Source organism: Vulpes vulpes, chromosome 12, assembly GCF_048418805.1.
Source record: "Vulpes vulpes isolate BD-2025 chromosome 12, VulVul3, whole genome shotgun sequence".
NCBI classification, from domain to species: Eukaryota; Metazoa; Chordata; class Mammalia; order Carnivora; family Canidae; genus Vulpes; species Vulpes vulpes.
In genome coordinates, this window is record NC_132791.1 from 119,987,356 (window position 1) to 120,059,444 (window position 72,089).

At 36.3% G+C, this 72,089-nt stretch overlaps 1 long non-coding RNA gene and 1 pseudogene across 1 annotated transcript; one reads left to right on the forward strand and one right to left on the reverse strand.

The window, feature by feature from the left end:
- Nucleotides 1-15,921: 15,921 nt before the first annotated feature.
- LOC112920166 (NXPE family member 1-like) lies at nt 15,922-24,457 on the forward strand (annotated as a pseudogene).
- Nucleotides 24,458-32,850: 8,393 nt separating this feature from the next.
- LOC140594919 (uncharacterized) lies at nt 32,851-40,421 on the reverse strand. The gene is made up of 3 exons (XR_011996193.1): nt 36,764-40,421; nt 35,224-35,294; nt 32,851-32,908 (listed from the first exon to the last, which is right to left on the reverse strand). It is a non-coding gene; the product is annotated as an uncharacterized lncRNA (long non-coding RNA).
- Nucleotides 40,422-72,089: the final 31,668 nt, after the last annotated feature.

Genomic DNA, 72,089 nt, shown 5'->3' on the forward strand with positions numbered 1-72,089 from the left:
TGAGCTGAAGGCAGACACCCAACCACTGAACCACCCAGGTGTCCCAACCCTGTGTTTTTTTATTAGAGCATTTACCCCACATGGATTTCATGTAATTATTGATAAGTATGTACTTATTTGCCAATTTGTTTTGTGGCTGCTTTTATAGTTTTTTACTGAATCATTTCTCCTCTTGCTCTCTTCCCTGGTGATTTGATGAATTTCTTTAGTGTTATGCATGGATAACTTTCTCTTTTATAGCTATTATCATTTTTTTGTACCATGAAGTTTATTTATGACTCTTAAGTATATTGTAATCTATGTTAGGTTGTGCTTGCTCAATTTCCAATACATTCTACAATGCCATTTTTATTCCTACCCACATTTTGTGTATAAAACATACTTTACATCTTCTTTATCCTCATTCTATGTTTTTTTAATTGCTAAAATGCAGTTGACATAAAATATTGTATTAATGTCAGACATACCACATAGTGATCAACAATTCTGCATATGATGCAATACTTCCCATCATAAGAATAGTTACCATCTATTACCACGTAATATTACATTACTGACTATATTCCCTATACTATGATTTTCTTTGTGTAACTTATTTTATAACTGGAAGTTCATAAATTTTAATCTGCTTCATCTAATTTTGCATCCACATAGCCCAACCTCTTTGGCAACCATCAGTTTGTTCTCCGTATTTATGAGTCTGTTTCTGGTTTTCTTTGTTTTGTTGCTATTTAATTCATTATATAGTGAAATCATGTAGTGTTTATTTTCCTTTGAGTTATTTTATTCAACATGGGCTGGATCTAGAGTATATTGTACTATCATGAATGGCAAGATTTCATTCTTTTTATGGCTGAGTTATTCTCCATTGTATTTACATGCAACACATCTTCCTAATACATTCACCTATTGATGAACAGTTGGATTGCTTCCATACCTTAGTTTATGTAAATAAGTTTCAGTGAACATAGTAGTGCATATATCTGTACAAATTAGTGTATTTTTTCCTTTGGGTAAATACCCTAAAATGAGTTTACAGGATCATAAGGCATTTTTTTAATTATTTAAGCCACTTCTATATTGTTTTGTATGGTGGTGGCTACAACAATTTACATTTCTACCAACAGTGCACAAGGATTCCTTTTCCACATTCTCACCAACACTTGTTATGTGTCTTTTTCATAATAACCATTCTGATAGAATGATTATTAAACTGATAAACTGTGGTAAACAGTTTACTGTGGTAAACAATCAGGTGTGATATCTGATTGTGGTTTTGTTTGCATTTCTCTGGTGATTAGCAATGTTGAGCACTTTTATATTTGTCTGTTGGCCATCTGTATGTCTTTTTCAGAAAAATGTTTACTCAGGTCCTCTACCCATTAATTAATCTTTTTTTTTTTTGGTGGTTGGAGGGGAGTGAGTTTATGGGTTCTTTATATCCTTTCATACACTCCTTATCAGATCCTTTACAAATAATTTCTCTCAGTAGGTTGCTTTGTCTCGTTTTCATTGATGATTTCCTTCACTGTGAAAAATCTTTCTGCTTGGTGTAATACCAATATTTTGCTTTTGTTCCTTTTGCCTGGGGAAACAAATAGAAAATTGTTGCTAATACTAATAACCAAGAGAATACTGCCTATGTTTTCTTTTAGAAATTTATGGTTCTAGGCCTCCAAAGTAGGTCTTTAATCCACTTTGAGTTTCTTTTTGGTATGATGTAAGAAAGTGATCCAGTTTCATTCTTTTGCATGTAGCTGTCCAGTTTTCCAACACCATTTACTGTGAAGAGACTTTTCTCCACTGCACATCCTTGCCTCCTGTGTTGTAGGCTGACCATATGAGTTTATTTCTATGTTCTCTATCCTGTTGCATTCACATAGGTGACTATTTTTGTGCCAGTGCCATACTGTTTTAAGTACTGTACATTTGCAGTACATCCTGGAATTTAGGATTATGATACCTCCAGCTCTGGTCTTTCTCAATTTTGCTTTGGCAATTTAGAGACTTTTGTGCTTCCATACAGATTTTAGGATTTGTTTCCCTCCTTGAAAAGTACTATTGGTATTTTTATTGGGATGCCATTGAATCTTTACATTGCTTTGGGTAGTATGAATATTCTAATATCAATTCTTCCATCCATGAGCATGGTATGTCTTTCCATTTGTGTTGTCTTCAATTTCTTACATAAATATAGTCAGTTTTCAAACTATGGATCTTTTTGCCTGCTTGATTATATTTATTTGTAGATAGTTTATTCTTTTTGATGCAGTTGTAAATGGGATTGTCTTAATTTTTTTTTCTCCCACTTTATTATTAGTGTATAGAAATGAAACAGATTTCTGTAACTAATTTTCTATCCTGCACCTTTAATGAGTTCATTTATCCTAATCTTGGGGTTCCCCCCTCCAGTGTCTTACTATTTCCTCTATACAGTTATATGTCATCTGGAATTAGTTATGGTTTTGCTTCTTCCTTACCAATTTGGATGCATTTTATTTCTTTTTCTTTTCTGATTGTTGATGAATTTCCAATGTAAGTGGTGAGAGTGGACATTTGTGTCTTCTTCCTGATCTTGAAGGAAAAGCTTCACCTTTGAGTACGTTAGATGTGGGCCTGTCATATATGACCTTTATGATGTTGAGGTATGGTCCCTCTATATCTGCTTTGTTGAGAATTTTTATTGTGAACAAATGTTGAATTTTGACAAATGCTTTTTCTGCATCTATTGAAATGATCATATTTTTCATAGTTTTTGTTGCTAATGTGATATATCACATGGATTAATTGTGGAAATTAACTCATCCTTGCATCCCTGGAATAAATCCAATTTGTTCCTGGTAAATGATGCTCCTAATGTATTATTGAATTCAGCTCATATTTTGTCAAGAATTTTGGCATCTCAGTGAAAAACCGAGACACCTGCACCCCAATGTTTATAGCAGCAATGTCCACAATAGCCAAACTGTGGAAGGAGTCTCGGTGTCCATCGACAGATGAATGGATAAAGAAGCTGTGGTCTATGTATACAATGGAATATTACTTGGCCATTAGAAATGACAAATACCCACCATTTGCTTCGATGTGGATGGAACTGGAGGGTATTATGCTGAGTGAAGTAAGTCAATCAGAGAAGGACAAACATTATATAGTCTCATTCATTCAGGAAATATAAAAAATAGTGAAAGGGATTAAAGGGTAAAGGAGAGAAAATGAGTGGGAAATATCAGTGAGGGAAACAGAACATGAGAGACACCTAACTCTGGTGTCAAACAAGGGGTAGTAGAAAGGGAGGTGGGCAAGGGGTTGGGATGACTGGGTGACGGGCACTGAGGAGGGCTCTTGACGGGATGAGCATGGGTGTTATGCTATATGTTGGCAAATTGAATTCCACTAAAAAAATACACACACGCACACAAAGAATTTTGGCATCTATGTTTATTAGAGGTATTATGGAGTTTTGGGGTTTTGTAATGTCTTTGGTTTTGGTATCAGAGTAATGCTAGCATCATAGAATAAATTTGGAAGCATTCCTTTCTCTTTTATTTTTTTGGAATATTTTGTAAAGGATAAGTATTAATCCTTCTTTAAATATTTAGTAGGCTTAGCCTGTGAAGCCATCTGGTTTTGAACTTCTGTTTTTTGGGAGACTTTTTGATTACCAATTCAATTTTGTACTAATAACCAATCCATTTTGATTGTCTGTTTTTTATTGATTGAGTCTTGGAAGATTGTATTTTTATAGAAAATTTTTCCATTTATTCTAGTTTCTCCAATGTTTGTCATGTAGGTTTTCATAATAGTCCCTTATACTCCTTTATCTTTCTGTGGTGTTTGGTGTTACTTCTCCTCTTTATGATTTCATTTATTAAAGTCCTCCCTCTTTTTTCTTGATGAGTCTGGCCAATGGTTTGTCAATTTTATCTTTTCAAAGAACCAGCCCTTAGTTTCATTTATCTTTTCTATTGTTTTATTTTTCAGTCTCTATTACTTTCTTTCTTCTACTAACTTTTTTTCCTTTTTCTAATTCCTTTAGGTGTAAGGTTAGATTGTTTGAGATTTTTCTTTTTTTTACAGTAGGCCTGTGTAGCTATAAAATTCCCTCTAGGAACTGCTCAATAACTAAAACATTTTGTTTTCATTTTCATTTGTCTCCCAGCATTTTTTAAATTTCCTCTTGGATTTCTTTCTTTACCTATTGATTATTTAGTAACATGTTGTTTAGCCTCCACTTGTTTGAGTTTTTTCCCAGTTTTTTCATTATGATTGATTTCTAGTTTCATCTGTTGTGGTCTAGAAAGATAGTTGAAATGATTTTATTCTTCTTGAATTTATTGAGAATTATTTTGTAACCCAACATGTGCTGTATCTGAAAAGAAAGTGTACTCTGCTGTCTTGGGGTAGAATATTCTATACATAACTCTTAAGTCCATCTGGTCTAATCTGTCATTCAGAGCCACTGTTTTGGGGTTGTTTTTGTTTGTTTGTTTGTGTTTATTGACTTTTCTTGATCTATCCATGATCCTGGGGTGGTTATTTATTGAGGTGACGCTACATTTGGTACATAAATATTTACAACTGTTATATACCCTTGTTGGTTTGATCGCTTTATGTAATTTTCCTACCTTTTGTTACAGTCTTTGTTTTTAAGTCTATTTTGTCTGATATAAATATTGCTGTTTGTTGTTATTGCTTCCATTTGCATGGAATATATTTTTCCATTCCTTTATTTCCAGTCTGTATGTGTCATTAAATCTGAAACAAGTCTCTTGTAGGCAGCATGTATATGGGTCTTCATTTTTTTGTCTTTTGATTGAAGCATTTCGTTCATTTAAAGTAATTGGGTTTTTAAGTTGTTTTTTTTTTATTCATGATAGAGAGAAAGAGGCAGAGACACAGGCAGAGGGAGAAGCAGACTCCATGCCGGGAGCCGGACATGGAACTCAATCCCGGGACTCCAGGATCATGCCCTGGGCCAAAGGCAGGCACTAAACTGCTGAGCCACCTAGGGATCCCCTAAAGTAATTGTTGATAGGTACATATTTATTGCTATTTTGTTATCTTCTGGTTGTTTCTGTAGTTCTTCTCTGTTCCTTTCTTTGTCTCTTGCTTTATTCCCTTGTGATTTGAAGTTTTTTTTTTTTTACTGTTATGTATAGATTCCTTTCTCTTTATTTTTTCTATATCTATTACAGCTTTTTATGTTTAGTTATCATATACTTCATATATAATCCCCAAGTATATAGCAATCCATTTTAAGAGGATGGTCACTTAAGTTTGAACACATTTAAAAGCACTGTATTTTTTCTACTTCTCCAAATTTTATATATATGATACCATATTTTACATCTTATTTTCTTTTTTTCAAGGTTTTACTTACTTATTTGAGAGAGTGAGCAAGAGAACATGAGCAAAGGAAGAGGGAGAAGCAGACTCCCATTACAGGGCTCAATCCCAGGACTCTGGGATCATGACGTGAGCTGAAGACAGAGGCTTTTTTTTTTTTTTTTTTTTCCCCGAAGACAGAGGCTTAACCCACTGAGCCACCTAGGTGCCCTGACATCTTATTTTCTATATCCCTTAACTAGTTATTGTAGATATAATTGATTTTACTATTCTTGCTTCCAACCTTCAACCTTAGCTTCATAAGTTATTGATCTATCTTCACTCTATGTTTCATTTTGCTAGTGAATTTTTTTTTGTGCTATATTCTTACTGTACTTATAGCTCTTTATTTTTTCCCCTTTAAAAAGCCTCTTTAACATTTCTTGTAAGGTCACTTTAATGGTGATAAACTCTAAGACTCCAATTATGAATAATAATTTTGTTGGTTAGAGTATTTTTGTTTGTCTGTGCTTCCCTTTTAGCATATTGAATATACCACACCACTCCATTCTGCTCTGCAACATTTCTGCTGAAAAACCAGCTACCCCAGGAGCTCTTGGTAAGTAACTAACTGCTTTTTGCTTTCTCTTTTTAAGATCTTACCCATCCCCTCTTTTTGAGGTTTTAATTATTACATGTCTTTGTGTGGACATCTTTGTGTTAATCTCGTTGAGTTTCCTGACCCTGTGTATCTGTTTCATTCCCCAGTAGAAGGACATTGTCAACTATCCTTTTTTTTTTTTTTCAAGTAAATTTATGCCCCGTTTGCACTCTCTTCTCCACGGAGCTCTATAATGTGAATGTTACTATGCTTGATATGTTGTCCAAAAGCTCCCTTACCCTAATTCTCACTTCTTAATTTTTGTTATTCAGCTTGAGTGCTTTCCATTACCTGTCTTCAAGATCACTGATTCATTCTTCATCCTCTAGATTCCCTCTACTGTATTTTCCTTTCAGTTATTATATTCTATAGCTGTATCTCTTTAGTAAATTTTTTTAAATAAATTTATTTTTTATTGGTGTTCAATTTACCAACATACAGAATAACACCCAGTGCTCATCCTGTCAAGTGCCCCCCTCAGTGCCCATCACCCATTCACCCTCACCTCCCATCCTCCTCCCCTTCCACCACCCCTAGTTCGTTTCCCAGAGTTAGGAGTCTTTATGTTCTGTCTCCCTTTCTGATATTTCCCACACATTTCTTCTCCCTTCCCTTATATTCCCTTTCACTATTATTTATATTCCTCAAATGAATGAGAACATATAATGTTTGTCCTTCTCCGATTGACTTACTTCACTCAGCATAATACCCTCCAGTTCCATCCATGTTGAAGCAAATGGTGGGTATTTGTCATTTCTAATGGCTGAGTAATATTCCATTGTATACATAAACCACATCTTCTTTATCCATTCATCTTTCGATGGACACCGAGGCTCCTTCCACAGTTGAGCTATTGTGGACATTGCTGCTATAAACATCGGGGTGCAGGTATCCCGGCATTTCATTGCATCTGAATCTTTGGGGTAAATCCCCAACAGTGCAATTGCTGGGTCGTAGGGCAGGTCTATTTTTAACTCTTTGAGGAACCTCCACACGGTTTTCCAGAGTGGCTGCACCAGTTTACATCACCAACAGTGTAAGAGGGTTCCCTTTTCTCCGCATCCTCTCCACCATTTGTGGTTTCCTGCCTTGTAAATTTTCCCCATTCTCACTGGTGTGAGGTGGTATCTCATTGTGGTTTTGATTTGTATTTCCCTGATGGCAAGTGATGCAGAGCATTTTCTCATGTGCATGTTGGCCATGTCTATGTCTTCCTCTGTGAGATTTCTCTTCATGTCTTTTGCCCATTTCATGATTGGATTGTTTGTTTCTTTGGTGTTGAGTTTAATAAGTTGAATCAGAAAAGACCCCAAATAGCCAGGGGAATTTTAAAAAAGAAAAACATAGCTGGGGGCATCACAATGCCAGATTTCAGGTTGTACTACAAAGCTGTGGTCATCAAGACAGTGTGGTACTGGCACAAAAACAGACACATAGATCAATGGAACAGAATAGAGAACCCAGAAGTGAACCCTGAACTTTATGGTCAACTAATATTCGACAAAGCAGGAAAGACTATCCACTGGAAAAAAGACAGTCTCTTCAATAAATGGTGCTGGGAAAATTGGACATCCACATGCAGAAGAATGAAACTAGACCACTCTCTTTCACCATACACAAAGATAAACTCAAAATGGATGAAAGATCTAAATGTGAGACAAGATTCCATCAGAATCCTAGAGGAGAACACAGGCAACACCCTTTTTGAACTCGGCCACAGTAACTTCTTGCAAGATACATCCACGAAGGCAAAAGAAACAAAAGCAAAAATGAACTATTGGGACTTCATCAAGATAAGAAGCTTTTGCACAGCAAAGGATACAGTCAACAAAACTAAAAGACAACCTACAGATTGGGAGAAGATATTTGCAAATGACGTATCAGATAAAGGGCTAGTTTCCAAGATCTTTAGTAAATTTCTGAGTTCATCTGCTCTTTCTCGAGTCCTGTGAGCATCTTTTTGACCATCATTTTGAATTATTTATCTCCTTTTCTGAGGTTTTATTTTGATTATTTGGAATGATTTCCTCTGGCTCTTCCATTTGTTTGACTCTCTGTATTAGGTTAGGTCAGCTACATCTCCTGGTCTTGAAAGCAGCAGCTTTATATAGAAGGTGCCCTGCAGGGTCCAGTAGGGTAATACTTTCTGGTCACCAGAACCAGGCATACTGGGGTGACTCTTGTAAGCTGAACCGGCCCCCAAAAGTTGCTATCAGCTTGCCAGTAGGTGGGGTTATCTCCCAGCACAGTTGGCTGAGAGTCTTGGCTGCAGCTGCAATAGAATCTTGGTGGGAGAGGCCAGCCTATAGTATAGGGGGCTGAGAGGGCTTGCCACTGCTATGGACATGCTGTAGGCAGAGCTGGTTCCCTTCCCCCTTCCCTAAGGCAGGAGTTATTATGAAGGGGCACTTCTGTGGGTGGAGTGGGTAGTGCTAGTCAGGTAGATGGAAGGTGCCTAAACTGACTCCTGCAAGGCTAGGCTGAAAGAGGATTAGAAAAATGGCACCTTCCAGTATTCCCAAAGGGAGCCCCTACAGATTTTGGCCCCTCCAGTTCTTCATGTATAATTCAGACAAACAACTGCTTCTTGGACCACACGATACAGTGTTTGTCCTTTAAGAGAGGAGTTTTTATTTCCTATAGCCCCATCAGGCACTCCCAGTGTTAAGCCCTGATGATTTTCAAGGCCAGACATTATGGGCACTCAGCTTTTTAGTGAAGTTTCCAGGGCTGTGGGCAGCCAGTGTGGGACTTGATCCCCTTGCTCCTCAGGGAGTAACTCCACGCCTGTGATGTGAGTCAATACATTGGAAATTTGGTTTGTAACCATGTCCCTTCCCCTCCTCTTGTCACTGTGACTTTCTCTTGATGTTTTTGGTTGTGGAAATTTATTCTTCAGTTGCAGGTCATTCTCAGAGTGAGTTGGATTATATGCAGTTGTTGCCTCCAGGTATCCATGGGAGGAAATGAGCTCAGGATCCTTTTTATCTACCATCTTCCAGACCCATAACATCTTTTAGAAGGCCTGAACAGTTGTGGGCAAATACACAGAATCCAAAATACATACCTCAGAGAATATTTATGAACAATTAACTGATTTGGGTGCATTTACTCTTCCTTACTACCTCATATTCTGTCATAACTAAGTTCTGTCAGGTAAAAGATATGTTGAAGTAGAACTAACAGTCTTTTACTCTTGAAGAAAAAAAGAGGAAGATGGTGAGTAGGAAGATTCTGAGCTCACTTCCTCATGCAGACACAAGGCTGAACTGCATATAGTATAACTCACTTGAGTAGCAGAACAACTTTTTTTTTAAAGTATTTTATTTATTCGAGAGAGAGAGAGAGAGAGAGCAGAGACACAGGCAGAGGGAGAAGCAGGCTCCACACAGTAAGCCCGACATGGGACTCGATTCCGGGTACCCAGGATCAGGCCCCGGGCCGAAGGTGGCGCTAAACCACTGAGCCACCAGGGCTGCCCAGCAGAACAAGTTTAAAAGCACTGTACAGTTAAAGATATAAAGAAAACGTAACATCTAGGAAGGTAGGATGGACAGAGATGCAGTTGGGAAAGAAAACTGTAATGATCCACAAGCAGGAGGGATTATCATAGGTGTGGAGGTACTCCCCAAGGAATGAGGAGTTTAAGTTCCTCATTGAGCACCCTCAGTCAATGAGCCCCACAACATTTGCTGCTTTGAAAATCAGCAGAGCTTAACTTCAGCAAGAGTGGAGGGCTACAGGAAAGGGGAATATACTCTTAAAGGGCCCATACACAATATTCCTCACTCTAAGACCACAGAGGCAACAGTTTGAAAAGTGCCTCAGCTATACATGTAGAACATTTATAAACTAATTTTAAGACATGTGCTAGAGGGCCAAGGGTCTTTAGGAACTTTCTCCAGGCACAAAAATGCTGGCAGGTACTACTTTTCTTGCACTCCTTCAGCCTGACTGGCCTGACACAGGTGGAGGCCATTGTATAACATTGCATCTACCCTGCTAGCACCACTCACCCAGCTCAAGTCTTCTCTGTGGACTTACCATGGTAGGTTCTCCTACAAAGAGGATTCTCCTACAAAGAGACTACTGCCTTGCCACAGTGAGGGAAGGAGGCAGCCCTCCATACCACTAAACCTGTGGCAAGGTGTAGCCAGAAATTTCACCCAGCTGTACATACAGGTACCACTGGAGTACCTGGTCCTACTGGACAGTAGGGATTGCACTAAAATCTTCTACATAAAGCCATTAACTTTAAGTCAAGGAAAAGCTGACCTACCTAAAACATAGAAACAAGTACAGAGAGACAAAAATATAGTAGAAGGAATCAAAGTAGAGTAGATGATGCAGAACAGATCAGTGATCTGGAAGAAATCTCAAGGAGAACATGAAGGATAACATAATTCACAATAAATGAATTTCAGAAGGATAAGAGAAAGAAAGAAATAGAAACCTTAAAAGTAAAGAAATAATCATTGAAAACTTCCCTAAGTTGAGGAATGAAACATCAAGTTCCAGGATCCACAGAGAGCCCCAATGTCAACCCAAAAATGTCCACACCAGAACACATAACTAAGGAGACTTTTCAAAGGAGCAAGAGAAAAGCAATTACTGACCCACATGAAAATTCATATAAGGCTATAGTCTGACTCTTGAGCAAAAACTTTGGTATACTCAAAGTCTTCCCTAACCAGCAAGGTTATCATTCAGAATTGAAGAGATAATTTATCACCGTTTAAACAGCCATACATGAAACTTCTTTGAAGGGAAAAGAAAAAGCTATAGGAAGGAAAAAAATCACTGCTAAAAGCAGACATATACAAGAAGCAGATCAAAAATTTACAAAGCTAGTAAAATACAAAATTACTGATATCAGTTTTATGTAAAATTAGTTAAGAGATAAAAAGATGTAAAATATGATGTTATATACATGAAACATGGAAAAGGGAGTAAAAATGTAGTTCTTTTAGAACGTGTTCAAACTTAAACAACAGTTCACCTTTCTATGAACTACTATATATGTACCGTGATGTTTATACATAACATCCTAACCACAAATCAAAACCTATAAAAGAAAGGAATCCATGAATGACACTAAATAATCACAAGGGAAGAAAGCAAGAGAAGAAAGGAACAAAAGAAAATGACAAAACAACCAGAAGCAATATAAGCACATACCTATCAATAATTAAATCTAAATGGACTAAATACTCCAATCAGAAGACCTAGGGAGACTGAGTGGAGGGAGGGAGGGAGGGAGGAAGGAAGATAGACTCACCTATATTCTGTGTACAAGAGACCCACTTCAGACCTAAAGACAGATACAAAATGAAAGTAAAGGAGTATATAAAGGTATTCCATGCAAATGGAAGTGGGTGGGGGGAGGAGCCAATATAGCTATACTTACTTCAGATGTAATAGACTTTCAAAGAAAGACCATAGCAACAGACAATGGCATTAAATAAAAGGAGAAGTCAAACAAGAGGATATATTATAACAATTATAAATATCTATGCACTTATCACAGAAGCACCTGAATATATATAAAGCAAATATTAACAGACATAATGGGAGAAATTAACCATAAATACTCTAATAGTAGAAAACTTTAACACTCCACTTACATCAATGGATAGATCATCCACACAGAAAATCATTAAGGAAGCAGTGGCTTTAAATGACACATTAGACCAGATGAACTTAATATATTAGAACACTGCACCAAAAAATAGCAGAATACACATTCAAGTGCACATAAAACATTCTCCATGATAGACCATGTGTAGGAACACAAATTTCAATAAATTCAAAAAAGTTGAAATTATATCAAACATTTTTTCCAAACATAACGATACCAAACTAGAAAAAACACCAATACGTGGGAGCTAAACAAGATGCTACTAAACAACCAATGGGTTAATGGAGAAGGCAAAAAGGAAATAAACACCAGCACATAAATAAAACTGGACTAGAAACATGATGGTCAAAAATCTTTGGGACATAACAAAATGGGATGTTTATGGCAAAAGAGACCTATGTCAAAAACAAGAAATATCTCAATCTAACATAACTCTTTTTTTTTTTAATTTATGATAGTCACACAGAGAGAGAGAGAGAGAGGCAGAGACACAGGCAGAGGGAGAAGTAGGCTCCATGCACCGGGAGCCCGACGTGGGACTCAATCCCGGATCTCCAGGATCGCGCCCTGGGCCAAAGGCAGGTGCTACACTGCAGCACCACCCAGGGATCCCTCTAACATAACTCTTAAAAACAAAACCCAAAATTAATAATGGGAAGGAAATAACAATAAAAAAATAAAACAGTTACTTGAAAAGAGAAAACTGAAACTTTTCATCAGACACATCAAGAAAAAGAGGACTCAAATAGTATAAATGAAAGACAATAAAAACTAACAGCACAAAAATAAGGAACTGCTATGAGCAGTTTTGGGAAACATAGAAGAAAAGGTTAAATTCTGGAAACATACAGCATTCCAAGATAGAATCAGAAAGAAATAGAAAATTGGAACACTGATTACTTGTGATGAAATTGAGCTGGTAATCAAAAATTCTCTCAACAAAATTCTCTCTCCAGAACCAGATGGATTCACGGGAGAATTCTATCAAACATTTAAAGAAGACATAATATCTATACTTTTCAAACTATTTCAAAAAAAATAGAAATGGATGGTAAACTACCAAATTCATTTTATGAGGCCAACATTACCTGATACCAAAATCAAAGACACAACAAAAAAAATATAAGCCAATATTCCTGATGAACATAGCTGCAAAAATCCTCAACAAAATATTCGTAAATCATATTCACAAACATTAAGATTTTCACTCCCTATGTTTAACTGAGATTTATTCCAAGGATGGTTCAATACAGCAAATCATCAATGTGATATACCATATTAACAAAATGGAAGATAAAAACCATATCATCAAGGAGCCTGAGTGGCTCAGTTGGTAAAGAGTCTGACTCTTGATTTCAGCTCATGATCTCAAGGTTGTGAGATGGTGCCCTACACTGGGCTCCATGCTGAGCACAGAGGCTGCTTAAGATTCTGTCTCCCCCTCTTATGATACCCCTCCTCTACCACTTCCACTCTTAAAAAAAAATCCATGTGATTATCTCAAGAGACACAGATAAAGCACCTGACAAAATTCAACATTCATTCATTATAAAAATGCTCAACAAACTGGGTTTAGAGGGAATATACTTCAACATAATAAAGGCAGTACATGACAGATACTCAGCTAATATCACACTCACTGTTGACAAACTATAGACTTTCCTCTAAAATCAGGAACAAGACAAGGATGACCAGTCTCTTTTATTCAACATACTACTGGAAGTACTAGCTGCAGCAACTAGAGAGGAATAAGAATAAAAGTTATCTAAACTGGTAAGGAAGAAGCAAAATTGCCACTATTTCTAGATGACATGATACCATGCATAGAAACCCTAAAGATTTCAACAGACTATTAAAATAAGTGAATTCATCAAAATTGAGGATACAAAATTAATATATAGAAATCTGCATATCTATACACTGATAACAAACTAGCAGAAAATTTAAGAATATAATCCCAGTTATAATTGCATTTAAAAAGAATAAAATACCTAGGAAAAGTGAATATTGTTAAATTGTGCATTCTACCCAAAGCAATCTATAGGTTCCATGCAATCCTGATCAAAATACCCATAGTTTTTTTCACAGAGCTATAACATACAATCCTAAAATTTGCATGGAACCACAAAAGTCCCCAAATTGCAAAGGCAGTTTTGAGAAACAACAAAGTACCAGAATTCCATATTTTAAGATGTACTACAAAGCTAGAGTAGTCAAAATAGTACAGTAGTGGCACAAATATAAACACATATCAAGGGGACAGGATATAAGCCCCCAAAATCTACACTTTTATGGTCAACTAATCTATGAGAAAGGAGGCAAGAATATACAATGGAGGAAGCTTAGTATTTTCAATAAATGGTGTTGGGAAAACTGGACCACCTTCTTACACCATACACAAAAATAAACTCAAAATGGATTAAAGACCTAACTGTAAGATTTGAAACCATAAAACAACTTAAACAAAATAAATAACCTAGACATCAGCCTTAGCAACATTTTATGGATATGTCTCCTCAGGTAAGGGAAACACAGGGAAAATAAACTCCTGGGACTATGCCAAACCAGAAAGATTTTGCCCAGTGATAGAAATTATTGACAAAATGAAAAGGAACGAATTCAATGGGAGAAGATATTTACAAGTGATATATCCTATAAAGTGTTAATATTCAAAATAAAGAACTCACACAATACCAAAAATAATAATCTAATTCAAAAATGAGCAGAGGGGGCACCTGGGTGGCTCAGTTGGTTAAGTGTCTGCCTTCAGCTCAGGTCATGATCCCAAGGTCCTGGGATTGAGCTCCATGTCAGGCTCTCCCTGCTTAGCAGGCAGTCTGTTTCTCCCCCTCTCTCTGCCCCCTCCCTCCACTCGTGAAAGTGCATGTTCACATGCACTCTCTTTATCAAATAAAATGTTTAAAAAAATTAAAAGAATGGGCAGAGAACCTGAATGACACTTTTCAAAGAGGACATATGGATGGCCAATGGACACAGGAAAATATGCTCAAAATCACTAATCATCAGGGAAAGGCATCAAAACCACAAGGAGATTCACCTCACACCTATGGCTAGTATCAAAACGGCTAGTATCAAAAAGACAAGAAATAACAAGTGTTGGCAAAGATGTGAAGAAAAAGGGACTCTTGTGCACTGTTGGTGAGACTGTAAGTTGGGTACATCCACTATGCCAAACAGTAGGGAGACTCCTTGAGAGTTAGAAATAACAGTCAGCAATTCCACTTCTGAGTATTTACCTATAGAAAATGAAAACCCTAATTCCAAAAGATATATGCACTCCTTATGTTTATTGAAGCATTATTTACATGAGCCAAGATATGGAGCAACCTAAATGTCTACTGACTGATGCATGGGTAAAGGACATATGATATACATACATATAAGAATATTACTTAGTCATGAAAAAGAATGAAATCTTGCCATTTGCATCAACATTAATGGAACTAGAGGGTACTATGTTAAATGAATTAAGCCAAACAAAGAAAGATAAATACAATATGATTTCACTTATATGTTGAATCTAAAAAATAAACAAATGAATAAACTATTTTCTGCCAGATATCATGGAGATAGCAGAGTAGGGATAAGTGAAATAGATAAAGGAGATTAAGAAGTACAATCTTCCAGTTATAAGTCATGGGGATGAAAAGTAGAGCATAGGGAATATGGTCAGTAGTATTGTAATAACTTCATATGTTGACACATGATTATACTGATCATGGTGAACATTTCATAACGTATAGAATGGGAAAATCACTATGCCATATTCCTGACAGTAATATAATATTGTATGTCAATTACAATTAAAAATAATTTTTACTTTAAAAATATGTTTACATGTCATTCAAAATTGTCAGAGTATAAATAATATGACAATAGGTAAACATTCAAATTCATAGTAAGTAAAATGATTTGATTCATTTCATTATGTCATATACCTTGTAATTTCAGTTTTGGTCTAGTCTAAACTTACCTATCCTCTTCCATCACTGGAATATCTCCATGAAGTCCTCATACCCTAAAATATCACTGAGTCTCTTAAAGCCACCAATAGAGACTGAGCAAAGAATATAGGGAATCATGGGGAAACTAAACCAGCTAATCCCACCCTGATCTTTCACCTGAACACCACCACCAATGCCACACACAGCACAGCCACCATCCTCCAGCCTCGAGACAACCTACTGCAGGGGGAGATGACCTAGACATCCTACTGGAGGAGAGGGAACACTTGAGACACAGGAAGGCAATGAGGTGGTATTTCCTGAGGGCTGGGATGTCCTCCCCATGTCTAAAAACAGGCACTTCAGGAAAGGTGATAGACTTCAACAATGGCACCCACCTGGTCAGCTTCACTCTGTTCTGGGAGGGCCAGGTCTCTATCCTCCTGATGACTCACCCCAGTGAAGGAGTATCTGCTCTCTGGAGGGCAAGGAATCAAGGCCATGATTGTTATTTCCAAAGGTGAATTTGTTAGTGGCACCACCGATGTTTGCTGAATGTGGCCTGACCCCAAACTCAAGTGCTGAGCTGTGTAAGTCTTCAGCATACACCCTTGAGAGGCCCTGATTCACATGACTACCCAGAATTGATAAATTCTTATCTTATTGTCAAGGAATAAAGCCTTTTTTCACACGTAAATATACTTTTAAACACCCTGAGAAGTCCCCATGGGCAGAGCTACATTACCCATCTCAATTAACATTGAACATGACCCTTTCAGATGCCTCTTCTACTCAAGGTCTGGTCAGACATGTGGTGAGCTCGTGAGATCCCTTTTTTATGACTCCCACTGCCAAGACTGGCATTCTCACCAAAATATTCAATAAAAGAGGGTTGCCTGAGGTAGAACTCTGTATTATATGTACTATACTTTCCCATGATGACCAGTATTCTCAAATTGCATGTCTTTTACTGTAGACCTAGGTTTTACAAAATATATTCAGTGTAAAAGTATTTTGATAGGTGTTGAAAATGTTACACCAAAAAAGGATTCTTTGATAAAATAAAAAATATCTATATGCCTTCATTCCCCATATCCTCTTATGTAGATTCCACCTCTCAAATATCTTTTGCATTCATCCATTTGTCTCCATACCTATGCTGTTGAGTTGAGATCATCATCAGTTCATCTAGATTACTCGTCGCACCTTTCCTTCCACCAATCCTCCCTCTCTAATCCACTGTCCACACTGCATCCTGAGTAATCTTTCCAAAATGCCAACTCCTACTGGTCATGTCCAGTTGATCTCAAGATCAGATACTCCTCAGCATGTGCTGCTCAGGTTGAAGGAGTCCATACTCACCAAGTTGTCATGTAGTGATTCTTAAAAGCCCTTGGCTAATAGGCCTTCACAAACTGGGGTATAAGCATGTTTCTTGTATCAATCATGGCTGCATCAATTCCATATCCTTCTTCTCTTGCTCATAAACAGATGCTCACTCCTTGGTCTATCAGTTCTCCATTAAGCTGGAAAACTTCATTGTTTAGAATGAACTATCAGAGTCTCTTCATGAGCCATTTTGCAAATGGTAACTATGTACCACCACAAATCCAGAACATGTGGGCCAAGCCCCGAGACAATCTATCAGTTCCAAATTCTTTTGCTCCTTTGCTAACTTTCTGTAAAGAGTTTCAGGAGCTCAGTCTATTTCCTCTTTCCTTTCCATTCTGCTACTATCCATTTTGATCCTGAGGATTTACTTTCCCTACACTTGATTTCAGAGTGGAATGCTAGATTCTTCCCTTAAGCTTTCAAAAAAATATGCTGAGAAAGTAAAGTATGGACAGCAAACATGGAAAAATAACATGCATTCCAGATTCCATGTAGTCATCCAAGTGTTGATCTGTAGTCCCTGACTCCCTTCTGAAATAAGTTCAGCTGGGTTTCTGTTCTTTCCCTCTGATCTCTGATGATGCAACCCATTAATTCTTTTCCTATCCACTAACCATTCTTATATAGAAAGTCACAGTAAAGGTGACAATGTGATCTCTTCCTTTTTCTGAATTGAACCTGAAGAGGCATCCACAGAAGAAAATTAAGTACCACTTGTATTTATTGTACCTAGCACCTGGATCCCCATTCCTCCTGTATTCTCTTTCTCCTTGCTACCACTTACATATACACAGGTTTGAAACAAAGAGTGACTCAAGGAGAAGATAAGACCTTTGAAGCAGGAAGAGTCAGATAGTCAGTGTTTCATCAGCTAGAGGAAAGAAATGCAATGCACCAAACTAAACATGACTTTCTGCCAGATATTAGGGAGATAGCAGTGGATCAGGCAAGTACACTACCTTCCTTGATAGAGTCTACAATCATCAGAAGGCAAGTTTCTAGGAAAAATGGAAAGTGGTAAGCATAGCAAGAAATGTAGATGAAGAAGCAGAAACTCTGTGAAAAAAGGTCTGCATGCCATGCTAAGGAGCCTGAAGTCCTTAGGTAAGTGAAATGGATTTTATTTATTTTTTTAAGATTTTATTTATTTATTCATGAGAGACAGAGAGAGAGAGAGAGAGGCAGAGTTACAGGCAGAGGGAGAAGCAGGCTCCATGCAGGATGCCTGATGTGGGACTCAATCCTGGGATTCCAGGATCATACCCTGGGCCAAACACAGGCACCAAACCACTGAGCCACCCAGGGATCTCAGTGAAATGGATTTTAAATAATAATGAATACAGTTGCATTTGCAACCAAAAAGGGTGTTCTGGCAGTTGTATCCCAATATAGGTGGGGTATAACAGACAGCTTGGTTAGAGACTCACACAAATCCAAGAAAAATATTACATGAACTTGAATAAATGATGTGTAAACAACAAAAGAAGACAACTTGCATATTAGATAAATATTTTGAATTAAAAATTCCAGGACATACTGATTGCATGTGGCAGATGAGAAGAGTTGCCCTGGACTTGCTCTCAGAAAGGTAGACAGTTTTCCAAAATGCTAATCCATATACAATGCCCAATGCATATAAAATTCACAACAATGATTTTCAGTTGTAGAAATTTTTAAATTATTTTTTATTCACAAGCAAAAGACTTGTTACCTGCATGTATGGACAGACAGCAGGCTAATTTGTTATCTTATGTTTTGAAGGTCCAATCCATGGGAGTTAAAAATGGTGAAACCTCCTAAATTCATTGACATCTCCCAGTGAGGTAGTAAGTTTTCTTGTCCTATTGTGGGTAGTTCTTAGTATGGGTCTTCCAAAAGACATTCTTATGCCAGGGGAAGTTTATCAGTATCAATCCTAGTAATCATGGATTTCCTGGAGCACAATTCCTAGCAGGTGTCTGTGACGTCAATCACCTTGGATTTTAAAGAGAGAAATCAGCTCAAGGAAATTATTTCAAACTCTTTTTATAACAGATTTTTATAGCTGTTTATCCAAAAGGGGAAAGTATTAGTATTCTACATTCATATTTAAACATGGTAGTGCTTCTCCTGGAGTCGGTGATCTGTCTGGGGCACTGTGCAAATGTCTTTGATGGTTACCCACAGCTTTTGAGTAGGAACATTTTGGTTTGGTTATCCTAATTCTCTGTTGGCATAACTTCCTAACCTTTAGTTTATGCACTAAGCAATTTTATATGGAGTTTCCATTTTATTAAATGTCTTTTAGTGGCAAATGCAAAGCCATGTTACTTATAAAAGAATAATGTTTATACTTGGCTTTAAAATAACTTTCTCTAAAGCCTGAGTTTACCAATAACATCCATTTTGAGATTTACTTCAACTAATAATTTATTGCCTAATATTTATTCATGTATTCTGCAAATGTTTATTAAGGTTCTAATAGATATGAGGCATTATGGGCAAATGGAGAAAAATAAATGTTCAGCAAGGTTGCAATCTGAAAGACATTCAACCTACCAATTCTATGAAGAAAGTAAAAAGGCAGAGGGCTTATGTTAAAGCTGATATTTGACTTAGCCCTGAAGGATAACTGTAGACAGAAAATGAGGAGAAAGAGAAAACTCATAAAGCCCATGAGTAGGATTGCCAGGTTTAGCAAATAATAATCTAGGGTTTTAAATTAGATTTGAGTAATTTCTAATTGTTTATGGATATCATATGCATGAGATAAAGAGCAAATATTGCATGGAAAATACACTAAAAATTATTCCTTATTAGAAATAATTCAAATTTAATTTGGTATCCTGTATTTTTTTATCTGATAACTCTACTCATAAGCAAAATCACCATGAACTTTGTTCAACAGGCCAATGGAGTGAAAGTATTTAGTGCACCAGAGCAAAGGAAGAGGCTAGAAAGAAAGGAAGAAACTAAATTATGGATTCTCAAGTACCATGCTGAGAATTTTAGGGTTTATTCAGTCAGCTTTTGAAAGCTACAAAAATCAACTAAGGAAGAGAGTGATATGATCCACTTTCTGCTTTGAAATGTATTTCACGAATTTAACAAAATGTGCATGATTTATATAAAGAAATATTTAATGCTACTAAGGGATATAAAATAAAGGGCTTTTTTCTTCTATTTATATAAATGTTGGATGGGATGACTTGATGTTGAAAAGGTGTCAAAGTAGCTTAAAACAATTTTAAAAATATCAAATGCAGTTCTGTAGTTCAGTAGTCCAACATTTGTCTCATTGAGCTAAAATAAAGGTATAACAGGGCAGCATTCCTTTCTGGAGGCTCTAGAGCAGAATCTGCTTCCTTGTCTTTTCTACTTCTAGAGGTGCCCTTATTCTTCACAGCCCTCTTCTTCCATTTTCCAAAGATACAACAATAGGCCAAGTTCCCATATCACATCTTTCTGACCCACTCCTCTGCCTCCTTCTCCCACTTTTAAGGATGAATGAGATTTAGATTAGTGCCACCCAGATCATCCAGGATAATCTCCCATCTCAAAACCTATACCTTTAATCATATCTGGAAAGTCTCTTTTGCCAGGGAAGTTAACATATTCACAGGTCCCAAGGATAAGAATGCAGATATCTTTGGGGGGACATTTAGTCTCCCTACTGTAATCTTTATACTAATTGATAAATATAATGGAATCTTAATACTATTATCAACATACTATTAAGCCCACTCTATTAAGTAAACATTAAGATAAATCATAATAAAATGTGTTATATATTTGATATAGTCTTTCAGAGCACTTAGCTTGACCCTTGGCAAAATGAATACCCTGACACATAAATATTGTACAAGATATGGTTTTCAATAATAAGCTTAAAGGCTCTCTTCTCACCAAAGCATGCCAGTACATTATTAGGATGGCTGTACGGATCTTCTAGGGTTACAGTATTCAGTCATCCAGGGTGCAATGCTATCAAACCTCACAGAAACTCAACCATGTCACACTGAAATTTTCATATAATTATAGAATTACAGAAACTCTCTTTAGCAAATCACTAGGGCTTAGCTATTCTAGGATTACCTGAAAGAATTCTTATTTCAGAATTTTCCAATTTTTCTACCATCACTTTTTTTCCACTTTGTCCATAGATTACACGCATGCATATGACTATTCAGTAGATCTAGATAACAGAGACTGCAAGGTCTCTGGAGGGCTAAGCATGGGGAGTAAAGCAGAGATTGGATGTGGTCTCCTACTATCCATTATCCCTTCCCTCTTTGGTAATAAAATACCATTATTTTAGCTGGGCCCACTGTCACTCAACTAAAGGCTGCAGTTGCAGCTAGTGGTGGCCATAACTAGATTTTGGCCAGGATTATGAGCAGAAGTGATATGGGAAATGTCTATGTCATGCCTTAAAAGTAAAACAACTTGCCCTCCCCTTCCTCTTGGCTAAACTTGAGATATAATGCTAAGAGATGAAAAAGTCATGTTAGACCATGAGATTGATGTCATATATTAAAAATAGCAACTTGATTGTGATAATAGTATGAAGTATATCCATATATGCTCAAATTCACCCAACGCCATACATTAAATATATATATAGTTATTTGTATGTCAATTATACCTCAAAAAAGTTATAAGAAAATAATAAAGTTAAGATTATCATACCTTCTCCAAAAAAAGAGTTGCAGAACAAGGCAGAAGGAACTGGAGCCCTTGAAACCATGGAACATCATACTGGTCCTGGCCTGCTCACTTTAGGACTATTATGTGAGAGATAAATAAATTTATATTTAAGTGATTATTATTTGCTTCCTATCTACTACAGAATATGATATTAGTACAGAAATGCTATGTAATAAACCTAAAATACAAGGCATTAACTCAATGGGGATTTTGGGGGGGTAGGTGGATAGTGAGTGAAAAGGAAACATGACAGGTAGGAAATCTGATGATTTTCAGTACGCCACAGCAAAAATTTTGGTGCATGGCTACTTGCAATGCCTTGGAAGGCAAACATGTGCCAATAGAGCCTGTAATTCTAATGCATCTTGCAGGAAAATCTCAGAACATTAGTGTTGTCTGCCATATGTTACTTTTTATGAAATTGTACTTTTAAAACATCAATTCAAGGGATGTCTGGGTGGCTCAGCAGTTGAGTGCCTGTCTCTGGCTCAGAGTGTGATCTCAGGGTCTGGGATCGAGTCCCACATTGGGCTCCCTGTGGGGATTCTGTTTCTCCCTCTGCCTATGTCTCTGCCTCTCTCGAATAAATAAATATGAAATCATTATTTAAAAAATAAATGAAATAAAATACCAATTCAAACTAGGTATATTATACTGTTTGAACTTTTAAAAATGTGGGCATATTTTTAAGCTAGTTTTTTAACAACAATATCCTTGTGGGAAAACATTTCATAGAAAAAAATAAGACTAATGTTTCATTAATAAAACAAAGGTAAGTAATTTGGTACAAAGACACCAACTTTTAGACCACTAATATTCAGGTTAGAGATAAAGGCCTGAGTCATCACAGAATCAGCAATGTTGACAAAAACTTAAAACTTAACTAATAACCAGATTTGGGAGAAAATTTACAAGGAATCAAGATGACTCAAAATCTCTTAAACAAATGAGAAGTGGTTAAACAAAGCTGGTGACCAAAGAATACCAAGAGGAGACGAAGGAATTAGGAAATAGGAGTTTGGGATCCCTGGGTGGTGCAGCGGTTTGGCGCCTGCCTTTGGCCCAGGGCGTGATCCTGGAGACCTGGGATCAAATCCCACATCGGGCTCCCGGTGCATGGAGCCTGCTTCTCCGTCTGCCTGTGTCTCTGCCTCTCTCTCTCTCTGTGTGTGACTATCATAAATAAATAAAAATTTAAAGAAAAATTTAAAAAAAGGAAATAGGAGTTTGAGGAAGAGAGAAAGAGATCAACAAAGGGAAGGGCAGAGAAAGAAGGTTAGATATTTAACTTATGCCAATAAAATCACTTACCAGAAGTGTCTGTTACTAGAATGAAAAAAATAGAAATGCCAAGTCAGAATGAAGGCTCCTGTCTCTAATGGTTATACATCAGCAGGAAGGTGGATTACAACATTTTGTAAGCAAATTCAGTTAAATACAATGAGATGAATGGCTATTTGAAAGGAAAATTGACTTACCTCCTGGGAGACTCTACACCGCACCAGTGGATCAAATACTTGCCCAAACTTGTAAAAAGTATGTAATTATTTTAAATTGTTTTAGAAATTGAGGTTGACATTACTTTTAATGAGATCTCTATTCTCTCATTTTGGTTATTTTATTTTCAACTTCATTTAGATTTCTAGATTTGAGGCTTTTAATTTAAAATATGTCTTATTCCCATAAAATATGTCTTATTCCCACTTTTACAAGAACCGTTGTTTCTCTTTATAAATTCCAATAAAAACTTTACATTTTGATTGATATTTCACACATATGAACAATCTACCCTAAAGTATAGGATGTTCTAGTCAAAAATAATCTAGATGGATGAGTATTTCTTTTAACTTCTTTATTTATTCATGAGAGACACAGAGAGACAGAGACATAGGTCAGGGGGAGAAGCAGGCTCCCTGCGAGGAGCCTGATATGGGATTTAATCCCAGGACCCTGGGATCACGACCTGAGCCAAAGGCAGATGCTCAACCACTGAGTCACCCAGGCATCCCTAGATGGGTGAGTATTTTAAATGATAGAATATTCTTTTTAAAAATATTAATCATTGCCTCTGAGTTAAAAAAAAACTGATTTGTGTATTAGCACTAAACGTTTTTGATCTTCATAGAACTGGAATTTTTTGAGATTTTATTTGAGAAAGAGAGAGCATGAGTGAGGTTGGAGGACAGAGGCAGAAGGAAAAGCAAACTCCCCACTGAGCTCAGAGCCTGATCCTGAGATCATGACCTGAGCCAAAGGCAGATGCTTAGCCAACTGAGCCACTCAGGCACCCCATGCAACTGAAATTTTTAAGAAACATTTGCTTCTGAATGCAAACAGACACATTTAGGTTTGGTGGGGGGAAAAACAGTTACTCTTTTGTCAGTCTTCAGCTCTATTCTGTGATAGATGAGGGTTATATCCCTCAGGAAACTGGATATCAAGTGATAAAAAAGTGGCCATTGTCATCATACCTGGCCAGCACTTCAGGCCCTTCCTCATTGGCATTTTCATTCACAGGGCCATTGGTGCCTCAAAAACTTATCAACAACTGTTCCTAAGAAGCCTAGCCACTAAAGTGATCTTTAAGACAGAAAACATCAGGAAGACACAGTAAGGTTTGGAAACTTCCATGATTACATTCAATATCTTACCATATGGACATTTTCAAAGATTTCAGTGTGTATTCTTGATGCCTGGGACATGACCATTGTATATGGCACTAATAGTGTCCACCCACATGATCATGTAATTGGAAATCAGATTAACATGTTCTTAAACTACCTATGCTAAAGCATGAATATACAAAATACCTAGAAACACAGATCTGCAAATAATTCTACTTGTATTGTCAGAGAAATTTTATTCTAGGGACTAAAAAATCAAAATCAAAAGAATCTGTCTGGGTAGGGAGGACATTTATGAACCAAGACAAACAACATAGGGTGCAAAGCCAAGAGAATCAGACATGAATAATGATTATGCTATCCCTGGAGGCTGCATACATGTGATAATAAATGTTCATATTCCTTTAACAAGTTTGGTTCATAATTTCTGTTACTTGTGGCTGAAAGCATCCTAACTATACTTTGTTGGGTTAAAAGAATAAACGTGATCATCATGATGTGTCATCTAACATTTTCTATAAAGGGCTAGATAGTAAATGTTTTATACTTTGCAGGCCACTCATCTCTGTTATATCTCTGCCATTGTAGGATGAAAGCAGCCATAGAAAGCATTTAAATGAATTAGTATGGCTATGTTCCAATAAAACTTTATGACACTGAAATTCAAATTTCATGTAATTTATTCTTCTTTTGATTTTCTCCCATATTTTTAAAAGTATAAAAACTATTCTTAAATTTTCAGGGAAGATGGCAGAGGAGGAAGATCCTAGGTTCACTTTGTCCCATGGCTTCACCTAGAAAACACGCACATCTGTATAAAAACTCAGAAAATGACCCAAAGACTGGTAAAGCAGGCTGTCTACAGCTAGATGTATGGGAGGCCACATCAAAGAGGGTAGGAAGGGTGGAAACACAGTCAGAAGCCAAAACTGACTCATGGGACTGTCCATGAGAGAATGGGACACCATTGGTATGTACAGGGGAGAGGAAGAGACCCCACACCAGGTAACTCAGGCATGAAGATCTATGCTAGGAAGATGAATCTCCATAACATTTGGCTTTTTTTTTAAAGGCCTAACTTTGTGAGTTCTTACAATCAGTGGGGTTAACACCTATTGCTTTGAAAATAAGAAACTGAGTCTTTGCTCTTAAAGAGACAGCACAACAAACAGTCCTTTTGAGATACAGCATAGAAGCAGCAGTTTGAAAAATGCCTAGAGTATACAGGAGGGAGATTTGTTTACTAATCTCAGAGTATGTGCTAAAGGGGTAGAGATCTTTGGGAGATTTCTCTAAGAACAAAAGAACTGGTAGATGATATTTCCTTATCCCACTTTCCAGCCTAGATATGGAGAAATCAGCACAATTCAAACACTCTCCACCTAGCTCGCTAACAGCATGCTCTATCCCCATACTCTTCTGTAGATTCACCCACTCCAACCCAGCATCAGTGGGAGTTTTCCTGGGTACCTGCATATCCCTCCTGCACCTTGTTGGCACCATGAACCCTGCCCCTGTGTTCTCCTGTGGACCCATCCCCTCTAATGTGCCCTTGGCAGTCTATCCAAAGCAATGCTACAAACATGGTAGTTGCAAGCAGCTCCTAAAGGAGCCTTTACCACACCAAATAACTCCTGATCCAGGGAGAGGGAAATATAACCATACACACCTCTCTGACTGTGGACCCAGCAGTGGGCTGGGAGCAGATATCTGGACTGCAGATGCCACCCACCAACAAAAGCTTCTTTTAGGAGGATGACACAGAAACAACACATTGCAGTTTCATGCTAATACAGCTCTGGCAAATACCTAGTCTGACTCAACTCAAGACTAAGGCAGCCCCAGACTGGCCTACTAACAAGACTGGGACCAAACCTTGTTTGAAACAAGCAAAGAGAGCCATTGCAGGTAACTGGACTAAAGGCAAATGCAGCTCAGCCACAATTGTAAGGTGTATACAACACACACAAGAGATGCCATTGAAATGCCATGTTCAAGCAAACAAGGAATGTTGCACTGCAGGGCACTACAGAACCTCTTCTTCATGAGCTGCTACTTTCAAGAGCAGGAGATGTAGCTGACTTTCCTAACACTTAGAAACAGTGAGTTAGAAAAAATAAGGAGATGGCAAATATGTTCCAGATGGAAGAATAGGACAAAATTATAGCAAGCAGCTAAATGAAACAGAGATAAGCAATACACCTGATAGGGAATTTAAAGCCACGGTCATAAAGATACCCACTGGACTTGAGAAAAGAGTGGAGAATCTCAGTGAGACCTTCAACAAAGAGATAAGAAATATAAAAAGGAACCAACCAGAGATGAAAAACTTGATAGCTGAATTTAAAATGCACTAGAGGTAATAAATAGTAGGCTAAAGGAAATAGATCAGATCAGTGAGCTGGGAGACAGAGTATTGGAAAGCAACCAAGTTGAACAGGAAAAGAAAAAAGAATAATAAAAAATGAGAACAGGTAAGGGAACTCCGAAATATCATCAAGTGTAATAACATTTGCATTACAGGGATCCCAGAAGAAGAAGGAGAGAGAAGGAGGGAAATTTTATTTGAAGTAATAATAGCTCAAAATTTCTCTCAACTGGAAAAAGAAACAGACATCCACATTCAGGAAACACAGAAAGACCCCAACAAAATCAACCCAAGGAGGCCCACATCACAACACATAGTAATTAAAATGGCAAAAAGTAGTGATAAAGAGAGAATTTTAAAAGCAGCAAGAGAAGAGTTACATATAAGGGAAACCTCATGAGGTTATCAGATGATCTTTCAGCAGAACTTTGCAGGCCAGAGGGAGTGGTGTGATACAGTCAAAGTGCTAAAAGGAAAAGACCTGCAACCAAGAGTACTCTATCCAATAAGTCTATCATTCAGAATAGAATTAGAGATAAAAAGATTCCCAAACAAAACTTAAAGGAATTCATCACCACTAAACATTACGAAATGTTAAAAGGAGATTCTTTGAGTGGAAAGAAAATACCACAAGCAGCAGTAAAAAAAAAAGAAAGAAAGAAAGAAAAGAAAAGAAAAGAAAAGAAAAGAAAAGAAAAGAAAAGAAAAAAGAAGAAGAAAAAGAAGAAAAAAGAAAAGAAAGAAAGAAAAAAGTAGGAAAGGGAAAAAATTCACAGCTATGTATGAACACAAAAGGTAGTAGATTAATCATTTATAAAACCAGTATGGAGGTTAAGACACAAAAGCAGTACAATCGAGTATATCTATAAAAGTCAATCACTGGATTCACAAAATAAATGCATGTAAGGTATAATGACATATACCTAAGAAAACGGTGGAGTAAATATTTAGTGTTTTTAGAATGGATTCAAACATAAGTGACCATCATCCTCACACAGACTGCTATATGCACAAGATATCATCTATAAACCTAGTAGTAACCATAAATCAAGAAGCTATAATAGATATGCAAAAAAGAAAAAGAAAAAATATCACTAACGAAAACCATCAAACCACAAGAGAAGAGAGGAAGAGAAGAAAAAGTACAAAAACAGCCATAAAACAAGAAAATGGCAATAAATACATACTTAACAACAATTATTTTAAATGTAAATGGATTATATGCCCCAATGAAAAGACACAGGGTGACTTAATTAAAAAAAAAAAACAAGACTCATCTACATGCTTCCTACAAGGGCCTCGTTTCAGACCTAAAGACATATGCAGATCAGAAGTGAAAGTATGAAAAACATTTATCATACAAGTGGAAGTGAAAAGAAAGCTGGAGTAACAATACTTATATTGGTCAAAATAGACTTTAAAACAAAGACTATACTAAGAAGCAAAGAAAGATACTACATCAGAACAAGCCAACAAGAAGATATAACAATTGTAAATATTTATGTATGTAACATGGGAGCACCTAAATTAACAAAGCAGCTATTAACAAGCAAAGAAACTGGTAGTAATACATTAATAGTAGGGGAATTTAACACCCCACGTATATCAATGGATAGATCATCCAAACAGAAAATCAACAAGGAAACATTGGCTTTGTGTGATACATTGGACCAGATGGATCTAACAATTATATTCAGAACATTCCATCCAAAAACAGCAGAATACATATTCTTTTCAAGTACACATGGAACATTCTCCAGAATAGTTCACATGTTGGCAAAAAAACAAATCTCAGCAAATCTTAAAAGACTGGAATCTTATCATGCATATATTCCAACTGCAATGGTATGAACCTAGAAATAAATTGCAAGGAAAATTCTGGAAATAATACATACATGTGGAGGTTAAATAACATGCTACTAAACAATCAATAGGTCAAAGATAAAAAATACTATTTCAAAGGAATACATGCACCCTGATGCTATAGCAGCATTATCAACAATAGCCAAATTATGGAAAAAGCACAAATGTGTATCAACTGATGAGTGGATAAAGAAGATGTGAGGTGTGTATAACTATATAACTATATAACTATATATATATATATATATATACATATATATATCCCACATTTTCATATTTTTATGGCTGAGTAATATCCAATATAAATTTGGATTTATATATGCCAACAAATTGGATGACCTCCAAATATATAAATATATTTATATCCAATATAAATTTGTATATTACTCAGCCATAAAAAAGTATGAAATCTTGCTCTTAGCAAGAACATGGATGGAGCTAGAGAGTATTATACTAAGTGAAATAAGTCAGTCAGAGAAAGATAAATACCATATGATTTCACTCATAATGTGGAAGTTAAGAAACAAAAAAAATGAACATAGGAAAGAAGAAAGAGAGGAAAACCAAGAAACAGACTCTGAACTATAGCAAACAAACTAATAGTTACTAAAGGGGAGGTTGTTGGAGGGGATGGGTTAAATAGGTAATGGGGATTAAGGCGGATACTTGTGAGGAGCACCAAATGTTGTATATAAGCGTTGAATCACTAAATTCTACATCAGAAACTAATATTAACTATATGCTAACTAACTGGAATTTAAATTAAAGTGTGTAAGAAACAACTAAAAAATAAGTAAATAAAATAAAAAGGAGTCAACCAAGAAGTCAAAGAGAAAATTTAAAAATACACAGAGATAAATGAACATAAAAAGACAATGGTGCAAATCTTTGGATGCAGAAAGTTGTTCTGAGGGAATATTATAGCAATACAGGCCTACCGCAAAAAGAAAAATCTCAAAGAACCTATCCTTATACCTAAGGAGCTAGAAAGAGAAGAAGCAAAACTAGGAAATAGTAAATATTAGAGCAGAAATAAATGAAATAGAAACAACAACAAAAAAAATAGAACACATCAAAGCAACCAGGAGCTTGCTCTTTGAAAAGATAAAATTAATAAACCTGTAGCCAGACTTCTCAAAAAAGGAGTTGGAGGGGGGCAGCACTTGGGTGGCTCAGTTGTTTAAGCATCTGCCTTCAACTCCGGTCATGATCTCAGAGTCCTGGGATCAAGCTCTGGTTGGGCTTCCTGCTCAGTGGGGAGTCTGCTTATCCCTCTTTCTCTGTCCCTCCCCCCAACTTGTGCTTCTCTCTTTCTGTCTCAAATCGATTTTTAAAAAAAGAGAGAGAGAGAAAGAAAAGGAAAGAGGACTCAAAATCGCAAATCAAAAAGGAGTAATAACCAACATCACAGAAATCCAAAAGATCACCAGTGATTATGAAAAATTATATGCCAACAAATTGGATGACCTAAAAGAAATAAATAATTTCTCCCATATAACCTCCCAAAACCGAATCACAAAAAAATGGAAAACTTAAACACACCAATTATCAGCAATGAAATTGAATCAATAATCAAAAAACTCCCACCAAACAAAAGTCCAGGAACAGATAGCTTCACAGGTAAATTCTACCAAACATGTAAAGAAAAGTTAACATCTATTCTTCTCAAACTATTCCAAAAAAGAGAAGAGTAAGGAAAGCTTCCAAATTCATTCTATGAGGCTAGTATTATCTCAATACTAAAACCAGATAAAGATACTACAAAAAAAAAATTTACAGGCTGACATCTCTGATAAACATAGATGTAAAAGTCCTCAACAAAATATTAGCAAGTCAAATCCAACAATACATTTTAAAAAATCATTCACCACAATCAAGTATGATTTATTCCTGGGTTGCAACAGTGGTTCAATATGCACAAATCAATGAAGATAATACAACAACAACAAAAGGATAAAGATCACATAATTGATCATCTTAATAGATGCAGAAAAAAGCATCTGACAAAATTCAACATCCTTTCATGATAAAAACCCTCAACAAAGTAGATTTAGAGAGAATATACTTCAACATAATAAAAACCATATATGAAAAACCCACAGCTAACATCATCCTCAAGAGTAAAAAAAAGACCTTTTTCTCTAAAGTCAGGAATAAGATAAAGATGTCTACTTGTACCACCTTTATTCAACATAGTACTGGAAGTCCTAGCCACAGCAATCAGGCAAGAAAAAGAAATAAAAGGCATCCAAACTGGTAAGGAAAGAGTAAAACTTAATCATGACAAGATACCATATATAGAAAACCCTAAAGATTCCACCAAAAAAACTAATAGGACTGATAAATGAATTCAGCAGGATCACAGGATACAAAATCAAGACACAGAAATATGTTACATTTTTATACAGTAAAAATGAAGTAGCAGAAAGAGAAATTAACAGAAACAATCCCACTTATAATTATGCCAAAAAAAAAAATCCAGAAATAAACTTAACCAAGCAGGTGAAAGACCCATACTCTGAAAACCACAGAACAATGATGAAAGAAATTGAAGATGACACAAAACAAATGGAAAAACGTACCATACTCATGGATTGGGAGAACAAATGTTAAAATGTCTCTACTATCCAAATCATCTACAGATTTAATGCAATCCCTAAAAAATATCCACAGCATTTTTCACAGAACTAGAACAAATAATCCTAAAATTTGTATTGGAACCAAATAAGACACCAAAGAGCCAAAGCAATCTTGAAAAATAAGAACAAAACTGGAGATATCACAATTCTAGGCTTCATAGCCATATTACAATGCTGTAGTAATCAAAACAGTAAGGTACTGGCACAAAAATAGATATACAGATCAATGGAACACAATAGAGAGCCCAGAAATAAACCCACAATTACATGGTCGGTTAATCTATGACAAAAGAGACAAGAATATGCAATGGGGAAAAGACAGTCTCTTCATTAAATGGTGCTGGGAAAATCAGACAGCTACATAGAAAGGAATAAAACTGGACCACTTTCTTACACCACACCCAAAAATAAACAATATGGATTAAGACTTAAATGTGAGGTTTGAAACCATAAAAATCCTAGAAGAGAGCACAAGCAAGTAATTTCTCTGACATTGGCTATAGCAACATTTTTCTAGATATGTCTCCTGAAGCAAGGGAAGCAAACGCAAAAATAAACTATTGGATTACAACAAAAAAAAAGGTTTGGCACAGCAAAGGAAACCATCAACAAAATGAAAAGGTAGCCTACTGTATGGGAGAACTTATTTACATGATATATCCAGTAAGGGGTTAATATCCAAATGTACAGCTCAACACCAAAAAAAAATTACAATAAAAAAATGAGAAGAAGATATCAACAGATTTTTCTTCAGAGAAGACATACAGATGACCAAAAGACATGTGAAAAAATGCTTAACATCCCTAATCATCAGGGAAATGCAAATGAAACCACAGTGAGATATCACCTCACACCAGTCAAAATTGGCTAAAATCAAAACCATAAGAAACAATATGTGTTGGCAAGGATATGGAGAAAAAGGAACCATCATGTACTCTTAGTGGAAATGCAAACTTGTGTGGCCACTATGGAGGTTCCTTTAAAAAATTAAAAATAGGGGTGGCCCCCGGTGGCTCAGCGGTTTAGTGGTTTAGCACTGCCTTCAGGCCAGGGCCTTATCCTGGAGACCCAGGATTGAGTCCCACATCAGGCTCCCTGCATGAAGCCTGTTTATCCTCTCTCTCTTTGTATCTCTCATTAATAAATAAATAAAATCTTTTAAAAAATTAAAAATAGAATTATCTTATGATCCAACATTTCCACTATGGGGTCTTTACCCAAAGAAAATGAAAACACTAATCCAAAAAGATATATGCACCCCTATATTTACTGTAGCACTATTTAAATAGCCAAGACATGGAAGCAGCCCAGGTGTGCATCCATGGATGAATACATATATATACATTGATATATATACACATATTCATATATATTCATACACATATGAATACATCTATTACATATATATATATGTAATAGAATGCCACTCAGCCATAAAGAATAATGAGATATTTGTAACAAAATGGATGGACCTAGAAGATATAATGCTAAGTAAAATAAGGCAGGGAAAGACAAAAACCACAGGATTTCACTTATTTTGGAATTTAAGAAACAAAACAAATGAACACGGAAAAAAAGAGGTAAATGAAATAAACAGACTCCAGTACAGAGTACAAACTGTAGGTCATCAGACGGAAGATGGGTGGGGGGATAGGTGAAATAGGTGAAGGGGATTAAGAGTACACTTACCCTGATGAGCACTGAGTTATGTATAGAATTGCTGAATCATTATATTGTATATCTGAAACTAATAAAACATTGTATGTTAATTATATTTCAATAAAAAAAGAAAGTAAAAAACTTGGTAAAAATGAACACAAATTCCTGAGAGGCTGAGGGAAAAACTAGAGAAACAGAAGAAAATTCTTATAACTTAAGTTTAACTACTAGAAAACTACAATAAAAATCAACAAGTGAATGAAATATAACAAACTTTTCTTGTTAATATCAGGAGGAAAACATGAATAACTTCTACTCAACAATGCATTGGCAGTACATGTCAGAAAGGAACAGAAATAATAATAATAATAATAATAATAATAATAATAATAATAATAAATAATTTTAAAATGTTTAAAAAGAAAGGAACAAAAGTAACCATCTCTGGTTTTTTGCTCACACATAAAAAAACTAAGAAGCTAAATATAAAAATTTAGAAGGTAACATGACACAGCTTAACATATTAAAATTAATAGTTTTTCTTAGAGCAGCAATAGATAGACAATATAATCAAAATTGCATATCTCTGCATAGAGAATGTGAACATGTTTTATTATATTTAATTCCAGAAATTTGCTACTTTTTGACCTATTATACAGTATCTTTTAAAATCTTTAGTATTGGGATCCCTGGGTGGCGTAGTGGTTTGGCGCCTGCCTTTGGCCCAGCGCGAGATCCTGGAGACCCGGGATCAAATCCCACATCGGGCTCCCGGTGCATGGAGCCTGCTTCTCCCTCTGCCTATGTCTCTGCCTCTCTCTCTCTCTCTGTATGACTATCATAAATAAATAAAATTTTAAAAAATTTTTAAAAAATAAAAAAAATAAAATCTTTAGTATTATAAAAAATACAGTATATTTAGAAATGCGCATTCAGTGAACTATCAAAAACATTGGGTAACCCAATGCTCAGGAATAAATACACTTATGGGCAAAAACACACACCTGTACAATCTAATCACATGCTGAAAGACTAAACAGACCTATAGATTCAACACAGTTCCAAACAAAATCGGAACAGGTTGTGTGCGTGGCAGGGAAGCAGGGTGTAATTTGACAATATAAAATCTCTAAGGAAACAAAAAGGACAAAAAAGGATCAAAACACTTCTAAAATAGAAGGCTGCAGAACTTATTTTTCCGGATATCAAGACTTACTTTAAAGCTATACATAGAATTATGACAATGTGGTACTGATGCAAAGAGAAACAAAACACCAGTGAAATAGAATATAGAGAACAGAACTCTTGGTTCATGGCAAATAAATCACTGCTGAGCAGTGAGGGAAGAACAGCCTTTTCACTAAATAGTTCTGGGAAAACAGGATATCCATGGGGAGAAAAATGAAATTGGAACCCTATATTACACCACAAACACACATACCAGTCCTGGGAAATCATAGACTTAAATATGAAAAGCAAAGCAATAAAGCTTCTCAAAGAGTACATCTCACACCATCTGCAGTTAAGAGACACTTTTAAAAAAAATATCTACACTTTCAAGCATTCATGTTTGGTCCTACTGTGCACAACTAGTACACAGTTTATGAAACCTGACTCATCACATGAGTTTGAAAACACTTTTGAGGATCCTCAAAAGATGAATTTGCTCATCACAGGCTGGCATGCCACGATAATATTACATTCCCACAAAAGTTTCTGAACGCTTACTCTCAATTTCTATACCGACCATGAACCACTGAAAAACAGTTTAGAACTACCACAGGTTCTCAGATTATAGTTTGGCACAATAATAAATAGCTCTTGGACTGTTTAAGATAATACAAAAAAAATCTTTGTGACTTCAAGGTAGAACATGTTTTCTTAGACTGAATTCTAAAGGCACTAATTGTAAGGAAAAATACTGGTAATTTTTTGCACATTAAAATCAGGAACTGTTTATAAAAAGATACCATTAAGAACGTGAAAAAAAAAAAACCCTTAGAATTGTGAAAAAGACATTTGTAATACACTGAATAAAGAGTTCTTTTCTCTGCATCCAGACTGATAACTTAAAATCTAGATATACAAGTCAGACATATGTGAAAAATAAAACACATGCCCCCCAAAAAACCATAAGCAAAGTCAAAAGATAAGCTACAGAGAAAAAAACACTTGCAACTTGCATCCTAGACAATAAATTAATGTCTATTTTATAGACAGCTCTTAAAAATTGAAAAGAAAAAGGCATAGATAGAAAAATTAGCAAAAGTTGTGAGTAGGCAATTTAATAGAAAAAATGAAAATGGGCCTCAAACACAGAATGAGAAATACATATTTGAACAACACTGAGAAACCATTTCTTGTGTATCAAGTTAGCAAAAATCCCAAAGACTGAAAACATACGATATTGATGAGGCTCTGGAGAAATGGACATTCTCAAACATTGCTCATGGGAATCCAAAATGGCATTGCCCCTGTGAAGAAAAGTTTGACAATATTTAGGAAAATGGCATATGTATTTACATTTTGACCCAGCATTCTCAAAGACATTAGAAAAAAATATGAAGTGACTATGCATAAAAGCATTCATTGGCACATTCATTTCACACAAATTTTATTGCTATTTGTAATAGCAAAAGACTGGAAAACAAACCAACTCTGCACCGATAAAGGACAAATGAAACAAATTATGATACACCTTCTCAAGAAAATACAACATAGCCATAAAAAGGAATGGGAGGGCACCTAGAAACTGGGATGCTACAGTCTCCAGGATAGGTTAAAGGAGAAAAGCAAGTTCCAGTATACAGTAGGCAACCTCCCAGGTAATAAAAAGGGAAGGACATATATAAATGTATTTGCTTACACTTGCAACAACAATTAAAAAAAACACTGGAATACAAATAAAAGATAAATAAAAAGCTATCTATAAAGGCTTATAAAATTCAGAGTAGAAGTGACATGGATGGAAATGATACTTATCTTCTGCCATTTTACACCATTTTGGAACCACATACATGATTTACATATTAAAATTTTTAAATTAAAAAAGCAGTTTCTAAAAATGAAAAAATAAACCTAACTGTAAATTAAATTAATGACATAAGCCGATATTTTTCTCTCTGTGTTTTAGAGAGACTTAAAAACATGGCATTTTGACTATACTACCATAGTGGAATCTATTCTAAGGATAAACAGAGCTAGGGAAAAAAATCCCAAGCTCCACACAAGCCTTTTAATAGAATAACAAGTTGTGGGAAAAGAAAGTTTCTGTGTAAAGTATTTTCAGAAAAAAATATATATAATTTTAAAAATACATATTGAAATTAATACTTGTCATTTAAAAGACTCAGAAAATGTATGTGGGCTGTGCTTTCAAGATTAGTAGATCAATCCTGTCACCTTGTCTGCAACCTTGGTCACATTATGCTTAAATATTTTGGCTTTGTTCGTGGGGTCTTGCAGTTCTGGTTTGTAAGACCAGAAACCTCATCCCTGAAGAGTGGTTTCATCTCTAAACAGATTGTAAAAGCCATCACAATGTGTGGAATGAACTGGAGAAATCATTCTTCAAAATGATGTGTAAATGTTGAAAATGTTAAGAAATTAATTCTAGTCTTTATTTCCAATACAAGTGAGTATTAGCTTATATTTGACATATAGGAGCTAAGGTAAGTAAATTTGCAAACACTGAATTATAAGCTTCCTTTTTCTTTTTACCCAAAATACTTTCTCTTAACTAAAAGCCCTCCCCTAGATGAGTCATTTTGACATACTAAGGCATCAATACAGAGCAAAAGATCCCTCAGAGCAAGGTGATAGTTTCATGTTTCTTCAATACCCCCCTATTCTATTTCCAACAATTAAAATTTTAATTCCAAAATATGCCCACAAGATCTTCCAAAAAAAACATGCAAAAATCCCATTTATAAAAACAAGTTACCTTTATATGCAATAAAAACATTCCTCTTTGGGTCAAGGTTTAATTTTTCACCTTCATCTGAGGTTGATAGCTGGCAGCATCTTCTTTAAAGATAGGGGTCTTCATTGTTTTTAACAGCCTCGATGTATAAAACGTAGAACAAGGGCTCCACTGCAATAGGGCTGAATGTGCTGAGCTAGTCCTAAGATTTTCTGTAGCTCTCAACAGACTTTGGAGAGGCAAGGCTGATGTTGTGGAGCACAGATATTGTTGCCACTTGCTCGTGGTCTTGAAGCCTCAGTCATGTTTATTGCAGCACTTGGTCAGGAAGAGGTACCAATGCGAAGATGAACACCACAGAGCTGAGAGCTCCACTCACCCTAAAAGCTTACAAGCACAAGGTAGGAATGCTTGAGTTCCATCACTGCATACTAGCAGAGCCCATGTGGCCTCTCAGAAGGTCCAAAGCTTCCAGGGACCTATACATATGTGAACGTCACCTTAGTCCACAATCTGTGTCTCCTCCTGGCACTTGTGTGGCAGTGACAAAGACAAGCACTAGCAGAGGCAAAGTTGCAGGTGAGCCACCAGGGGTGCAGCTGAGACCTTGGTCAGGACATGGTATTATTTATAGTCTCCTAAGTGGCCCTGCATGCCACTTTAGTTACCAACTCCTTTCCTCCCCAAGACTCCTTTTACTCTGCTTCCCACTCCTCAGCCCCTGGTTCCTCTGTCCTCCTCCATCTCCTGAGAGTACAGAAAGCACCCTCCACAGAGACGCACAGTCATGACTGCAGGGCTGTCCTTGGAATGGTTTTATTCATCTCTAGTTCTTTAAAGAGGGCCATGTGCATCATCGCATCCAATCAGTATTTCCCAAATAAATGATGCTGCATATCTATACCTTCAGAACATGTTGTAAAACAGAACATAAGTGGTAAGGTACACAGAAAAGAGACACAGCAAATTTTAAAAATCAAATGAATATAATCTCTGTAAACTGAGAGGAAGAGATAACAAGATAGAACAGAAAAAGCACCACGATCATCCATGAAGAAGAAGGGTGATGGGCCAAAACGGTGTGTTTATAATCAGAATCACTGCTGATACTCGTTTATGCCTACTTTTCAAATGGGTGAGGGTGGAGAGATTTGGACCAGACGTTGTAATGCAGGGAATGGAGAAATAATCTAAGCCGGAGGAAGCCTAGGTCTTAAAAAAATTCACATGCAGTCACTCATCACCTTGTTTTTCATTTCCCTCTTTTTTGACTATGCTAATGATATATACTGAGAACCCAAATGATCACAACAGAGAAGATAATGAAGCAACTGTAGGAAGAACAAGGCTCTGTACTGAGTATCACTCATTCAATGCACACTGTTTTGTTTTTTAAGATTTTATTTATTTATTCATGAGAGACACAGAGAGAGAGGCAGAGACATAGGCAGAGGGAGAAGCAGGCTCCCTGTGGGGAACCCGATGTGGGACTCATCCCACGACCCCAGGATCACACCCTGAGCCAAAGGCATTAACCACTGAGCCACCCAGGTGTCCCAATGCACACTGTTTTTACTCAACAGCTATTATATGGCAGACCTTAAGATGGAGATAAAACATTAAATGGCTGTGGTCCCTTTCCTCACATAAGGGACTGTCTAGAGTGAATACCAGTAAGTATCAGGCTATTACAATATTGTGGGATACCTGCTACAAAGGGTGATGGGGGTGGGTGTCATATGATCCAGAGTTGAGAGTTCAGAGAAATCTTCCTAGAAGAAGAGATATCTAAATTAAGACTAGAAGAGTAGGATTCAGGAATGCAAAAGAGGAGGTGTAAGGAGAGCAACATAGAGGGAAAGCATTCCAGAAGGAACAGTATGGACAAAAGGGTTAATCTTTCATGTGACTTAGTGAGCTATCCCTCTCATTTGCTTTCTTGTTTTCAAATAAGATGATTCATAAAACATCATTGGTACTTATGTTAGGGCTAAGTGTATGGATCATTTTTACAATTGAAAGGATTCCACAAAGACTGAAAAAACAACAACAAAAAAAAAGGTTCTGTTTCTCCATTTATTCAATATAACCTCTCTCAGGAGTCCATCTATCCTAGGTCAGACTAAGAACATAGCATTTAGTTGCCAAGTGATGTACTGTGGGCTTTTTAAAAATTAGAACAGACTTAACATTCTCTCAATTTACCTATGATTTGGTAGCCTGGGAGACCAGAGTAAAGGAGATAGAAAGTTAAACCAACTTTGCCTTGTGTCCCCAATAAATTTTAAATTACTCTTGAGTACAGAACTTGTGTTGAATATCCTGTACTATATACCTAGTACAAAAGAGACTCTAAAATGTTTGTTATACAAATGGATATATTGTTCAATACATTTTAAAGAGATGTCATGGTTTCTGAAGTGCCTAAGAGTTTCTGTAAATGTCAGTCTCTTCCCCCTTGTGACCCAGCTGTAAGAGGGTAACTACAGAATGAAAAAGTCTTTTCTAAAATATACATACAAAATAGAGCTCCAGGCCCCACAGCTCTGGTGGATGTGACAAAATCTAGGAGTTTCATGCTGCTCAGTTTCAGCACCAACCCCTAGGGTTGTATGCACATAAAGTTGTAACACCCGATCCCACACACACACACACACACACACACAGAGGACGGGCTGCACAGTGGTTAGATCACAGGCTTGAGAGCCAGATTGCCTATATTTGCATCGTCACTCTTGTAGTCATTAATTTTATGCCAAAGGCAAATTACTTAATATCTCCCTGCTTCATTTCTAATATACAGAATGAATATAAGATAGGACCTACCTCAGAGTTGACTATTTCCCTATTATATTCACGAACAATTAAGCAGTGGACTGTCTTTATTTTCTCCCAAAAATCCTTCCACTGCCCTGAAAGACCTGAGATCTCACATCCAAACCAATTCAAACTTTGAGCCTTCTGGCGATTTGTCTCTCTAAATATCAGTGACCTTTATACCTCATATATTTTGACAGCCTACTTCGATGGCCACATCTTGAACCGTGTCATCTACCAAATGTCACCTCATACTTCCTTACACTTTCAAACCACAGATTCTTACTCTTCTATATTTCTTATTTTCTCATTCCCATTATACCTCCCAAAAACCTTGAATTCACTAATTCACTAAACATAAATGTACTGAATATCTTTTATGTCCTTATTATTGTTTCCTGGACTTCTCCATTTCCTTTCAACTTATAGGACCCCTGATAGCCCCAATTTCCTTTTCTTCTCAACACAGGTTCTGTGGTAAATTACTTGAACTGTTTTATCCCCTTAACCCTCAAATTCATGGAACATATTTTTTTTTCCCGTTTGAAGTCTGTTTCCTCAAAGGAAAATATATATTAATTCTTAATTTGTTAATTCTTAAGTCTCAGTTCCATCTTCCCAAAGGATAAAAGAGCAAAATCAAAATTGTTTCACTATCACACATTCCTGAAGGTTACAAGTTAATTTGTATTCTCACCTTATGCCACATATCAAATAAATCTCAGATTATTTATAGATTCCACTGTTTTATAAAAATCCAATTATTACAACAAACTCAGGGGATATAGTCTCTATGAGCCCTTCTTTTAAAACTGTAGAAGGCCAACTGCAGCTCAACAAGAGATAAAAAGTAAGAACTCTTACAAACAAAATGATGACAATTACCAAATCCAAATAACTATACTACTAGCCAAAAACAAAACAAAACTATGGAGATTATGATTGGAAAACAGAATGTAAATACTTTAACAAATTATATACATAATTAATATATACTATTATTAAGCTATATTTATTATAGAATTTCTAGGTTAAATATGATATAGTACATATTATATACTATAATATCTAGTATATACTATAATACAGTATAATATATACCATATAGTATATATATATTAGACTATACACTATAATCTACATATGTATACTACATACCACATATATACTATATCATATAGACTATATGTACTATATATAACAATATAATTAACTATAATATATATATTATTTCTTAAAAACATACACTTTTAAGTAAATAAAAGTAAACACAAAGGCAAATAATTTAATGAGCAAAAATATAGTACTGGAGATGAAGAAACTGCAGCAAGGAAGCATAAATAAATCATTTTGATGACTGCCTATGGTAAGAAGTCAATACATATTGCTGATGAAAAATAGATAAAATATTTTATATAAATGTATTATAAATTTATGTTAAAGACAATCACTAGCACAAAAACACAAACCTTTCCATTTTTAATAACATACATATGCAAATATTTTAAAAATTCAACCCAGTAATTCCATTCCCAGAATATATGTATGAAATTATTCATTTCAACACTGTATTAGTAGAAGACTGGGAAACTGTATCTCCACTAATAGGGGTCTGACTGATTAAACAATGATACAGTCATACAATGGAATAATATGTTTCTGTCTTAATGGATAATAAAAGTAGCTCAAAATGTACTGGCAGGAAAAGATATTCAAAATGCATCATTGCATAAAAAACAAAGTACAGAATAATGCATGTAATATGCAATCATTTATGTAAAAAATTCATGTGATGTGTGTATACACATGTGTACACATAAAGGCTCTAGAGAGAGATTTTCTCAAAATCTCTCTCTAGAGATATTTAGAAAAGAGATAAGTGATTAACTCAGAAAGGGAAACTCTGTGGCGGAATGAAAGAGAGGATTGTTATGCAAGGATGATTCAATATTCACAAATCAATCCATGTGATAAACCACATTAACAAAACAAAGGATTAAAACCATACAATCATCTCAATAGATGCAGAAAAAGCATTTGACAAAATTCAACATCCAGTCATGAATAAAAACTCTCAACAAAGTAGGCATGATGGGACCAAATAAAGGCCATATATGACAAACCTGTAGCTAACATCATGGTGATAAACTGAGAGCTTTTTCCATAACATCAGGAAGAATAAATACAAGGACATCCACTGTCACCACTTTTATTCAACATAGTTCTAGAAGGTCTAGCATCTGCAATAAATCAAGAAAAAGAAATAAAAGGCATCCAAAGTGGAAAGGAAGAAGTTTAAATGTCACTATTTATAAAGGACATGATACTGTATAGAGAAAACTCTAAAGATGCCATCAAAAACTATTAGAACTAATACGTGATTTGAGTAAAGTTATAAGATACAAAACTGCAATAAACTAATAACAAAATAGCAGAAAGAGAAATTTAGAAAATTCCATTTATAATTTCACCAAAAGAATAAAATAACTAGACATAAAGTTAACCAAAGAGATGAAAGACTATACTCTGAAAACTATAAAACATTGATGAAAGAAACTGAAGATGATACAAACAAATGAAAAGACATACTACACTCATGAATTGGAAGAATATTGTTAAAATGTCCACACTATCCAAAGAAATCTATTAAATTCAATGTGATCCCTATCAAAATACCAATAGTACTTTTCAGAGAACAAGAATAAATAGTCCTAAAATTTGTATGGAATCATGAAAAAAGCTGAATAGCCAAAGCAATCTTTGGAAATAAGAGTGAAGCTGGAAGTATCACAATTCCAGATTTAAAGATCTACTATAAAGCTGTAATAACCAAAAGAATATGGCACTGGCACAAAAACAGACACAAAGACCAATAGAACAGAATAGAAAGCCCAGAAATAAACCAATGCTTATTTGCATAAGCATTGACCATTTATATGGTCAAGTAATCTACAACAAAGGAGGCAAGAATATACAATGGGGAAAAGACAGTCTCTTCAATAAATTGTGTGGGGAAAACTAGACCATTTTCATATACTATACACACACGTACACACACAAATAAAACAGATTAAAGACCTAAAAGTGAGATATGCAACCATAAAATCCTAAAAAATAACACAGAAAAATAATCTCTTTGATATCAGCCTAAGTAACATTTTTCTAAATATGTCCCCTCAAGCAAGAGAAACAAAGGCAAAAATAAACCAATAGGACTTTACCAAAATAAAAATCTTTGCACAGCAAAGGAGATTATTGACAACAAAAAGGCAACCTATTGAATAGGAGAATATGGGGTGCCTGGGTAGCTCAGTTGGTTAAGCGTCTGCCTTTGGCTCAGGTCATGGTCACAGTGTCCTGGGATTGAGCCTATACTGAGCCCCACATCAGAATCCCTGTTCAGTAGGGAGTCTGCTTATCTCTCTCCCTCTCCCTCTGTTCTCTCTCTCTCAAATAAAATCTTTAAAAAAAAATGGGAGAATATATTTGTAAATGACACACCTGATAAGAAATTGATATCCAAAATATATAAAGAGCTTATGCAACTCAATACCCCCCACAAGAAAACCCCAAATAACCCAATTAAAAATGAAGAGACATAAACCAATATTTCTCCAAAGAAGACATACAGCTAGCCAACAGACATAAATAGATGCTCAACATCACTACTCATCAGGAAAATGCAAATCAAAACTCCAGTGAGATATCACTTTACACCTGTCAGAATGGCTAAAATCAAAAAGACAGGAATTAACAAATGTAGGAAAAAATGTAGAGAATAAAGAACCTTCATGCAATGTTGGTGGGAATGCAAACTGGTGCAGCCACTGTGGAAAACAGTATGGAGGTATATCAAAAAATTAAAAATAGAATCACCATAATATTCTGTAATTTCACTACTGATTATTTATGCAAAGAATACAAAAATACTAATTCAAAAAGATATATGCAACACTATATTTATTGCAGCATTATTTACAATTGCCAAATTATGGACGCAACCCACATATCCATTGATAGATGAATGGATAAAGATGTGGAGTGTGTGTACACTGTGTATACACCTACATACACATATGTACATACACATATAATGGAATATTACTAAACCATAACAAAGAATGAAATCTTGCCATTTATAACAACATGGAAGGATCGAGAGGGTATAATGCTAAGTGAAATTAGTCAGAAAAAGACAAATAACATATGATCTCACCTTTTCTTTTTTAAGGAGAATATCTTTTCTTTTTTTTTTTTAAGATTTTATTTATTCATAGACACAGAGAGAGAGAGAGAGAGAGGCAGAGACACAGGCAGAGGGAGAAGCAGGCTCCATGCAGGGAGCCCGACGTGGGACTCCATCCCGGGTCTCCAGGATCACACCCCAGGCTGCAGACGGTGCCAAACCGCTGCGCCACTGGGGCTGCCCCATATGATCTCATCTTATGTGGAATTTAAGAAACCAAACAAAATAACAACAAAAAAAAGAGCAACCTAAAAAACAGATTCTTAACTATACAGAATAAACTGATGGTTATCGAGGCAAAGTGAGCGGGATGAGTGAAATTGGTGAAGAGAATTAACAGTACACTTATCATGATGAGAACTGACTAATGTGTAGAATTACTGAATCACTATATTGTACACCTGAAACTAATAAAACACTGTATGTTAACAGTACTGGAATTAAAAAAATTTTTAAGCACAAAACAAATACAAAAACACATACATGCAAAAACCAAAAATAACCAAAGAGGTGAAAGACCTGTACTTTGAAAACTATAAAAAAGCTGATGAAAAAAATTGAAGAAAACACAAAGAAATGGAAAGACATGCCATGCTCATGTATCAGAAAAACAAATACTACTAAAATGTCTATACTACCCAAAGCAATCTACATACTTACTGCAATCCCTACCAAAATATTAACAGCATTTTTCAGAGATAGAACAATTTTAAAACTTGTTTGGAACCACAAAAGACCACAAATAGCCAAAGCAATCTTGAAAAGAAAAGCTGGGAGGCATCACAACTCCGGACTTCAAATTATCTTACAAAGCTGTAGTGATCAAAACAGTATGCTACTGGCACAAAAATAGATACAGAGATTAATGGAACAGAATAGAAAACCCAGAAATGAACCTATATGATCAATTAATCTTCAACAAAGCAGGAAAGAATATCCAATGGGAAAAGGACAGTCTCTTCAACAAATGCTGTTGAGAAGACTGGACTACTTTCTTACACCATACACAAAAATAAATTCAAAATAGATAAAAGACCTAAGTGTGAGACAGGAAACCATCAAAAATCCTAGAGGAGAACACAGGCAGCAACCGCTCTGACCTCAGCCATAGCAACTTCTTACTAGATATGTCTCCTGAGGCAAAAGAAACAAGAGCAAAACTAAACTACTGGGACTTCATCAAGATAAAAAGCTTCTGCACAGTGAAGGAAACAATCAACAAAATTAAAAGGCAAGCTACTGAATGGGAGAAGATATTTGCACATGACATATCTGGTAAAGGGTTAGTATCCAAAATTAATAAGGAACTTATAAAATACCCCCCCCAAAAAAACCCACAAACAATCCAGTTTAAAAATGAACAGATGTGAATAGACATTTTTCTAAAACAGATATACAGAAGGCCAACAGACACATGAAAAAATGCTCAACATCATTCAGCATCAGGGAAATGCAAATCAAAACCACAGCTGGATACACCTCACACCTTTCAGAACAGCTAAAATCAACAACACAGGAAATATCAGGTGATAGCGAGGATGTGGTGAAAGGGGAATCCTCTCCACACTGTTGGTGGGAATGCAAACTTGTAGAGCTACTCTGGAAAGCAATATGGAGATTCCTCAAAAAAGTCAAAAATAGAGCTACCCTATGATCCAGCAATTGCACTACTAGGTATTTACCAAAGGATCAAAAATACTGATTCAAAAGGATATATGAACCCCAAAGTTTATAGCAGCATTATCTACAATAGCCAAATTATAGAAAGAGCCCAAACTTCCATCTACTGATAAATGGATAATGATATGGGGTGTGTATATATATATTATATATAATATATATATTCCATATATATGGAATATTAGTCATATTATATATATGGAATATAAATCCATATATATCCATCTATGTATATATGGAATATTCCTCAGTCATAAAAAAGAATGAGATCTTGCCATTTTGTAATGACATGCATAGAGCTAGAAAGTATTATGCTAAGCAAAATAAGTCAATCAGAGAAGGACAAATACCATATGATTTCATCCATATGAAACAATATAGATGAACATGGGGGGGAGGGGGACAATGGCAAACCAGAAAACAGACTCTTAACTATAGAGAACACACTGAGGGTTACTTGAGAGAGGTGGGCACTTGTGATGAGCACTGGGTGATGTATGCAAGTGATGAATCACTGAATTCTGCACTTGAAACTAACATTACACTGTTTGTTAACTAGAATTTAAATTTAAAAAGGAAAAAAAAGGTTTCTTTCACACTGCCTTCCCTTTTGTAACTTTTGAACTTTGAACCATGTTTAAATAGCACCTACTCAAAAATTAGTAAATTTTTACAAAAAAAGATAACCATATTTCACTGTTAAAAATTATTTTCACTATTATTGTCCTTTTATTCTATTAGGACCTTAAAATAGTGAAATATTTATTAATATTTACTTCTTCCAATTTACAGTTATAACCATTTCTTAACCAAAATGAAATTTCTTAGCCATATATTTTTAAGTTGAATATTTTTTAATGAGTTTTAGCATCCTATGGAATAGTGGTTTAAGTAAAAATGGAATAACTGATGCATATATTTTATCAAAAGCTTTAGCACTTTAACGATGGCAATTCTGAATTGGGCATTTGGTGGTAACATGAATAAAAATACAAATCTGTTATTAAGGTTAACAGAGACAGGCTCAGCCACGGACATACAATGTCGCAGTATGGTGACATTTCAGTTTTGGTGTGGATAGGAGATGCCTACCTCTCTGAATCACAGGAGTACCTTCATAATGTTCTCACACCATGAAGTGCCACTGGATCCAGCCAGTTTCATCAGCAGAAACTAAGCTAAGAATAAAGGGAATCATCACGAAAGTAAACAAGCTGATCCACCCTGCCCCAGACCTTTCACCCATATGACACCACCACTAGTGTCACCATGCACAATAGACCTACCATCCTCCACCCTCAAGACACATATTGCAGGGGGAAACATACTGGTGGAGGGAGGGACCACTTGGGATGTAGGGAAGTAAGATGGCAGGAATTTCCTGAGAGCCAAGATATCTTCCCCTGCCCTGAAGTTAGCACGTCAGGAAAAGTGAGATAACACTGGCACTTACCTCTTGAGCTTCACTTTGTTCCTGGGAGGCTGAGTCCTTGTCTCTCCTCTTCATCTATGCTAGCAAAGAAGTGTCGACTCTGGAGGGCAAGGAACCAAGGCTATCCTAGGGTGATCTTCACAGGCCACTTTGCAATGGCACCTCTAAGGTCTTCTCTGAATGTGGTCTGAACCTAAACACGCCTGTTCAACTTTGTCAGTACCTGGATGCTGGCTACCAAGAAGCATGAGGCCTCATCACATACCCTATGAGGGCCTGACCCATATGACCACCGATGACTTAGCCAAGAGGAGTAGAGCCTTTTATATAAAGTAAGCAAGGCTTAAAATATAATGTGCAATTAGACAGGTAGCTTTTTTAATCAACTATCCCAATCATTTTAATTAACAGTGAGTCCTGCACTCTCAATGTCCAAATACTTTTTGGTTCTGTCAGGTGACTTTCTTTGCACAGCTTCTTTTTTGGTCCTTCAGGACTAGAGATGATGACTCCCTGCTGTTGTGAGCCTCAGAGTACTACACCATCTCTTGTTGGTTTCCTAAAATCCCACCCTCCATTAATCCACTGGGATTACCAAATTTGAGTGTGTCATCTGTTTCCTGCTGGGCCTGTAACTGAGTCAGAGGAAACTAAGTGCAAATTTGCCAAAAAGGGATTTACAAAATTTAAAAAAGACCATGTGGCTGGGGGTTAGTAGCCAAGGAGGAGTGTGATGGAAGGTAAGGCACAAAGGTGGCCAGGGCCAGCCATATCATGAAGAATCTTTTGCATAAGTTTGGATTTTATTTCAAATAAAATGGAAAGTTACCAAAGTGTTCCATGCAGAGGAACACTTTTTCTTTATTAATATGTATTTTATTAAATATATACACATTGTCCAAAAAATCAAATCGAGCTAGCGATAGCATCAACTATACCAATTTCTACCATACTCTCCCTTCCCCTAGATGCAACTGCTTTGAATCATTTTAATTATTTTTTTTAAGATTTTATTTCTTTATTCATGAGAGACACAGAGACAGAGAGAGGCAGAGATATAGGCAGAGGGAGAAGCGGGCTCTATGCAGGCAGTCTGATGCAGGACTCCCAGGATCATGCCCTGGGCCCAAGGCAGAGGCTCAACTGCTGAGCTACCCAGACATCCCCATTTTAATTGTTTTAAACATTATTTACCACCATGATTTCTAAATGTTGTGCTTTATGTAGCTTGGTCAACTAAACAAATCTCAAGTTTCTGAACAAATGGGAGATTTACTTTTCTTGGGTAAAAGAAGCCTCGAGGCAATGCAGGGTGACACAGCACCTAATATGCTCCCAAAGACCTGTCTGAGACCCTTCTGTTCTGTCTTCTCAGCATGTGGCTTTCTCATGCTTCTCACCTCAGTAACTCAAGAAGGATGCTCCACACTCGTCAACTCAACTGTGTTCCAGGCAAGAAGAGGAAGGGCAAAGGGCAAGAGGTAAAGGCATATTCCAGTTGCATCTGCCACCCAACAGCTTCTGATCATGCATCACTGGCCAGGATGATGTAAAATTACCACTATTACTGACAAGAAAGGCAGGGAAATACAGCATTTTGCTAAGCACGCTGCCACCTTGTGTTCTATAAATAAGGGCCAGGGGAGAAAGAACCCCGCATTGGTCCCTAGTAATATTACAACACTACTATTTCTTGATTTTTTTTTCCCTTTTCCATTTACTATCAATTTCCAGGGTTGATAATAAAACTTCAGTTCTCTTATCACATTTGCACCCCATTTGCCTTCACTATGTTTTTTCCAATATAACTACTGTTGATCCTTGAACAACACAGGTTTGAATAGCACAGGTTCACTTCTGTGTGGATTTTTTTTTTTCAATAAATATATGGAGGGATGCCTGGGTGGCTCAATGGTTGAGCATCTGCTTGGGGCTCAGATCATGATTCCAGGGCCAGGGATCAAGTCCCATATCGGGCTCCCACTGGAAAGTCTGCCTCTCCCTCTGCCAATGTCTCTGCCTCTCTGTGTGTGTTTCTCATGAATAAATAAATAAAATCAGGGCAGCCTGGGTGGCTCAGTGGTTTAGCGCCGCCTTCAGCCCAGGGCGTGATCCTGGTGTCCGGGGATGGAGTCCTACATCAGGCTCCCTGCATGGAGCCTGCTTCTCCCTCTGCCTCTCTCTTTCTCTCTCTGTGTCTCTCATGAATAAATAAATAAAATCTTTTAAATAAATAAATAAATAAATAAATAAATAAATAAATAAATAATAAATAGAAAATTATTTGGAGGTTTGCAACAATTTGAAAAAACTCCCAAACCACATAGTCTAGAAACATAGAAAAAAATTAAGAATAAGATACGAGTATATAGATACTAGGCTATTTTATCATTTGCTACAATAAAGTATAAACTAATTATTAAAAGTTAAAATGTATCAAAACTTATATAAACACTTACAGACCACACATACATGGCATCACTCATAGTCAAAAAGAAATGTAAACAGATGCAGCATTAAATCATAACTGTATAAAATCGACTACAATACATACTGCACTACCATAATGATTTTGTAGCCACCTCCTGTTGCTATTGCAGTAAGCTCAAGTGTTGTATCCATTTAAAATGCCCTATGATGGTAATCATCTCTGTGTGAACAGTTAGTCTCTCCAATAAGTTATGTATCACTGTAAAAAGTGATCTCTTAAGGTTCTCACATATCTTTTATTGTGTTTTGTGCAATACCATAAAACTTGAATAACACCATGGGACTCATACCAAGTGCCACTAGTGATGCTGGAAGTGCTCCCAAGAAGGAGAAAATAGTAGTGACATTATAAGGAAAAGATGAATTGTTTGATGTGTATCATAGATTGACATCTGCAGCTGTGGTTGCCCATCATTTCAAGATAAATGAAACCAGTGAAAAGACCATTGTAAAAAAAATAAATAAATAAAAGGAAATTTGTGAAGCTGTTACTACTGCTATGCCAACAGGAGCAAAAATTTTGCACATTTTGCAAAATATCTTTTTATCTCAGAAAGCAAATGTGGCTTTTATGGGGGTGCAAGAATTGCTATAAGAAAGGGAAAGCTATAGACTCGAATGATTCAAGAAAAAAATGAAGTCATATGACAAAGCAAAAGGCAGGTGAAGGGTCTGAAGCTGGGGAATGTAATGCTAGCAAAGGATAGTTTGATAATTTTAGAGAGAAGTTTGAATTTTAAAATGTCAAGTTAACAGAAGCAGCTTCACCTGACCAAGAGGCAACAGATGGGTTTCCAGACACTATTAAGAAAATCACTGAGGAGAAAGGATGTCTGCCTAAACAGGTTTTTAATGCAGATGAAAGTGCTCTATTTGGGGGGGAAATGCCATAAAGGATATTTATGAGTAAATGAGCATGAAGGTTTAACATGGAAAGGGATAGGTTAACTCTACTATTTTGTGCAAATGCAGTTGGGGTTATGATCAGGACTGCCCTAATCTATAACACTGCTAGCCCCTAACCCTTGAAGGGAAAAGATAAACACTAGTTGGCAATCTTTTCGTTGTACATCAAAAGGCTTAGACAGTGAGAATGCCTCTTCTGGATTGTTTCTTTTTTCTTTTTTTTTTTTTTTAAGATTCTATTTATTTGTTCATGAGAGATACAGAGAGAGGCAGAGACACAGACAGAGGGAGAAGCAGGCCCCATGCAGGGAGCCCAACGTGGGACTCAATCCTGGATCTCCAGGATCAGGCCCTGGGCTGAAGGCAGCACTAAACCACTGAGCCATCCAGGCTGCCCTTCTGGATTGTTTCTATTGATGCTTTGTCCCTGACATCAGGAAGTACCTTGCCAGTGAGAGACTGTCTTTTAAAGTTCTTTTGATATTGAGGGGAGAAGTGTGTGTGTGTGTGTGTGTGTGTGTGTGTGTGTGTATGTGTGTGTGTAGAATTTCAAGATAATGGATCTTGGAGAAATTCAAGAGCTAATAGACACAACACCAGAGGAATTAACAGAAGATGACTTGATGGAGATGAGTGTTTCTGAACCAGTGCCAGACGATGAGGAAGAAGGCATAGAAGAATCAGTGCCAGAAAACAAATTAATATTATGGTTCCAATCATTCAGGATTGCTTTTGACTTCTTTTATGATGTGCACCCTTCTACAATATGGGTACTAAAACCAAATCAAATAATGGAAGGATTGCTACTGATAGAAATATCTCCGGAGAACCAAAAAAGCAAAAAAGACAGAAATTATTACTTTTTTCCATGAAGCGTCGCCATATTTCCTTCTAACTCCTCCTCCACCTGACCTGCATCTGCTACCCAGGACAGCAAGACCAACCCTTCCTTTTCTTCCTCAGCCTGTTAAATGTTAAAATGATGAGGATGAAGACCTTTATGAATATCTATTTCCACTTAATGAATAATCATGTCATAGAGTTAATAAACTTAACTGTTGTATATGTGTGAGTGCCTTTGTATGAAAATCTAATAACTGTACAGCATGAACTATAGATGTTTTTGTGTCATCCATAATCATGTAGAACATCGTGTACAAGATTTGCATGGAAATAGATAGCTTATCCTTACATAGGCAATAGGTGAGTGATATTTAATATAAAATTACTAATGTGTTAGTTTGTTTTAAAACTTTGCTTCCAAAGAATTATATCACAGTACAGTACGCTTCTCTCATCATTAGAGAAACTATTTCAGCCTATCATCACAGGTAAGTGGGATTTTTTTTTTAATGTAACAACGTTTCCATTACAGTATTATGATCATGACTATGCTGTAACATTTTTATACTGATGTATTCATTAATGGATAGGCTAGGCTACAGTGCAGTAATTGTATCAAATTATACTAGGCTACCATAAGGTAATCATATTGCTTAGTCTTCATTATCAGTGCAGGAATCATTACACAAAATCATTACAATAATTACAAGAAATTCATAGTTTCTTTTGCACATTATCTTTTCTTTTTTGACATCTAGTGTAATAAATTTCATATCTACAGTGTTTTGTATCATACAAGATGATATTGGTGTTGGTACTGACAGTTCATCTTGTAAACAGACAACATAAACTTATAGTATCAACACAGTATTGTAAATGTATTTTCTCCTTATAATTTTCTTAAAAATATTTTTATCTATCTCCTCTTTTTTTTTTTTTTTTTTATTTATGATAGTCACACAGAGAGAAAGAGAGAGGCAGAGACATAGGCAGACGGAGAAGCAGGCTCCATGCACCGGGAGCCCGATGTGGGATTCGATCCCGGGTCTCCAGGATCGCGCCCTGGGCCAAAGGCAGGCGCCAAACCGCTGCGCCACCCAGGGATCCCTATCTATCTCCTCTTATTGTAAAAATACAATATATAATACATAAAACATACAAAATATGTTAATTGATTATTTATGCTATCAGGTAGGTTTCTGGTCCACAGTAGGTTATCAGTAGTTAAGTTTTGGGGAAGTTAAAAGTTTTATGCAGATTTTTGAGTGTATAGATGGTTGGTATCCCAACTTCTGTGTTGTTTAAGGGTCAACTGCCTATACAAGAACTTCTTAAGTTATTAGTGTATACATTGCAAATTCAATTTGTTATCTGTTGAGCCACGTAACATACTTTTCTCCCCTTCCCCCCCCCAATTACAAATTTTTGGTTTTATTGAAATTTTATTTACTTATTTTTCTATGTACGTATCTTTAATATGACCATATGCTACATCATATCTGTGAAATTCTTCCAATTTTGTTTTCTAAAACATTGCTGACATCAGTGTTTCAGGTCTATCTTTTTCCAGCAGAATTCTTCCCCAGAGCATTTTATCCATCTATTCCAGTCAGAAATGGCTACATTCTATAAGCTGCACAGGGTTACCTACCTGGGACATCCCCCTCCCCACTTTTCCTGTGTAGCATCTCCTATCTCTGAGTTTACTACTCATTTTGGTCAAGCATACCTTCCCAAAACTTTATAAGGAAAAAATTTTATATTACTTCTTACCTACCTAGAAATATCTTTATTCTATTGTGGCACTTGTTGGATAGTTTGGCTGAGCCTAGAATTCTCTGTTGATAATGGTTTTCCTTCAAAATTTTAAAGTCCATTATTCCTCAGTTTTCTGTAACTACAGAGAAGTTCAATGCTGTTATGACTCATAAAAGCTGCTATGTTTTCTGTTTCATCTTCTCTTCAGATCATCTCTTTAGACTGGTGTTATGTGATTTGAGGTGAGTAGGGGTAAAGATTTTTTTCAGTTATTGGCTGGACACAAAACAGATCCTTTCAAACTAAAGGCTAGTGTTCTTAATTTCAGAAATATTTTATTATTATTTATTTGATAATTACTTCCCTGTCATTTTCTCCATTCTCTCCTTCTGGAGTAGTCCAATATTAGATCTCCTGAATTTATCTTCCAGGAGATCTAAAATTTCCTAATCTTTCTATTTTATACCACTTTTACTGTTTTGTTTTTTTTCTAAAAGATTTTCTTGATCTTATCTTTTGGCACTTCTATTTTTTTCAGTCACCATTTTTTTTTTTCATTTTAGAGCTCCTCCCTGTTTTCTGAATACACTTTTTTTAACAGTACCCCATTGTTTCCTGCATGCAATATTTTCTTAAACTACGAGAATATTCAGATTATGTTGCTGTTGTTGAACTTTATTCTTTGCACTCTTCTCTGAATTCTTTTTTTCTATTTGATTACTAATCTCTCTTTCACATAAAAGGTGTTCATCAAATGCTTGACATCCTTTAGATGTCTGCTCATATCTGTTCATTATGTATTTAAAAAGCCACTTGGATGCCCCACATGCATGGATGGGATTGATCAACAGAACAATCTCATTGTGCAGTGATAAGATGGCAAATAGAACTATTCACTGGAATACACACACACACACACACATACACCAGTATCTGGAAAGTTTTCTCCTGATATGTTCAATTTCTCAAGAGAAAAACATCCTCTAATTTCTGAGGAGTACCATTTCTTTTTTTTTTTTTTTTCAAATTTTTATTTAAATTCTAGTTAGTTAAAATACAGCACAATATTAGTTTCAGGAGAATTCAATGATTGATCACTTATATACAATACCCAGACAAGTGCCCTGAGGAATCCCATTTCTGGCAAAAATCCTATGAATGATTTTTCAGGCCTAACCACAGGTAATTACAAAGACTTAATTTGATGTGTCTCATGGAGAAAGCTGTCCTCCCCACACCAGACTTAGTATATAGCCTATATATTGCAGTTTCTAAAGGAAGTTATAGTCAAGGACTCAGGCCTCTCTGGCCAGCAATGCTCTTATGAATATCTGCACTTAGAAGGGTACCGTCTCACCCTTAGAAGGGTACCTTCAAACAGTGGCACCCAATACAATTAGTTGAATAAATAACATGTCTGCAAAATGCCAGGCACTGTGCTAGGCACAGAGGATACAATGGTGTGCCAGCACCTCGTCTCATGTTGCCTATATTCTAGAGGAGGAATATGAGGTTAACAAAGGGATCCTAAACTCATTTGGGTGTGCAATGGGAGAAGGGCAGTCATGGAAGCCTTCCTGGAGAAAGCAGTATCTGAGTTGATATAAAAGCTGGGCAGATAGTAGAGATGGGGCTGGGGCAGAGAGAAATAAATACATGTAAAAATCCATGAGGAAGGAAAGAACATGATGTGCTACATCACAGTGCCAAATTATGGGGGAGAGGATGTGAAATTAAGCTGGAGAGGTAGGCAGTGGGGAGACCAAGCCCATATAAAAGATTTTTGAACTACTGTAAGGACATAGTAGATCACTGAAGCATTTAAAAAAAAAAAATGGGGGAAGAAAATAGCATTACCTAGAAAGAGCAATATAGATTTTGGGAAGATGGCTGAGTAGGAGGATCCTGATCTCACCTCATCCCACAGACACACCTAAATTACAGCTACATCTAAGTGAATAACTCTGAAAATGCCTTGAAGACTGGCAGGATAGACTTCCACATGTAATTGTAGAGAGAGAAAGCCACATAGAAAAGGGTAAGAGGGGCAGAGAGGCAGGTGGGAACCAAATCCCTGGCCCACCTAACCACAAACAGGAGGGATGTCACAAGCATGGAGAAGAAAGAGATCAGACCCCAAATTGGAAAACAAGTCTCCCTAACACCTGACTTTGAAAACCAGTGAGGCTTCACTTTTAAAAATTAGGGACCTTAACTTTGGGAGAGCTGGAGAGTGATAGGCAACTGACTACCCACCCTTAAAAAGACAGTATACCAAAGAAATCCCAAGACACAGCACAGAAGCAGAAGTTTGAAATGGACCTGGGGTATGTGTGAAGACTTACAGATGCAACTTAGAATGGGTTCAAGAGGGACAGGGATCTGCAGGAAATTTCTCCAGTAACAAAAGTGTTAGCAGCATTTCTCTTCCTCTCCCCCAGCCTAGATAGCCAGAGGCTCCAGGGACCCATTTGTATACTCATCTACCCTGCTAGCAACATAAAGCCCTACCCCAGTGTTTCCCTATGCAACCAGTCCATCCAGCCCACTGCCTTAGCACACATCCCTCCCAAGAGGCTCCTGCCCCCACTACACCCACTACTGGAATGGTGCCACCCCAAAGTGATTCCTGCCCCGATGGGAGGGGGGAGGAAATAACCCCACAAACTGGTGTGCCTGCAGTTCCTTCAGTTGTGCCTGATAGTGTGCTGCAAGAGCAGCAGCTGTGGGAGAAGGGCTAAATGAACATAACCAGGGTGAGTGCTGGCCCCACCAACCAATGAACTCCCTGCAGCTGTGTTTCTCATCAGCACAGGGAGCAAACCCTACCTAGTGTGCCCTCAGCAGACATAATGGGACACTGTATCCAGCTAGACTGAAAGAAACTGCAGCTCAGCCACGATATGAGGGTGCATGCAGCCAACACAGGGGACATTCTTGGAGAACCTAGTTCTGGTGACCAAGGGAGGATTGTACTGTAGGGCACCACAAGACTCTTCTACACAAAACCACTACTTTCAAGACCAGCAGACATAACTGACCTACCTAATACATAGAAACAAAGAGTTAGATTTTAAAAGGGGGAGTGGGAACAGCCCAGGTGGCTCAGCGGTTTAGCGCTGCCTTTGGCCCACGGCTTAACCCTGGAGTCCTGGGATCAAGTCCCACATCAGGTTCCCTGCATGGAGCCTGCTTCTCCCCCTGCCTGTGTCTCTGCCTCTCTTTCTCTCTGTATCTCCCATGAATATATAAATAAGTAATCAAATAAATAAATAAAGGGGGAGGGGCAGAGGATTATGTCCTAAATGGAAGCACAAGGAAAAAAAAAAATCACAGAAGAGCTGAGTGAAATGGAGATAAGCGATATGCCTGATAAAGAATTCAAAGTCACAGTCAAAAAACTACTTAATGAATGGCCAAAAAGATACTTAACTCAATGAGAACTTCAGCAGAAATAGGAAACATTCAAAAGAACTGGTCAGAGCTGAAGAGTTCAATAACCAAAATGAAAAATACAGTATAGGGAATTAATAGCAGATTAGAGAATGCAAAAAAATGGATCAGCAATCTGGAAGACATGGTAATGGAAACTAACCAAACTGGACTACAAAAAGAAAAAAAGAATGATGAGAAATGAGAATAAATTAGGGGTGCCTGCATGGCTCATTGCTTAAGCTGAAATCCGAGCATCCAACTCTTGATATCAGCTAGAGTCATGATCTCAGGGTCATGATATCACGCCCCACACTGAGTGCGGAACCTGATGAAGATTCTCTCTCCCTCTGCCCCTCTCCCCAACTCATGCACTCTTTCTCTCTCTAAAAATAAAATAAAAATAAAATTAAAAAGAAATGAGAGTAAATTAAAGGAAATGTGTGACATCAAGTGTAAAAACATTTGCATTGTAGGGATCCCAAGAAGAAAAGAATGAGGCAGACACAACAAGCACATGAGAAAATGCTCTGCATTACTGGCCATCAGGGAAATACAAATCAAAACCACAATGAGATACCACCTCACACCAGTGAGAATGGGGGAAATTAACAAGACGGGAAACAACAAATGTTGAAGAGAATATGGAGAAAGGGGAACCCTCTTGCACTGTTGGTGGAAATGTGAACTGGTGCAGCCATTCTGGAAAACTGTGTGGAGGTTCCTCAAAGAGTTAAAAATAAATCTGCCCTACGACCCAGCAATTACACTGCTGGGGATTTACCCCAAAGATACAGATGCAGTGAAACAGTAGGACACTTGCACCCCAATTTTTATAGCAGCAATGCCCACAATAGCCAAACTGTGGAAGGAGCCTCGGTGTCCATCGAAAGATGAATGGATAAAGAAGATATGGTCTATGTATACAATGGAATATTACTCAGCCATTAGAAACAACAAAGACCCACCATTTGCTTTGACGTGGATGGAACAGGAGGGTATTATGGTGAGTGAAATTAGTCAATCAGAGAAGGACAAACATTATATAGTCTCATTCATTCGGGAAATATAAAAATTAATGAGAGGGAATAAAGGGAAAGGAGAGAAAATGAAAATATCAGTGAGGGTGACGAAACATGAGAGACACCTAACTCTGGGAAACAAACAATGGGTAGTGGAAAGGGAGGTGGACAGGGGGTTGGGGTGACTGGGTGATGGGCACTGAGGGGGCACTTGGCGGGATGAGCACTGGGTGTTATGCTATATGTTGGCATATTGAACTCCAATAGAAAGAAAGAGAAAGAAGAAAAGAAAGAAGAAAGAAAGAAAGAAAGAAAGAAAGAAAGAAAGAAAGAAAGAAAGAAAGAAAGAGAGAGAGAGGGGGAGGGAGGGAGGGAGGGAGGGAGGGAGGGAGGGAGGGAAGGGGCTGACAATTTATTTGAAGAAATAATAGGTGAAAACTTCCCAAATCTGAGGAAGGAAACATATACCCAGGACCAGGAAGCATATAGAGCCCCTAACATGATGTCCATATGAAGACATATAATATTTTACATATAATAATTGAAATGGCAAAAAGTAATCATAAAGAGAGAATTTTAAAATCAGAAAAACAAAATGGTTACCTAGAAGGAAAACCCCATAAGTCTACCAGATTATTTTTTAGCAGAAACTTTGTGGGCAAAGAGAGTAGAATTATACATTCAAAGTAGCATGATGTATTCAAAGGGAAGTGCTGAAAGAAAAAAATACAACCAAGACAACTCTACCTGTAAAATTATCATCAGGATTGAAGGAGAGTTTCCTAGACAGACAAAGTTAAAAGAGCTCATCCCCACTAATGCAGCCTTACAAAGAAATGCTAAAATGAATTTTTCAAGTGGAGAAAAAGGCCATAACTAGGAGAAAATTATTAAAGAATAAATTTCACAGTTAAAAGAAACATATAATAAAGATAGTATTTCAATCACTTTTTTTTAAAGATTTTATTTATTCATTCATTCATGAAAGACACAGAGAGAGAGGCAGAGACACAGGCAGAGGGAGAAGCAGGCTCCACGCAGGGAGCCCAATGTGGGACTCGATCCTGGGTCTCCAGGATCACGTCCTGGGCTGAAGGCGGGTGCTGAACCACTGGGCCACCCGGGCTGCCCTCAATCACTTATAAAGCCAGTATGGAGGCTAAAAAACAAAATTAGTAAAATCAATTTTATCTACAAAAATCAGTCAAGGGATACACAAGTTTCCTCAAAATATAAAACATAACATCATATAAATAAAACAGAGAAGGGGAGTAAAAATTTAGTGTTTTTAGAATGTACTTGAACTTAAACAACAATCAATTTAATATACACTGCAATATACAGAGGGTCATACATGAACCCAATGTTAAATGTAAATCAAAAACCTGTAATACACACACACACAAAAATAAAGACAAAGCATCCAAGCATAACACTAAAGAAAGCAATCAAATCACAAAGAGAGCAAGAAAAGAAGAACAGAGAATTACAAAAATAACCAGAAAACAATTAACAAAATAGCAATAACTACATACCTATCAATAATTTCTTTAAATGCAAATGGACTAAATGCTCCAATCTAAAGAAATAGGGTAAATGAATGGATTAAAAAAACAAGACCCATCTATATCCTGCCTACAAGAGTCACTTCAGACCTAAAGACACCTACAGACTGCAAGTGAAGGGATGGAAAATATATTCCAAATGGAAGCCAAAAAGGGGAGAAAGGAGCAATACTTATATCAGCAATGCTAAAAATAGACTGACTGACTGACTTATTTACTGATTGATTGATTGATTGAGAGTGAGTGAGTGAGCAAGGAAAGGGCACGGGAAGAGCGGGGAGAGAGAATCATAAGCAGGCTCTACACTCAGCATGAGTGTGATGACCTTGAGATCATGACCTGAGCTGAAATCAAGAGTCAGATACTTAGCTGACTGAGCCACCCAGGTGCTCCAGACAAAAGGGACTTTAAAACAAAGATTGTAATAAGAGACAAGGGTACTACAAAATGATAAAGGGATCAATTACAAAAAGAGGACATAACTATCATAACTATTATAAGTAATTGCATCCAATATAACAGCATATAAATACATAAAGTAAATATTAACAGACATAAAGAGAAAAATTGACAATAATATAATAGGTAACTTTAATACCCCCATTTACATTGATAGATAGATCATCCAGAAAAAAAATCAACAAGAAAACAGTGTCTTTGAACAACACATTAGACCAGATGAAGTTAAGAGATATATACAGAACATTCCACCAAAAACAGCAAAATACACATTCTTTTCCAATGCACAAAGAACATTCTCCAGGACAGATCACATATTAGCTCCCAAAAAAAGTCTCAATAAATGTAAGAAGATTGAAATCACATCAATAATATTTTCTAAAAAATAAAAAAATATATTTTCTAATCACAACAGTATCAAGCTAGAAATCAATTACAAGAAAAATATTGGAAAAAACATAAACATGTGACAGCTACACAACATGCTATTAAACAATGAGCGGGTCTACCAAAAAATCAAGGAGGATATTAAAACATACAAAGAGGCAAATGAAAATTAAACACAATGATCCAAATTCTTTGGCACACAGCAAAAGCAGTTCTAAGAGGGAAGTTTATAGCAATACAGACCTACACCAAGAAACAAGAAAAATTTCAAATAAGCAATCTAATTTTGCACCTAATGGAACTAGAAAAAGAAGAAGGAAATTTAGTAGAAGGAAGAAAATAATAAAGTTAGTAGAAGGAAGAAAATAATAAAGATTAGAGCAGAAATGAATAAAAAAGAGGCTACTAAAAAGAATCTATGAAACCAAGAGCTGGTTACTTAAAAAAGCGAAACAAAATTGATAAACCTTTAGGTGGATTCATTAAAAAGAGAGAGAGAGATGACTCAAATAAAGTCAGAAATGAAGGAAGAGAAATAACTGTCACCACAGAAATACAAGGAATTATAAGAAACTGCAATGAAAAATTAGATGTCAGGAAATTGGATAACTTAGAAGAAAAGGATAAATTCCTGAAAACATACAATCCTCTGAAGCTGAACCAGGAATAAAAATAAAATCCAAACAGACCAATTACTAGTAACAAAATGGAATCAGCAGTCAAAAACTTTCAACACATGAAAGGTAGGACAAGATGGACTTACAGGTAAACTCTACCAAAATTTTTAAAAGGGTTAATACCTATTCTCAAATTACTTCCAAAAGGAGGAGGAGGAGGAGGAGGAGGAGGGGGAGGAGGAAGAGGAGGAAGAGGAAGAGGAGGAAGAAGAGGAAGAAGAAGAAGAGGAAGAAGAAAAGAAGAAGAAGAAGAAGAAGAAGAAGAAGAAGAAGAAGAAGAAGAAGAAGAAGAAGAAGAAAAAGAAAGAAAGAAAGAAAGAAAGAAAGAAAGAAAGAAAGAAAGAAAGAAAAGAAAAGAAAAGAAAAGAAAAGAAAAGAAAAGAAAAGAAAAGAAAAGAAAAGAAAAGAAAAGGAGGAAGGAAAACTTCCAAATTCATTTGATGAGGCCAGGATTACCCTGATACCAAAAGCAGACAAAGACACTACAAAACAAAACAAAAACAAAACCACAGGCCAATGTTCCTGATGAAGATTGATGCAAAAATTCTCAACAAAATATTGCCAAATCAAATTCAACAATACATTTAAAAAACTATCCACCATGGGAATGCCTGGGTGGCTCAGTCGGTTAAGCACCTGACTCTTGGTTTTGGCTCAGATCATGATTTTGCAGTCATGACTCTGCTCAGGGACAGTCTGCTTCAGATTCTCTCCCTCTACCTCTCTCCCTCCCCCAACTCGCTTGCTCTCTATAAAATAAAAAAAAATAAGTAAAATCTATTTTTTAAAGATTTATTTGAAAAAAAAAAAAGATTTATTTGAGCGAGAGAAAGTGCATGTCCATGCACATGTAGTGGGGAGGGGCAAAGGGAGAGAAAGGGAATCTTTCAAGCAGACTCCATGACGAACATGGAGCCCAACATGGGGTTCAGTCCCAGGACCCTGAAATCACAACCTGAGCTGAAACCAAGAGCTGGCTGCTCAATCAACTGTGCCACCCAGATGCTCCAATAAATAAAATCTTTTAAAAAATTATCTACCACGATCAAGTTGGATTTATTCCAAGCATGCAAGGGTAGTTAAATATTTGCAGATCAATCAATGTGATACACCACCTTAACAAGAGGAAGGATAAAAACCATATGATCATCTCAACAGATGCAGGGGAAGCATTTGCAAAATACAAAACCCATCCATAATAAAAACTCTCAACGAAGTAGGTTTAGAGGAAACATGAAATCATAAGGGACATATATGACAAACCTACAGCTAACATCATGCTCAATGGTGAAAATCTGAAGAGAATCTCTAAGGTCAGGAACAACACACAGATGTCCACTATCACTTTTATTCAACATAGTACTGATAGTCCTAGCCATAGCATCAGACAAGAAAAAAATTTAAACCATCCAAAATGTAAATAAGTAAAACTGTCACTATTTCCGGATGACGTAATACTATATATTATTTAAAAAAACATAAATATCCACCAAAAAAACTATTAAAACCAATAAATAAATTCAGTAAAGTTACAGGATATAAAATAAATATACAGAAATCTATTACATTTCTATAAACTAATAACTAAGTAGCAAAAGAGAAATTAAGAATCCATGTACAATTATATACACACACACACACAAATAAAATTTGAGGGATAAATTTAACCAAGGAGATAAAAGACCTATACTCTGAAAATTATAAGACACTGATGAAGGGCAGCCCTGGTGGCTCAGCGGTTTAGCGCTGCCTTCAGCCTGGGGTGGGATCCTGGAGACCCGGGATCGAGTATCACATCAGGCTCCCTGCATGGAGCCTGCTTCTCCCTCTGCCTGTGTCTCTGTGTCTTTCATGAATAAATAAATAAAATCTCTGTGTGTGTGTGTCTTTCATGAATAAATAAATAAAATCTTAAAAAAAAGACACTGATGAAAGAAATTGAAGATGACACAATGGAAAAATATATCATGGTCACAGATTAGAATAATTAATATCACTAAAATACCCATACTACCCAAAGCAATCTACAGATTCAATGGAATTCCTATTAAAATACCAACAGCATTCTTCACAGAATTAAAATAAATAATCCTAAAGTTTGTATGGAATGACAAAAGGCCTGAGTCACCAAAGAAATCTTGAGAAAGAAGAGTAAAGCTGAAGGTATCAAAATCCCAAATTTCAAGATATACTACAAAGCTATAGTAATCAAAACAGTATGGTTAGCACAAAAATAGACACATAGATCAATGGAACAGGATAGAGAGTCTAGAAATAAACCCACAATTATAAGGTCAATTAATCTATGACAAAGGAGGCAAGAATATACAGTGGGGAGAAGAAAATCTTTCTAATAAATAGTATTGATAAGCTGGACATGTATTGGAAAAGAATAAAAGTGGGCCACTTTCTTACACCATACATTAAAAATAAAATGAATTAAAGATCTAGATGTCAGGCATGAAAACATAAAATCATAAAACAAAACATAGGCAATAACCTCTTGGATATCAACCTTAGCAATGTATTTATGGATATGTCTCCTGAGGCAAGGGAAACACAAGCAAAAATAAACTATTGGGGTTGTACCAAAATAAAAAGCTTTCACAAAGCAAAGAAAATCAACAAAACAAAAAGGCAAATGACTGAATGGGAGAAGATATTTACTAATAATATATCCAACAATGGGCTAACATCCAAAATATTTAAAGAACTTATACAACTCAACACCAAAAACAATCCAATTAAAATATTAACAGAGCACCTGAATGACATTTTTCCAAAGAAGATATGCAGATGGCTAGTAGACACATGGAAACATGTTCAATGTCACTAATTATCAGAGAAATGCAAATCAAAATGCAATGAGGGGGTGCCTGGATGGCTCATTTGGTTATGTGTCTGCCTTGGGCTCAGGTCATGATCTCAGAGTCTGGAACTGAGCCTTGAATTGGGCTCCCTGCTCAGTGAGGAATCTGCTTTTCCCTCTCCTTCTGCCCCTTACCCCAGCTCGTGCTCCTTCACTCTCTCTCAAATAAAATCTTTAAACACACACACACACACACACACACACACACACACACACACCACCAAAATGAGATATCACACCACCCCACTGAGAATGGCTAGTGTATCAAAAAGGCAAGAAATAAAAATTTTTAGAGAGGATGTAGAGACAAGAGAACTCTTGACCATTGTTGGTGGGAATGTAAATTGGTGCAACTACTGTAGAAAACAGTATGGAGATTCCTCAAAAAATTAAGACTACAAATACCATATGATCTAGTAATCCCAGTAGGGAGTATTTAACCAAAGGAAATGCAAACACTAATTTGTAAAGATACATTTCACACCTATGTTTATTGCAGCATTATTTGCAATAGCCAAGATATAAAAGCAATCCAACTGTCCATCAATAAATAAATGGATAAAGAAGATGTGGTCTACATATACAGTCATACTGTATGTTACTCAGCCATAAAAAAAGCAATGAAATTTTGCCATTTGTGAAAACATGGATGGACCTAGAGGGTATTATGTTAAGTGAGATAAGTCAGAGAAAGACAAACACCCTATGATTTCACTTATATGTGGAATCTGAAAGGCAAATGAACAAATTAAATAAATTTTTATTTATTTATTTTTTTAGTTTCACATTTTCATTTAAATTCCAGTCAGTTAACATACAGTATAATGTTAGTTTCAGTTGTCAAATTTAGTGATTCATCACTTATATACAATGCCTAGTGCTCGTCACAAGTGCCCCCCTTAATGAAACAAATTTTTAAACACAGAGAATTATTGGTTGCCAGAGAGAAGGTAATGGAGGGGATGGGTGAAATAAAGCAGATTAAGAGGTACAAACTTTTGGTTATATAATAAATAAGTCACTAGGATGAAAAGTACAGCATAGGAAATATAGTCAATAATATCATAACATATGGTGACAGATGGTTAAGCAAATTAACTAAACTTATTGTGGTAAACATTTCGTAATTATAAAATCATTATGTTATACACCTGAAGCTAATAATATTATGTGTCATCTAAACTTCAATAGAAAAAGATATTTAGTAGGCAAATATAATGAACTTGGTTAATGGCAAATCAATAAGTTGGATCAATCAAGAATATACTCCTAACTTTCACATATATGATCAAATGATCTTTCACAAGGACACTAAGACTATTTAATGAGGAAAGGAAAGTTGTTTCAACAAATGGTGCTGAAAAACATATCCATGTGCAAAAAGAATGAAGTTTGATCCTACCTTACTTACATCATAGGGGAAAAAAACTCAAAATGCATCAAAGTCCTAAATGTCAGACCTAAAACTATTAAATTCTTAGAAGAAAATAAAGTCCTGTAACAATGAATTTGGTGATAATTTCTTGGATATGACACCAAAAAGACAGTCAACAAAAACAAAAATAGAAAACTCTGACTACATCAAATTTTAAAACTTCTGTGCATCTAAGACACAATCAACAAGGTAAAAAGGCAACCTATGGAATGAGAGAAAACAATTACAAATCATGTATCTGATAAGGAGCCAATATCAGAAATACATTAAGGAATTCTTACAAGTCAACAATAACAAAAATCCAAATAATTTGATTCTAAAATGGACAAAGGACTTGAAAAGACATTTCTCTGAAGATATACAGATGTCAATAAGCACAAAAAAGATGCTTGATATCAGTAATTATTAGAGAAATGTAAATCAAAACCACAACAAGATATCATCTCACACCCATTAGGATGGATGTTATTTTAAAACAACAAAAACAGGGCAGCCTGGGTGGCTCAGCGGTTTAGCGCCATCTTCAGCCCAGGTCCTGGTCCTGGAGACCCAGGATCCAGTCCCACGTCAGGCTCCCTGCATGGAGCCTGCTTCTCCCTCTGCCTGTGTCTCTGCCTCTCTCTCTCTCTCTCTCTCTCTCTCTCTTCTCTGTGTCTCTCATGAATAAATAAAATAAAAAATCTTTTAAAAAAATAAATAAATAAAACAAAAACAGAAGGGTACCTGAGTATCTTAGTCAATTAAGCATCCAACTGTTGGTTTTGGCTCTGGTCATGATCTCATGGGCTTTGAAATCAAGCCCCATGTCAGGCTCCATGCTCAGCGCAGAGTCTGCTTGGAGTTCTCTCTCTCTCTATTTCTCTCTCTGTCCCTGCCCCCACTTGCATGGTCTCTCTCTCTAAAATAAAAAATCTTTAAAAAACTGGAAATAACAAGTGTTCACAAGGATGTGGAGAAATTACAACCCTTGTGTATTATTGGTGAAAATGGATAATGGTGTAGCCCTTACAGAAGACAGTATGGCAGTTCCTCATAAAACTAAAAATAGAATTACCATATGACCTAGCAATACCTCTTCTAGGTATAAATCTAAGAGAACTGATAGCAAGGTCTCAAAGAGATATTTGCATACCCACAGTCATAGCAACATTATTCACAATAGCCAAGAGGTGAAAGCAATTCAAATGTCAATTGACAGATGAATGGATAAACAAAATGTGATATATACCTGCAGTGGGATGTTACTCAGTCTTAAAAAGGAATGAAATTCTGAAACACACTAATATGGTTGAAACTTCAGGACATTATGCTAAGTAAAATAAGCTCATGATAAAAATTCAAATGCCTTATGATTTCATTTATATGAGGTATCTAGAGTAGTCGAACTCATCTAAGCAGAGACTGGAATGGTGTTTGCCAGAGGAAAAGGGGAATGAAGAGTTGTTATTTAATGCAGATAGAGTTTCAGTTTTGCAAGATGAAAAAGTTCTAGAAATTGGTTGTGCAACAATGTGAATATACTTAATATTGAACTGTACACTTAAAAATGTTTAAAATAGTAAATTTTATGTGTATTTTAACCACAATTTTCAAAAAGAACATACCTGTACTTCTCCTAATATAGTAGACAGATATAATCCAAAACATATCTGTTATAAAATAATTAGAAATTCTAAATGATTTATAATAAACACCTTTTTAATTCATATTCTTACAAAGTCCCATGGAATTTCATATCATGTATTACCTGAAAATTCCTATATTTACACATTAAATATGTGCAATTTCCTCTGAACTCTTCTAGACTGACATATCCAATTGACAATCAACATCTCAATTTGAATGGCAGTTACATCTCAAGCTTAAGATCTAAGTGTCCAAAACCAAATTCCTGATTTTCCTCCATAAACCTGTTCTATCCTGTTTTCCTCATCTCAATAAATAGCAATGCATTTCTTGCCAGGTGTCCAGGCCTGAAAACCATCAAGTCTCTCACATATACTCAATATTAATTTAATCATCAAATCTTATTTCCTTCACCTTCGAACAACATCCAGAATTTTATGACCTTTTACCACCTTCATTGTAACTGCATGTACACCATCACTATCCCGCATCTACACTATTGCAATGGTATTCAATTTTGTCTCCCTATTTCCAATCTTGGGCCCCATACTGTATTTTTCAACTACATCCAGAAAAATCCATTTAAAATATAAATAGTGTCACATTCTTACATGCCATGCCTTTGCTCAAAACCCTCTAATGATTTTTCATCTCACTCAGAGTATGAGCAAAAGATCTCAACCTGACTCACAAGGCCCTACATGTTCTTGCCTCTCATTACTTCTCTGGTTTCATACCCTATCATCTTTGCCCCTTATTTATTATCTTCCAGTCTCACTAGCTTTCTTGGCTTTAACTCAAACAGGATACAAGGTTTGGGACTGAAATCCCTGTATAAGCCTAAATCTCCAAAGTGCTACTCTCAAAGAAAGGGATAAACTGGAAAAAATATACCCACTGATAATGAAAGATAACAAAGAAGCTTCTCAGTTTTGTCCTAATCTCTTATAAAGAAAGCAAAATCTCCACCTGAGAGTAAGCACAGCCCTGCCTTGATAAAGAAATTCTGATCCATACTACCTGTTCAATTCAGGAAAACCCAATCCAATTTTTAAAAAAATAAACAAGCAAGCTGGGGATAATTCCCTATACCTAACAGAAACAAATATAAACTCTTTCTGAATTCATACTCTCAAAACAAGCCACAATTTTCATAGATCCCACCAATCATAAAATCACAATCCAGAATTACACAACACAAGACAACCATCTTAGGGGCACCTGGGTGACTCAGCTGCTTAAGTGTCTGCCTTCATTTGGCTTAGGTCATGATCCCAAGATCCTGGGATTAAGCCCTGCATCAGGCTCTCTGTTCAGTGGGGAATCTGCTTCTCTCTCTCCCTCTGCTCCTCCCCCTGCTTGAGTTCTGTCTCTGTCTCTCCCTCTCTCTCTCAAATAAATAGATAAAATATATTTTTAAAAAATCCGATGGGCTGAATTCTGTGGGTTTGTAAAACATGCAGGACTTGGAGCCTAGAGTTTTAAGAGTCAGCTGGCCCAGCACTGGGTGGGCCAGGAGAATGAGTGATCACTGGATCACTGCCCTTAAAGAGACAGCGGCCTGCAAAAAGAGGCAACATAAAAATAGCAGTTCACACAATGCCAGGGAGAAATGGAAGACAGATCTGTTCATACAGATTATGGAGTATTTTGTCTGAAAATGAGGGAGCTGTCAGGTGACATTTTCCAAACCACCCCCACCCACCCACCCAGCATAAACACAGAGACACTGTGGGAGGAGGAATGACACAGACACCTGCTCCCTAACCTGCTAGCAATACACCATGCCCACAAGTTCTCCTGAAGATTCGTCCCCCACAAGCCTGCTAAATTTTGCTAAAGTCCTACCCAGAAGCTGGGTGTGTAGCTGTCACCACACACCACACACATCCATTGCACCTCACCTAGTTATGTGCCCCCAGGCATGCTTGATGGAATGAAGAGCAGTATGAAAGAGATGGAGGAACAAATTAGTGAGCTAGAAGACAGAGTAGTGGAAAGTAATCAAGCTGAACAAAAGAGAGAGAGAAAAGAATTATGCAAAACTAAAATAGACTTAGGGAACTCAGTGAGTCTATCAACCATAATAACATTCATATTATGGGAAGCCCAGGAGAAGAAGAGAGAAAGAGGGGCAAAAAATCTATTCAAATAAGTAATAGGTGAAAACTTCCCTACTCTGGGGAAGGAAACAGATATCCATTACCTAAATTGTTTACATCATGCCCTACCCCCACCAGCTGGGCCTGCCTCAGTCCCTCTGCTATGGGGATCAGTGTAAACTTTGCTAACACAGAGTCTGTTGACCTTCATGAGGACACATGCACCTTGTTAAAATGGCACCCCCATCTGTGGTCACCTTGCAGAGCAGCCTTGCCTGGCCCTGGTCTCTGCAGTGGCTGTACATCCCCTGTGGAAGAGAACCAGCAAGCACATCTTACAACACTGCACCCACACACATATGCTTTGTGGAGTGGCCTCCATCAGCCTGGTCTCAACAGCTGTGTCCCTTGTGAAAGAGAACCAATGCAATCTTGTTAAAAGTGCACACACCACCAACTACTTTCAAGAGCAAGAGACATGGCTTACTTTGCTAATACAAAGACACAGAGAGTTAGGCAATATGAGAACACAGAGAAACGATGTCCCAAATGAAAGAACAAGACAAAAATCACAGCAAGAGATCTAAGTGAAATGAAACTATATGCCTGATAGAGAAACTAAGATAATGATCATAAAGATACTCACTGGACTCCAGAAGAGTGAAGAACATAAGTGAGAACCTTAATACAGATTTTTTTTTAATTAGAGATGAAAAACACAATAATTGAAATGAGAAATACAGTTGATGGAATACAGACTAGAGGAAGCAGTGGAATAAATTAATGACCTGGAAGACAGAGTAATGGAAAGGAATCAATCTGAGCAAGCAAGAAAAGAATATGCAAAGTGAGAAAAGACTTAGGAAACTCAGTGACTCCATAAAACATAGTAACATTTGCATTATAGGGATCCCAGAAGAGACAGAGAAGGGGGCAAAAAAAATTTTTTAAACAAATAATAGCTGAAAACTTCCCAGATCTGGAAAGGGAAACAGATCTCCACACAGACAACCCCCCCGAAAAATCAGCCCAATGAGGCCCACAACATGACACATAGTAATTAAAATGAAAAATGAAAAAAAAAAAAACATTTTCATAAAGAAAATGTTTAAAAGAAGAGAGGGAAAGAAAAAAGTGACATAAAAGGGAAATTCCATAAAGCTATCAACAGAATTTTCAAAAGAAACTTTGCAGGCTACAAGAGAGTAGTATAATATATTCCAAGTGCTGAAAGGCAAAAATCTCCAACCAAGAATACTCTATCCAGCAAGGCTATCATTCAAAATAGAAAAAGAGATAAAGAGTTTCTCAGACAAATAAAACTAATGAAGTCCATGACCAATAAACCAGCCCTATAAGAAATATAAAAGAGGACATTCTAAATAGAAAGGAAAAATCATACATGAGAATATGGAAAGTAAAAAACACAAAAGCAGTAAAAATAAGTGTACCTATAAAAATCAGTCAAGAGAGTCATAAAATAAAAGATTTAAAATATGACACTACATACCTAACATGTGGGGTGGGGGTAGGAGTAAAGAATGGGTTCAAATTTAAGAGACCATCAACTTCACTTAGCTACCTATATATATCAGATGTTATATAGAAACCTACTGGTGACCACAAATCAAAAACCAGTAATAGAAATGCAAAAATAAAGAGAAGGAAATCCAAGTTTATCACTAAAGAAAGCCAGCAAACCATGAAAGCAAGCAAGAGAAGACAGAATCAGAGAAAAACTACAAAAATAACCACAGAACAAGTAACAAAATCCCAATCAATACATATCTGTAAATAGTCACTCTATGGAATGTAAATGGACTAAATGCTCTAACAAAATTAAGATGATAAAGTGGATGAAAAAAAGACCCAACTATAGGCTGCCTACAAGAAACTCATTTCAAACCTATAGACACTTGCAGATTGAAAGTAAGGGGATGGAGAAACATTTATCATGCAAACAATTATCAAAAGAAAGCTGGGGTAGCAATATTTAGAGCAGGCAAAATAGACTCTGAAACAAAAACTGTAATAAGAGACAAAGAAAGATTCTATATACTAATAAAGGAGATAATCCAACAAGAAGATATAACAATTATAAATATTTATGCACTCAACATGGGAGCACCCAAATACATAAAACAGTTAACAAGCATAAAGGAAATAACTGATAGTAATACAACTACAGGAGGCAATATTAACACCCACTTACATCAATGCACAGATAATCCAAACAGAAAATCAACAAGAAAGCAGTGGCTTGAATGACACACTGGAACAGAAGGATTTAACAGATATATTCATAACATTCCATCCTAAAACAGAATACATTTTATTTCCAAGTGTACATGGAATATTCTCCAGAAAAGATCATATATTAGGCTACAGACACATCTCAACAAATTCAAAAAGAATGAAATCATACCACGCAGCTTTTCTGACCACACTGCTATGAAACAAGAAATCAACCATAAGAAAAAATCTGCAATGACCACAAGTACACGGAGGCTAAATAACAAGCTACTAAACAATAAATGACTCAACCAAGAAATCAAAGAAGGAATAAAATATTGCATGGAAACCAATAAAAATGAAAACACAGTCGTACAACCTTTGAGATACAGTCAACAGTGGAAAGTTGAAAATAGGAAGTTTATAGCAATATAGACCTATCTCAAGCAGCAGGAAAAATCTCAAATAAACCTAAGTGTACACCTAAAGCTAGAAAAAGAACAAACAAAACCCAAAAGTAGCAGAAGGAAGGAAATAATAAAGATTAAAGCAGAAATAAATTATATAGAAATTTTTAAAATGAAACTAAGAACTCATTTCTTAAAACATCAAAAAGATTGATAAACCTCTAGCCAGACTCATTGAAAGAAAACTCAAATAAACAAAAATCACAAATGAAAGAGGAAAAACAATAACACTATAGAAATACAATTTTAAGGGAATATTATGAAAAATTATATGTCAACAAATTGGACAACATAGAATGGATAAATTTCTAGAAGCACATAACCTACCAAACTGAAGAAGGAAGAAATGGAAAATTTGAACAGACTGATTACCAGCAATGAAATTGAATTAGTAATCAAAAAACTTCCAACAAACAGAAGTCCAGGACCGGACAGCTTCACAGGCAAATTCCAAACCTTTAAAGAAGAGTTAATACCTATTCTTCCCAAGCCATTCCAAAAAATAGAAAAGGAAGAAAATTTTCCATATTCCTTCTATGAGGCCAGCATTATCCTGACACCAAAACCAGATAAAGATACCACTAAAACAGAGAATACAGACCAGTATCTCTGATGTACATGGATACTAAAATCCTCAACAAAATACTAGCAAACTGAATCCAATAATACATTAAAAAAATCACTCACCACAATGAAGTGGGATTTATTCCTGGGATACAAGGGTAATTCAATATTCACAAATGAATCAATATGATATATCATATCAATAAAAGAAAGGGTAAGAACCATATGATTATTGCAACAAATAGAGGAAAAGCATTTGACAACAGGTAACACCAATGAAATAGGGAACATACATCAACATAATAAAGGCCTTATTTGAAAAACCCACAGCAAACATC